Source organism: Akebia trifoliata, chromosome 15, assembly GCF_017979445.1.
Source record: "Akebia trifoliata isolate Shusen 1 chromosome 15, ASM1797944v1, whole genome shotgun sequence".
NCBI classification, from domain to species: Eukaryota; Viridiplantae; Streptophyta; class Magnoliopsida; order Ranunculales; family Lardizabalaceae; genus Akebia; species Akebia trifoliata.
This window is the reverse complement of record NC_141389.1, coordinates 29028896-29098616: the sequence shown is the minus strand read 5'-3', so window position 1 is coordinate 29098616 and position 69721 is coordinate 29028896. Positions and strand designations below refer to the sequence as shown.

Genomic DNA, 69721 nt, shown 5'->3' with positions numbered 1-69721 from the left:
TTTAAACCTATATTTTTTTTATATCTCCAAGCCGAAAAAAAACTACAATTTGTTTGCCAAAAAGTTCTCAATTTGTCTCCCAAAAATTATCATATTTAATCTTTAATAATGGTTGAAGACAATGGCAGTGAGATGGGGAATGCTTTTTAATTGTTTTATTTTCTTAGAGATTAATTTTAGAGTAAATCTCATTTACTAAACGAATAAAAATTAATGGATATTCCATAAGTTAATTGGATTCAAATTCGGATATTAGAAAAAAAAAAAAATTCAGATTCAAATATTTCTATATTTGATGAGATTAATATCTGGTTGACAACATTAACGGGGTTAGTGGTCGATAGAGGTGAGGGTTTAACTGGATGTGGAATCCGTTTGGCTTACTCACTAAGCATTGCCAGGCAGGTTTCAGCATCAAGTTACAAACCTTCTTAAAAATAGGCTTACCAATCTCGAGAAAAAATAATAATAACAATTAAAAGACTTAGGTGATGTTTGTTAAACTGAAAAAAATAAGTGCTGAATAGCATTAAGCGCTGAAACTTATAAGCTCTGAATTTAAGTGCTGAAAAAGTTGTTTGTTTAGATGCTGAATCATGTTTGTTACACATTGCTGAAACTAATAAATTGTCTTTTTACCCTTACAATCATATTATACATTATTTACATGTTTCAAATGCTTATTTATTATCAAACACAATAAAATATATTATTTCTTATAAATTAAAATACAATTTATTTTTAAATAATAAATAATACTCAAATCTTCAATTTATAAATAATAATTTCTATTTATAAAAGCCCACAAATTTCAAATTAAAAATAATAATGTCATACAAGTCATCAAAATTTGAAATCAATTTTAAAAGAACTTAATTGTGGATGAATAATTTTCGATGGAAATGAAGGATGTGTAATTATAAAAGTACCTATGAATTAATAAGGGCAACCCACACTATAGTCATTTTTTGTTTTGTTTTATATGGATTAAAAATTTTGGAATGAGCAAATTTTTAGTGAGGATGGTTTATATGGTCTAGAGATCATCCTCACCAAAAATCAGCCTATTTTGAAACTTCTAACTCGTTAAAAATAGTTTTCAAAAAAAAAAAGGGACAATTTACGGTTCTTGAACTTGTTTTGATAGGGTTAGAAGTTTCAATATGTGCTGATTTTTTGTGAGGATGATCTCCTCATTGTAGAGATCATCCTCACCAAAAATCAACTCATTCCAAAACTTTTAACCCATATAAGACAAAATAATTTAGCTATGGTGTGAGTTTATTAATTTGTGAAGTGTTTATATACTTATCCATGGGATATAAGAGGTAATATCCTTTTAAGAATAAGGGCATACTTGTTTATGCTCAAAAAAACAAAGGGCATATTTGTGCGTGTTGAAAAAAGCGAAGTGCTTACCACTTCAACATTTTTTTTCAACTTCAAAATAGTGCTGAATTTTTTTTCACTTATTTTCAACAATAAGCACGAGTAAACAAACGCGCTATTTTGACAAAAGTGCTGAATTTAATTTTTTTCAGCAATAAGCGCTGAAAAATAACACAAACAAACACCGCCTTAATATCAAGTTCTTAATCATTTTTTTTCCTTGTCTAGTCCTCGGACAAGACCGTGGTTAATGGACTGGGCAAAGTTAGGGGTGCAACTTGGTCATATTAAAATCGAGAATCGAACCAAACTGATACAACTTGGTCATGTTAAAATCTAGAACCGAACCAAACTGATAGCTTTAGGGTGATTTGGTTATGTTTGGAATGAGTTGCGGTTCAGTTCCAGGTTACGAAAATGGAGAACTGATCAATTTGGTTCGGTTCTCAGATCAAGCTTATATAGAACCTAATCAAACAGAGAACCAATCCCTTTGCAATATGTATATAATAATTTTGATGAATTATTTTAGGAGTTAGGACACCTATTAGTCATCTTTTATGGATAGATTTGTGAGTTATTGTATGAAAATTTATGTTTATTTTTACATTAAAAAATATTACTTACAATTTATAGAATATTGACAACCCATAGAATTGAATCGAACCAAACTGACTTTAGTTTGGTTTGGGTTAGTTTGGTTCCAATGGAATTTGGCGCAGTTTGAGGTCAAATTAGAGCCAAACCAACATAAAAAATATACAGGCTCGATCCACTGTCTACAATGATATCAATTATAAAACAAATATATTAAAAACAGTGTACATCTTGTGTGTGGATGCATGACTCATAGTTGGCAATATGCTATTCATATGCTTTTGGTAACAACGCAATTTCTGTCCGATAAATTACCATGTGAGTGATATAATGGAGACATCATTTGTACAATAACTTATGTCTTTTGAGAAAATAAAGAACAATATTTGCATAAAGATGGTCGATAGAATTCAAATTGATCCAAGTTATAAAATTCAAATTGATGGGATTAATTTGTTACTTATCATACCTTGGAGTGAATTCTAACTACATCAATTCGTGGCATCGAAAAAACATGATCTGACATCACAAAGTTATAAATGACAGAATTCTAAGAACTTTGGAAAAAAATCGAAAAAAGGTAAATTTTCATCGTTTTATTTTAGTTTTAAATTTGAGAATTCAATAGCCATCCATTTTTTAAAAACTTCGATCAAGCAAATTTTTTTTTTTCAAAATTTTTATCTTTTGGATTTGAGTTCGAGTTCTTTCACTAAATCTAGAAGATCACAGTGTTGTTGGATTGTCAATTTGATAATCCACGTATGTCTAAAGACTCTTAGTAAGATTTGAAATCTTACTAAGTCGGTCCTGCTAGTAAGGTTTATTTAGTTAAGAAACTTGATAAAGTAAGAGGATTTTGGTCGAGTTTAAGGTTATTTAAAATAAAATTATTAAAATAGAGTCAAAAATGATTTGAACTCAATTTCTCTTCATTTTGAAGAGATGTATTAACTATTACACCCACCTACTATTGGTTGGTAGAATATAATTTCAAAAATATAAATATACAAATTGTAAAATAATATATCATTTAAATCTCGACAGATATAAGAATGGTTCTGTATTCTTTTTAAATCTAATTCGGATCAAGGAATATTAATCCATATCTGAATCATAACTTTAAATAAACTTGATGGAATCAATTTTGTTAAATTCGGATTCGGTGCACTTGAATTTCGGATAAAATCCGTCCCATTTTAAATCCCAAGGATCATCCATATAAATTCTCAAACGTCATACATGATTGGTTATGACATAAAGATGACGTGGCAAAATATAAAAACAGAGAGGAATTAGTGGTGGTGGTAGGTTAGCTTGCGCGGAGAATTTGTGGTGGTTGGAAGTTAGGTGCACGCCACTTGTCCACGTCACCATCGATGAAGTAGGTAATCGAAGTACCTAGAGTCACTTGTTTATACTTTTCTTTATTATATTTAGAGCCTTGGTAACACTGACTTTAGACGTACTGCGTTTTATACTTTGCTGACGTGGCAGTGGACATAAAAGCATAGATGTTTCAACTCGTGTCTCGAGGAAAAGTATCTATTGTTCTGTACTCACTGCCACGTCATCGAAGTGTCCCTGAAAGTCACTTTGGGATTTGCCTTTTTTGAAAACTATACTTAGGTTTTAAGAATAAGATTTAGGGGTTAGGTAGCATGCGGGGGCTGAATGCCAACCACGTCACCCTATGAAGAAAACTTTGTGCCGTTAATTATAACGGTCTTTCTTGACGGCAATTAATCTGGTGGGGTTATATATTTAGAGAGATTTACCGGGCAGATCAATTTTTACAATTTTTATTTCAAAGATTCCCTTACTTCATCAAGTTTGTTACGGAACAAACCTTTACTTTACGAATCTTCTAACATGACTAGCTTAGTAAGATTTCAAATCTTACTAAGGGACATTCGACCCACACGAATTATCAAAATGTAAATCCAACACCACATGCTTCTAAATTTCATGGAAAAAATTAGATTTAAAAAAAAAAAATTCCCTTTTGAATTTGATTCAAAGTGTTGAAATGGATGATTACTGAACTCTCAAATATAAATATAAAATTCAATGGTAAAAGTTAGTTTTATTTTTTTTTTAAGTTCTTAGAATTTTTTCCTTTATAAATAATTATGTTGCATTAAATCATGTTTTTGGACGATAAAATTAATGTGTTTAGGATCCACTCCAATGTATGTTGAGTAACAAATTAACACATTAATTTAAATTTTATGATTTGAATCTCCACTTCAAGATTTTTTGAGTAACAAATTTGATAAAGTTAGGTTCCCTTGGAGTTGTTAGAACTCCAAGCGAGTTTTTGTAATAAAAATGCAAAAGCTACGTCTGTAAGGTAAATCTCTCATATATTTATAAGAGTCATGCTACACTAGCTTCCTATAACACTGTTTATAGAGGTTGATCGATTTTTCACACTTATACATAATTGTATCTCAAGGAAAAGCATCTATGATGCCATCCACTCCACCATATAAGTGTAATACTGTTGGATGCAATGTCATAGGAAGTCAATTTTGCATCTTTGCATCTTTGTATGTATAAGGGTGTTATTGAATTGTGCCCTTAGGTGATATACATGAACTACACCGCCAAAATCTATTTCACCATTTAAAATGTGTTTTTAAAGTATGTTAACATGTGCCCATGCCCCACAGGTCTCACATTAACAAAATCCTTATAATAAAAAAATTTCTAGGGGTATATAGTTTAATTGGCATCCACATTGACTTGACTTGTAGACACATGAAGCTCCCGACGTCTAAATAAGTTCAATATCCTGGGTATGAGGGAGTTGAGGATTGTGACTTAAGAGGATAAAAAATAACGATAAAAGATAGGAAATAAGTTAGGGTAAAAGAATGTTCGAAAAACAAATTATGTTACACAGGAATTGTAAGGTGTCACTCAATGTTGGTACAAATGGTCATTAGGTTGATAGAATTGCGAATAAGTGAGAGAGTGAAGAGAGATCTTAAATGTCAGTATTGGAAGGGATAAGTAGTATAGATAGTTTACAGAGGTCTGCTATATCAAGGTAAGGACCTAGGATTTTGTAAATATGAAGGTAATAAAAAATTCTTGTAAGGGTAAAAAGTGACGAATCTTTTTTTTTTTTTTGCTACTATCATCAATCGCAGTAGCATAAAATCCTAAGAAAATTGATCCCAAGATTTTCACATACCTTGTAATGAGAGGTTGGATTTTCAATTTCTTACATACATATATTATGAAATATTTCGATTTCAATGAATGTGATGCATGTGACTTTACCATTATTTCAAGAGTCCCACAAAGTGACCAAACAATCGAATTTCAATTTCATTGATTTTTCATGGTAGAACCCACCAGGGGTTTAGCTGAGATGCTAATGGTAAGGACGATTGGATTTGCTCCCTAGGTCACACCTTTGAATCTTTATATGCCCTTCACATAAAAGTGATTATATTTAATTATTGTGCACTTGCAAGGTAGTTGGTATGTTTAGTCAGCCAAAGCAAGTAAAATAAAAAAAATAAATCAATTTCCATCAATAATTATAATTACCCAATTTACAATTTTATTGTAAATTTAAAAATTCATATTAAGAATGCAATTTTGATGAAAGTTCAAAATTTGGGTAATTTTTTTCATATTTAATAGCCATGAAATTGATTCAAGAAACACAATCACGACGGTGCATGCACAACCTCCAATGGTTGGGATTTTATGCATATCTCAATAATATAGATCCCGATAATATTTATATCAAGGATAATTTTCAACCGTTGATGTTTCTATTAATACGATCAAGAAGAGTTAGTCTTCTAGAGTAGGCCAAGGTCAAGGGGATATGTGTTGAATGTATATCAAATATTCACCAAAATGTGGAAGGAAACATCACCTCAATATCATTTTTTCCGAGTGACCTAAGAAACCTTTTTGGCCACCCTTTTATTTAAAAAAAGAAATGACCATCTCTCCACTGTCCACAGTGGAGATCTAGAATAGGTTTATATAATCGTCACATATGTGACAATTATCACTCACATGGCTATTTTATAAATATTTTCTCAAACCCTATCATGATAGTGGAGGACATGTTCATCTTAGTACTAAATATATATATATATATATAAGGGTTAAAAGGTTTAAAACGTTTGATAAAAAAAAGAAATAACTAGAAATCTTCAACGGCTCTTATTTTTAAAATGTAAAAGAAAGGATGGACTCATGATTCCTCGGTCATCACACACAATATAAATTGAGGTAATTTTAAGGATCATATATTGAGGTAATTTTAGTGCTCATCATATGGAGTAATATTTGGAACCCAATGCTTATAGAGCCAATGTTTTGTCTTATAAGGGTTAAAAAGTTTTGGCATGGATTAATATTTTGTGAGGATGATCTCTATGGTGAGGAGATCTTCATCACAAGAATTCAGCTAATTTCGAAAATTTTAACCTTCGTAAACCAATTTTGATGGGGTTGAAAGTTTCAGATTGGGTTGGCTTCCTCAGGTTGGTTGTTGAATGGGACATATATGTATGGGGTTCCGTTCGGGGGACATCTACAAGTGATAATTATTTTTTAACAATTACTCGGATGTTATTCATTTCTTTTTTAATGTTTTCGACTGCCAACACTTAGTGAGCCAACGTTTTGTTTTATATGGATAATAAATTTCATATTGGACTGATTTTTGTGAGAATGATCTCTATGGTGAGGAGATCATCCTCACAAAAACTACGCTAACTCCAAAACTTCTTACCCCATCAAAAGTATTTTACAAGTTGAAGAATTCTGAATCATTGATTTTTACTGTTAATTTGTAAACCACTTTTGATGGGGTTAATTCAGATTGGGTTGATTTTTTGTGAAACTTCTTAACTAGTATAGTACAAAGTGTTGGCTCACTAACGGGACCTGTATATTATATACAGGAAAGGGATCGACAACTAACGAAGGGAAACAATAAAGAGAGACAACATATTGCCATCGTTAGATCTTAAGAGATCTAATGATGCAAATCAATTAGGATAGTGATCAACTTATTAACATTTTTAGTAATTACAAACACCCTTCCCAATTAGAACAAATTGAATCCTCTCTTTGTCTCCCATTCAATCTTCTCCTCAACAACCCTAATCCCGAAAAAATATTTGCTCACAGAAATCTAGGATCCATCAATTACATGTACCGACATGTATTGAATGGCATTCCAAATTTACAAAAGTACCCTTGCTAGTTACAAAATTACCCTTATATTACCCACTAAATCCCAATTGATGACGAAAAATTCAAGCAATGACAACAGAGATAAAGAGCTAAGAAAGAGAGAGAGAGAGGTGAGAAGCTTACCAGAGTTCGTCATCGCCTGAGTCGATGTTGATATGCTCAATGGTAGGAGGAGATGGTTAGGGTTTAGGAAGACATGAGTAAATGTCAATGAGTTAGGTAATAGATGGGGGAGGAGTTTACAAATTTTTTAAGTCTAAAATATCATATGAATTTGCACCACTAGATCTAACCCTTCTTTTATATACATACATATACACAATTCGGTAAACATTTGAGATGCCTCCCATGTTTTAAAACTGATGACAAATCCCCTTGACTTTGGCCTACTCTAGAAGTCTAACACGAAATGGCCTAAATGCACTGATCATCAATCTCAACCGAAAAACACTTGATTTTTCTCTCGAACGACTGTCTTTTTTGAGTTCTTCAACTTCTATGGAAAATTATTTTTAATATATTAATATCATCTTAATTAAACTCTTGTAGAAAATATTTCAATTTTGTGAACAAATATCTATCTACTACTCCTCACAAGATATACAAATATCATTCTTGTTCTTAAGGTTGAAGGGGAGAGAATATTAACAGTAAAATCAGAGTAATAAAATTTACCTGCATATGTTGAAGTGGGATGGATGCTTAGGGGCAAAATCAAGATTTTTTAATTATTAGATTTGGTTTTTAAATTTGGAGAGTTTGGAGGGCTCTCATTTTTATAGTCTTTGATCAGACAATTTTTTTTTTTTAAAAATCTATTCTAAACCAACTCTAGAGAATTAAGGTGTCATTTGGGCTAAACAAATTAATAAAGGTATCACTTACAAGTTATGGCATTTTGAAAAGTTCAATAAAAACATAGTCAAAATTTAAAAAAATGGGAAATGAAAGATATGTACACAGGTATAGTTGCTTATATTAAAAGCTAATTTGATAAATTAAAAATTTAGGCAACTTTATAAATAATTGAGGTCCTCCGTAAATTACAAATCATCTTAAATAGGCAATTTCATAAAATGTGGGCACACACCCATATATATATATAGTGACCTCAGTGGGGACACACGGTGTGTCCCCCCCATTGAGGTCACTCTAGTACTACTCAATTTAAAAATACCATTTGTGATTTATGATTGTGAGTCAGAACCTGGTGACTAATGAAAAACGAATCTCAAGAAAAATCAAGTGATCCCGATTGTCTTAATGAAAAATTCAATGGTTCGGATTTATCATCAAGATAAGTATCAATCGGATGTGTATTATTGAGATACACATAAATTTCCTTACCATTTGATTTTGCGTTTTCACGGTGGAAATTAAATCATGTGTTCTTTCATGAGCCACCGTTGTGGACCTATAAAGTGGTGATAATAATCTCTTTCACAACAGTTTTGATTTTAATTTTTATAAGACAGCTTTATAATCATATAAAGTTTCCTTAAAAATATGCCAAATAATTTATTATAGCTAATCACATTGGCCCACATGTGTCCCTTGCCTTTTTCTTTTAAAAATTGATTATGCTTTGTTTGATATTTTACAAAATTGGTAAATTCCATTTGGTAAGTTAATGGGAGAAAGGATTTACATAGATATTTAAGATGATCCCATATTAGATATTCTTATTTGAATATAAAATACTACAAGTGAGATAATTAGATAGGAATTTTGTTGACATTAGGCACCAAATAGGATAGAGTCGTGATATTCTAACTTGAAAATTTTCACTCGGTCTATAGTTGGTCGATGTGGCTAGTGTATAGAATCCTAGATCTTTTTCTTCGAGATACACAAGGAAAAAAATCTATAGTTCTGTGCACTTGCCACATCAATTGAGTGAAAATTTTCAAGTCAAATAATCATTAATCAATAGGATACAAAGTCATTTAGTTTCATAGCTAATACATATTGTCACCTAATCAAATTAATGGTCGTTCGATCATTCTTACTAAGAAGGTAAGAAAAGACACGGGGGTGGAGTAATGATAGTACAAAGAGGAGAGTAACAACACAACAAGATGTTTCAGGAGAGGTAAAATGGTGTCCTCAAGTAGGTACAACGTCCCATGGGTGCCACCAATGTTGTTGCCAACTTCTTGTTAGGCGCATATTTGATTGTGTATTGAGTTGTGGATGTCAGGGATGGCTTCTCTAGTGTCATCTAATGGTAAGTCATGTGCCAACTCCCCTTTTGTGTGTGTGTGTGTTTAAGGGTTTCTCGACAATAGAGTTGTTGGAGCTCTGCATATAGAACTAGGTGGTGGGTCATAATGAGGTGCATGTGATGCAACTTGACATTGTCGCATCCTTTTTCTCACATGTCCATTAGAGCTAAATGATTAGAGTGGAGCATGTTCATTTGAACGCTCGATGAATTATAGTCAAATTTAAAGCGAAAACAAAAATGTACGAAAATGACAACAATTGACATTGATATCTGAAAGATATTCTAATATTAATGGATAATAATTGATCATCTTTATTTTAGGGATTTGTATTATTAATTTTTCTATTTCAAAGGAAGATGATACCTGTAGACACCCGAATTTGGGCGGGCCCTCGACGCAAGATGCCCCCAAAAATCGAAAATTGGAATGGGCCCCGAAGCCCAAACCTACAAAAAATCTAACACATTTCAATTAATAAATGTCCGAGACCACTCACGTAGCCCATGGACCCGCACACCTCACCACCCTCCTACATCCTTAAATTCAACCAAATACTATTCTACCCAAGCCCAATCACTCTTCTTAAAACCCAAGTCCATCCTCATCACTATTCAATCCCCTATCTAAACCCAAAACCCTACCCAATCTACTACTAAAGCCCAAAGCCCAATTCACTACCCAAATCCAATCCAACCTATCATCATCACATCAAACCAATCGCCAAGAGATGACACATGTCATCATCTCCTTCCACCTCCCTCATCTAATCAACTCAACCCATAACCCTACCCTAACCTAACCTATTCCCCATCCTCTCATCATCAACAACCAACAACTCAACCCATACCCTATACACCCTAACATATTCCCCATTCTTTAACAACCCACATCATAACCCATATCTCCCACACATCAAACCATCATTTTTCCTTAAAACACTCCCACAAAATCACCTCAACCCATACCTCCCACTATCACCCCCATACTCTTCTCTCTAATCAACCAACCACCATCACCAATCAACCCATCTCTTCATCTCTCCATTTGCCACATGTCATCATCCCTTCAATCCTCTCAAAATCAAACCAATCACTACCCATCCCCCCAAATCAAACACCTTACCTCTTCAACCATCTCAACACTCCTTCTCCAAACAACTCCCTTATACCATCATTCCTCCCATCAACCATCACTCATCTCACCCCACCAAACACTCTACCCAAATGGATTTGGGTAAGATCCAAACCATTTGGGTTAAAACACAACCCATTTCCCTTATTACAAAACTACCCTTATTTTCATCTCAAATTTCACTCTTTCCCTCTAAAACTCATACCATTATCCACTATTCTCATCATTTACCCCATTATACCCTTAAAATACATCCCCAACCTCTATAAAAACCCCTCCATTCTCCCCTTACAACAACTTATGAAAATTTGACAAAAAAATCCTTAAAAAGATAACTCTCCCTCCTTACTACTCTTAACCTTCAACTCACCTCACTACACTCAACCCTCTCTCATCCCATACTCAAAACTCTACTCTCAATCTTCTAAAAAGTCTACAACTCAACTCAATCTTCTACAACCTCAAGCAAGCCCAAGTCAACTCAAAAGAAGAACATCAAGAAAAGCCTTGAAGATCAAGATTGGGACAAGATGGGTTTGAAAACTGACCATCCCCTCTAACCCCCTCTTCTACTCTCCCTTTCTCTACACATTTGCACACACCACGATGGTTTAAATCACTAAAAGGCCCCTTCTTCATAAGGGTGTCCTTAATGATTTGAACCGACATCGAAAGCCCCTCACACTTGAGGGCACACATCAAATCATTTTTTATTTTATTTCCTTTTATTTAAAAAATGATCGAATCCGAGGTTACCACCTATGGTGGATGGAGTAGGGTGCCTAACACCTTCCCTACTCCATAAATGGACCCCCTTACCTTGAATCAAAGGTTAGGCCACGTGCATTATCCTATGAGAGTCATCAAAAAATGTCAAAATGACATGTTTTTCAAAAATACAACTTCGGGTGACCATTCACACCCATTTCCGAAAATGAATGGTGGCGACTCCAAAACACCCCAAAGTGGAGGGATGTTTCAAAATAATGCTAAATCCCATGTCCACAATACCAAGGTATGGGACCAATGAGATGACACTTTGAAGCCCAAAACGTAGTCGAAAATTTTATGATGAACTCGAAAATAAATTCTTTATGATTCCTTTTTTTGTCTGACATTTTATGATTTGGTTTGATAACTCAACTATGGATCAATCCAAAAGTTGAAAATAATATTTTAATTTTCATAAAAACAATTTATTCTATAGTAAAGTAATATATACAAACATTCAGACGTCTGACTTTGTTAATATAACAACCAAATATTCCAAATAAATTATATATCTTTGGCATGATCCCTTCCAATTTTAAATAAAAATAATTTATATTCCAGTAAAACAGTACTTAAGTTGAAACATTTCACGTTACATGCCCTTTTGGGGCTTACGATCTGATGATTGTGGCCCACATGTAACGGCCATGTACTCTGACACCTAGAGTTTAGGTGTAGCTCCCCCCGAAGTCACCTAGGAGCATCCATGTAATATTATCTAAAGCTCACTATGAAGCCATGTCAACCCCCGTACCAGGGCATATATGTCAGCTTAGTGGCATTTCTATAATAAGGGAGTATAATCGACCTCCACTTTGAATGTTTCCTTCTGGAAACCTAGGAAAGACTTAACGTACTCTTTGTAGGAAGGGTGTTTAGTGCTTCCCAATCCCCGGTTTACACCCACATTGACTGAAGCCTTCAAATCTAATTCTGTGGAAGTCCCGCGTGTCATAAGATCATCTATTACTTTGTAACGTACCTTTATACTTTTGTAACGCGTTACCCCGTATAATCAATATTATATCAACAAAGTTGCCTCCAAGCTTTGCCTCATTTACTAGCTACGTTTGGTGTGTAAAATCATTATTACAGGCTTGCAAGTGGATTTGACCCCCTTGCGCCGCAAGGCATCGCTTCGAAAGAAATACGACCGTGACACTACGGCACATGGTAAGCAAGTTCATATGTTGGATTTTGATTATGATGCGCTAGAGGCTATCGAAGGCTAGAATTCACCAATCTGACCCATTTTTTTATTTGTAGGTCCATGATTGGTCTCTGGGTAATTGAATTCTAAATGACATGGGAGCATTCAATCATTTTCCTCCTCAATAAATGTTGCATAGGAAGGAAGGAAGGAAGGAAGGAATCCTTTATTTTTCTTCCTTGAGGAAAGATATTGTACTTTGGGGAGTTTGGCTGATATCTTACTGCCCACCGAACCATAAAAGTTTCTATCATTAGCTTATCAATCAAAGTCTTTCTGTAAATTCATAATAATAATAATAATAAAAACTTAAAAAAATTAATGATTTTCAAACTCGAAAATTTTCACTCGATCTATACTGGATTGACGTTGTAAGAACATAGAATTGTTGATCTTTTTCCTTGGGTATCCTGAAGAAAAAGATCTATAATTTTGTGCCCTTGTCACGTCAATTTGAATTACATATAGGTTGAGTGTCAGAAAATCATGACTCATAAATGAATGGTTATAAATCACTAATCAGAACTGACCCAACAAGATAGATATGGTGGGCCCAAAAGAGTATGAGTTGTGCTGGGGTGACACAAAGCATTTACTGCTATTCTCACAAGTCTGATATGTGATGTGCACATAACCATAGATAATTTTTACTCGTATTGCAAAGAAATACATCTATGGTTATGTGCACATCCCACGTCAGACTTGTGAGAATCGCAGTAAGTGTTTTGTGTCATTTCAGCATTTTCAAGAGAGTATACCAAGTGTCGTGGACGGATAATGGGAGTGCAGTTGCACCCAACTCCCAGGAGCATAGGATCCATACACATACATTTAAAATTAGGACCACAATTTTATGGGGAAAGATAATTTACCATTCAAGAGTCTCCGTTATCGAGATAAGATCTATCGGTCCCAGATTCTTCCACACCATCATTACCGCTTATGAATCACCATCACCACATACCTGTGGGCCCAGTTGCATTTTTATATTGTAGTTCCCGTAGCAACTTTGATTCTCCAACATTAATAATATGATTATTAAGTTATTTAATTACTTTTATTATAGGGTTTTGCTAACATGTGCCCTTGGGACAAACGTTAAGCTATATTAAATACACCTTCAAAATTTAATTTCTACCAAAAATATCCGCAAAAGATTTTTTTTTTTTTTTACAAAACCCTTTATTATATTATCATCTTCATTCACTACAGCATATTATATATTTTCCTCATTTTCAACGATTGAGAAAATGAGTTGTTCTAAGTCCACCTTTCATGGACAAAGTATAAAATGTAAATAGAACAAGACAAGATACCTAAGGTATCGTCACATTCCATTTTCATAAAATAAAAAAAAACAAAGGAAAATATAAAAAATTGTTATTGGCAGCCTAACTTTTACTTATCACAACTCAATTTCTTAAAGGGGAATGCTAGGGTACAAGACTTCATGAGGAAGTTAGCATTGTTCAATAATTTTTTTCTCAATAATATTCTTTCATGTTTTGACTTTTAATAAGTAAAGATTAAGTTGGATCATGGATTTTAAATTTGGTATCTCGTCTCGTTCGACATTGGGACAATGATTTTTAACCATTTAAAAAATCTGAAAAATTCTGAAAATTTTTAGAAATGATTCTTATTAAAAAAATAAATCTAAAAAAATATAAAATTAAAAAAAATAATCGATTTGGAGGTGAAAGAATAGAAGATTGAGGCATAACTCATTTGTCTCGATTTACTCAAATGAGATTTTGAAAATCTCGTCCGAGACGTCTCGTTGAATTCGCAAGTTAAACACTTTACTGCACTGTATCGTCCGTATCATCTGAGATAATCGAAAATATCATTCAAGACGACTCGCTTATCTCACGATACGCGGTCGTCTCATAACACTTTGTGAGTTTGTCTCGTTGGGCTCCGATACCGAGTTACTTGGGCGATACATCTCGGTCTCAGACGAATTTAAAAACCATGAGTTGGATTGGTCTTTTACACAATAAATATTTATTTACATAATAGCATTTAAGTATTTTGAATTAAATATCTTTTTTTTTAATAAATATTTTAATAATTAATATCAACATAATAAATGTATTTATTAGATAAAAAAACTAACATGTCTTTGTCTTTTTCATTAAAAAATAAAATAAAAAAGAATATTATTGAAAAAAAGACCATTAGACGTTAGCATTTCCTTTTCTTATATTACTTATCATACCCCAATTAAATATTAGAATACACCATTCAAACATGAGTCATGATCGATGGACGCGGTAAATCATACGCAACATGGCAAGGACACAAAATCATAGATCTTTTTTCTCTAGATACACAAGAAAAAAAGATATGCGGTTCTATACCCTTGGCCCATCATCTGCATATAGACCACATAATATTTATCACGTCGTTCATCATTAATCTTCAAATAGTACAAAGACTTGACTCACATACATTTAAGTCGTGATAATCTGACTATCCCATATGGCACACTCAATCGGCTCTCCTGACCTTACAAATTAGGGAATCGTAGATTTGTACGTCTCAAGATAAAAATTACACTTTCCTATAAAAGTATGTATCCCGAGGTATACAGTTTTATGATTCCAGAACGAGTACCATGTGGGGTAGTCCAATTATCACGATTCCGCACATTTTTAATCGAGGTGTAATAAGCTAAAAAAAAAAAATTGGGGTACCAATAGAGCTCTCAACTGGGTTGTTATTCAATTTAAGAAATACACGTGGCATCATTATATTGTTGTTGGACACTTGTCACGTCCAACACAGTAATCAAGTTTCACCGACCCACCATCTTACCTACTCCCTTCCAAAACCCCTCTCCTAACCTTCCATTGACACCGTTAAATCTAACACCGTCAACTACAACACACCCAAACGTTAACAGCCATTCATCTAACCCTCTGTCCTCACCACCACTTATAAAAACCATCACACTTCCATCCAAGTTCTAACACCATCACACTCCTCCTCCCCCTCTTTTCTATTGTGCGCAGTGCGCATTGATCTCTAACTTACGCCCCAAAAAATGGATCTCCTTCTCTTAGAAAAAACTCTCTTAGGCCTCTTCTTCGCTATCGTCCTAGCAATCACAGTCTCTAAAATGCGCGGTAAGCGCTTAAAACTCCCTCCAGGTCCACTCCCTGTTCCGGTATTCGGTAACTGGCTTCAAGTCGGTGACGATCTAAATCATAGAAATCTCACCGATTTAGCCCGTAAATTCGGTGACATACTTCTCCTTCGAATGGGTCAACGAAACCTGGTTGTGGTCTCATCACCCGAACTCGCTAAAGACGTTTTACACACACAAGGAGTCGAATTCGGGTCAAGAACCCGTAACGTTGTGTTCGATATCTTTACAGGTAAAGGTCAAGATATGGTGTTTACGGTCTATGGTGAGCATTGGCGAAAGATGAGACGAATCATGACCGTTCCTTTTTTTACTAATAAAGTAGTACAACAGTACAGACATGGGTGGGAATTTGAGATCTCCAAAGTTGTGGAAGATGTGATGAAGAATCCTGAGGCATCAACGACTGGGATTGTTTTGAGAAAACGTTTGCAACTTATGATGTACAACAATATGTACAGGATCATGTTTGATAGGAGATTTGAAAGTGAGGAGGACCCATTGTTTGTTAAGTTGAAAGCTTTGAATGGAGAGAGAAGTAGATTGGCACAGAGCTTTGAGTATAATTATGGGGATTTTATTCCCATTTTAAGGCCATTTTTGAGAGGCTATTTGAAGATTTGCAAGGAAGTTAAGGATAGGAGGTTGCAGCTCTTTAAGGATTATTTTCTTGATGAGAGAAAGTAAGTAAATTTTTTTTTTTTTCCAAAAATTATCTGATTTGGGTTTTTTTTTTTTTTTTTAATACTTTAAATTGCTTGCTTTACAAACTATATTTGTGGATCCATTTCTTTTTCTAGGTTTGGTTAGTATTACAATCACATATTGTAAACACGAGGAAGGTGTGAGATTATTTTAGAAAACAAAGTAGTAGTGTGTGGTGAAGGAAAATAGTCTCTCTCTCTCTCTCTCCTTTTTTTTTTTTTTTTGGGTAAAAGACCCATTTTTTTATTATTATTAAAGAGAGATTCTATTGGCACACCAACTTTGCTGACCTCACCCAGTTCGTAGGTAAATCACCAAAAAATTAGCACACATCTTTTGATGGTGGCATTAGCAAAAAGTTGGTGTGGCAATAGAAGCTCTCTTATTAAATTGACTTTTTAAAGGGCAAGTCAGAAATAGATAATAAGGGAAGACAACAAATTGGAATCTTTCTTGTAAGGGAAATTCTAGTGTACAACTTCGCTGGTCACTGTGTATTATTTATTATTGGGAGAAAGAGATTCCTAAAACGTCTCTTATTACCATTTATTAGTTATTATTTAAGAGGTCTGGCGTATTTTAATTAATTTATTACACTTTGGAAAATTGGATTCTGTACCAAAAATACCCTCATATTCCAATTTCCAAAAGTGTATTTTTTTGCACTTTAATAAGACCCTTAATTAAATTTATGGACATTTATATCCTTACAGGAAGATCGCAAGCACGAAAGGATCAGATGGCCTAAAATGCGCCATAGATCACATTCTTGATGCGCAGCAGAAGGGAGAGATCAACGAAGACAATGTCCTTTACATCGTCGAGAACATCAACGTTGCTGGTATGTTTCAACATTAAATGGGCAATTTGGTAATTTTAAATATATGAATAATATAAATGTTTAAAGAGTCGTAATAATCTGAACCGTAGATCCTTTTGATTCGGATAGACAAGGACAGCTGTATGGTGTTGTACGGTTCTGTGGGGAAGCCTAAAAAAAAAAGTTAGTCAGATTATGACCCCCACATTAAAAGTTTTTCCCAAGGTTTATTAGGAAATTTTTCTTGGTGAATGTGCCGTCCACGTGATCTAAAGTTTTGTGTAGCTTTTTGAAAGCTGTCAATGGATCAGATCTGGATCGGGTCAATTTTGGATCAATTCGGATCCATCCAATAAGAATTGGATCAGTTCCTTGCGAGATCAATTATATTTAATCGTAATAATCTGACTTATCCACGTGGCATACTCAATCGACACCACTGACGTGACATGCTTGGAAACTGTAGATCTTCTCTCCTCGGGATACAGAACTACAGTTCCTCATTTTTTTAAAAAAAGTACAGTTTTGTATCCCGAAGAGAGTAGTCTGCGATATTCGAGCTTGTCACGTTTGAGGTGTCGGTTGAGTATTGCCACATGCCTCAGTCAGATTATCCGAGTTGGTCTATAGATCATTTGCCTCGGGATACACAGGAAAAAGATTCATTGTTCTGAGTATCCCGAGGCGTTCCATGTTTCATATCATAGATAACATTTGCTAATATATTTATTGAAGTGGTTAGGGATACTTTTCTATTGCTTTTATGGTAACCTTGTTGTCGAAAAAATACTTTCCAATCCCACATCATAGAAAAATAATTTTCTCGTCTATCAATAGTAAATCTACAATATTTATTCCCATTTTCATTTTTCAAAGAAATTCATTTTCTATTGAAAAGGTTTTCTCTATAATCAAATTGACCCTAGAAGAGAGTTTTTTTTTATTCTTAATTTGGTTCATTTTCTTTAAACTAATAGGAATATGTTGCTGTTTTACAGTGGTGGATTCTTTAAAAATAGGTAGAAGTAGGTGTGATTGAGGCACACCTACCCATCTTGACCTCGATCTTTTTTAAGGGGCTAACAAAAATTAACCTATATGCCCTCATTTTCAACCGTGGACCCTTTTTGAATTCAATCTTCTTTGAGAGGCTAACAAAAGTTAACCTATATGCCCTCATTTTCAATCTCTAATCATAAACTTTGATTTTTCTCTCCAAAAGTTGACACCATAAACATCAAGGGTAATACTTTTTTCCTACATCTTCAACTTTTTTGGAAAATAGAAAGAAAATATATGTCGTCAACGTTGTTGAAATATTAGTTTTTTCAAGATATTTGATACATTTAATTAGTATTTATTTGACTTATTGATGTTGATTATCATTGGATTAAATTGATGAACATTGGTGTTTAAAATTTTCATGTTTCGAAACATTGACTAAAACTTTCACATTTTGTTTATGATGATACAGCGATTGAGACCACACTATGGTCGATAGAATGGGGCATTGCCGAGCTTGTAAACCATCCCAAGATCCAACAAAAGCTCCGACAAGAGCTTGACACGGTTCTTGGACCAGGCGTGCCAATCACTGAACCCGACACCCTAAAACTCCCTTACCTCCAAGCCGTGATCAAGGAAACACTACGTCTTCGTATGGCTATCCCACTATTGGTACCACACATGAACCTTCATGACGCCAAGCTCGGTGGTTACGATGTTCCAGCTGAAAGCAAGATTCTGGTGAACGCTTGGTGGCTCGCAAACAACCCAGCTCATTGGAAGAATCCTGAGGAATTCCGTCCCGAGAGATTCTTGGAAGAAGATTCAAAGGTCGAGGCCAATGGTAACGACTTCCGATACCTCCCATTCGGAGTAGGACGTAGGAGTTGCCCTGGAATTATACTTGCATTGCCGATCCTAGGTATCACGTTGGGCCGTTTGGTGCAGAATTTCGAGCTCTTGCCCCCACCAGGACAGAGCAAGCTTGACACAGCCGAGAAGGGTGGGCAATTTAGTTTGCACATACTGAAGCATTCCACCATTGTTGCAAAGCCAAGGGTATTTTGAGGAATTTGCTTGGTGTTTAGTTTAAGACTAAACTTTTATATGTTTTTGTTGATTTTAAATTTGAATCTTTAATGTTTCATTTGGTGGGAGGAAGGGAAAATGGGTGATTTTATGAGATTGGGGATGTGAATTTGAAAGGGTGTTGGGATGTGAACTTGTAATAAAAATCTTTTTTACTTATCTCCATATCTGGTTTTAATATAAAACGGTGATTTCCAAAGGTTTGATACTGTAATTAGGTGTAATTAGATTTGCTGAAATTCTACTCCACACACCCATGTTTCATTGTCAATACCAAACCATTCACAACTAACCATGACATGACACTGAGGCCTGAGTCGACAGCACGATACTTATTGGCTGATGTGGCAAGGGCATACAACAGTTGATCGTTTTCCTTGTGTGTATCCTCGAGAAAAGATCTATGGTTTTGTGCCCTACCCATGTCGGCCACTTACTTATCAAGTGAAAATTTTCGAGTCAGAAAATTACGTCTCTAAAAATATATCCATGAGTCGTATTTTTTGACTCCCTTTCTAAAATACTCTCCTGATGTGGCATGTGCATATAACCATGAATTTTGTTCTTCGGAAAATACAATTGCACATATTTATGAGGATGCGTAGTTGTGTATCCCACGAAAAAAAATATATATATAATTCTATGCACATCCCACGTCAGGAGAGTAAAGGGGAAGTATGTCAGTGGAGGGGTCCATTTATCATTATTCTATATCAATAGGTAAAGAGAAAACGCAAAGTACATCATTTTGACTTATATATCCCCATACTCTCTCAAATTCTATATTAATTTGATTGTTAGAGTGATTTTACATGTCCTGAAATGTCAACTCTTTTAGTATTTCCTTCAGAAAAATAAGTCGGGAAATTTTATTTTTCTTTGATAAGTAAAATAAGTCGGGAAAATTAAAACAAACATCTAGGAAATATGTATTTTTCCTCCCAATCTCTTTTGGTTGTTGTATTGGTGATTGTTATTGTACCACATATAAACTACTTAAAGAGTAGTTTATACTAAATTTCTAATATGAATAGGTTTTGAAATGAGATTGGGATGAAGAAGGTTGCTTGTGACAAGTTAGATGTAGTTGTGTAATTGGAAAATTGACAGCTCAACTTCCCTTATTTAAATAATTTATTATTAGAGTGAGGATCTGGTCTGGTGTCTTCTTCCTAGCCAAGTTCTGGTGGCACCCCATTTTCTGCCATAAAATGGGTGTCACCTAACCTCGTAAAGTGCACCATTGCTTGTTTCAACATTGTTGGGTGTATTTTGTGGGCCCAATTTCTTAAAAGAATAAAGATTTTCTGACGTACGTACTTTGACATATGTAGCATGTACCAGAGTAATAGATTTTTTCTCGGGATATACAATGGCACATATTTATGAGGATATGCAATTGTGTAATCCAAGGAAAAAAGATCTATGATTCTAACCCATGTTATGTCACAGAGCATATGGAGACATATGTCACAGGGGGCATCCGAAAATCACGACTCTTTCCTAAAACTGCTACTCATATTTATTATTTATTATTATAATCAAAATCTTGATAATATGGTTGAAATTCAGTTTATTTTATGGTAGACAATTTACATGCAATCTATCTGTTAAAAGTTTGATTCATTTAGATCAGCGTTAGGATCCTACTACATTGCATCGCCAGAGTCTGCATTGTATATTTTGAAACATGTTAGACCATTCAATGGGATGATCATGTATCTTACATCTGTTTTTGAGCAAATTGGATACCAAACATGTGTGACACCGAACAATTAAACCTAAGTACTGAACATTATTCGCTCCTTTGATTTTGAAAGAGAGAATGTAAATCTTCTTACCTTCGTTTCGTTGTAGTAGTTCCAACTCGCATGTTTGTAATCAATCGTGAAGAGAGAATTCCGATACCCAAAGCACCTTCCACATTTGCTTGGATCTCATAAACCAACATCTTCATGATAACTCTCCTCCCCTTCCATGTTTCTATTAAGATTGCTCAATGTCACATAGATCTCTTGTGTCTTCGAGGAAGATGAATCCCACGAAAAGAAGACATCAACCCTATCTTTCAACTCGATCCAACTGCACCCAGGATTCTTTCTCAATCCCTTCTCCTTCATCAATACCCTTAATTTTGCCGCCTTGTCCCAAAACTCCCCTTCCCGATATAAATTTAACAACTGAACATAATTGCTTGTTCTCGTTGGCTCCAACTTTAATAACTTAGTAGCCGCTAATTCTCCAAGAACTACATTACGATGAGTTCTGCATGAACATAACAAACACAGCCAAACACTTTTGTCTGGTTCAATAGGCATCGTTTGGATGAAATCGTAAGCTTCATTCAGATGTCCAGCACGGCCCAAGAGGTCAACCACGTTCACATAATGCTCCATTCTAGGCTCAATCCCATAGTCTTCCCTCATTGATTGAAATAATCTGAGTCCTTCCTCAATCAATCCTGAATGACTGCAAGCTGAGATCAGGGCAAGAAAAGTTATCTCGTCGAGCAATTCTACTGATCTTCGCATCTCATCAAATAATCTGATTGCTTTTGGGCAATCCCCATGAGACCCATAACCGGCAATCATTGAATTCCACGTCACTATATTTCTTCGAGGCATGTTTTCAAAAATCCTAAAAGCATATCTTATACAGCCACACTTGATATACATGTCAACTAGTGCATTTTCTACTTGAAGATCCAACCGAATCTCAAGTCGTATTTGACACCCATGCACAACTTTCCCTTTAAGTAGTGCCGGGAGTGATGAAATTGCAACGAGGGCATTGGTGATAGAAACAGAATCCGGAGTAAAACCATGTTGTACAATTTGAGGAAAAAGACTTATCGACGTCTCGGGAAGGCTATTCTGACTGTAGCAGGAGATTAACGAATTCCATGCCACCAAATTTTTGTGTCGCATGTCAGTAAACACACTTCTGGACATATCTGGCAATCCAAATTTCGCATACATATCTATCAGAGCACTACCAACGAAAACATCCGATCCCGTACCATTCTTGATGGCAAATCCATGTACCCCAAAACCCATTTCTACATACTCTAAACCTGCACTAGCACCAATTACGCTCGTCATGATTGTGGAGTCGGATTTTATTCCTTCGAATTTCATCACTTTGAACAAACTTAAAGCCGCCTCAAATTTCTTGTGTTGGCTAAGTCCAGACAACATGGACCCCCAAGCAACAGCATCTCTTTCCTCCATTGAATTAAATACCAAATTAGCATCCTCAATGTATCCACATTTTGCATACATTGTCAACAACGCACTCTTTACAGCCATATTACTCTGTATTGGCCTTTTGATCAATTCCCCATGAATTTTGCTACCAAAATCATGTGAATCAGTCATACTACATGCCGATAAGACATTTGAGATTGAGAAAGAATCGGATCGAAACCCACTTAATCTCATCTGATAATAGTTATCCAAAGCTTCATGAATGCGATCGTTACTAACGTAAGCTGAGATCATTGCATTCCACACTTCAGTTTCTTTATTTGATAATCCATGAAAGACTATTTGTGCAGCTTCAAGTAACCTACATCTTGCATACATGGTCAATAGAGATGTACAAACATAAGGGTCCCCTTCAAAACCCATCTTTATCACATCACAATGAACCTCCCTACCGAATTGCAAATCTTCACAATGGGAACACGCAGTCAAAACAGTCGAAAATGTTGCAGACCCAAGTTTGAAATTCGCATTCTTCGAGAGCGAGAATAATTCAAAGCTCTTCTCCCACAACCCATTCTCACAAAAGCCGCCGATCATTGCATTCCAGACCACAATGTTGCTCTTATCTTTCAACTTATCAAACACATGCCACGCCTCCATTGTTTGACCACATTTCATGTACATATCAATCAATGCAGTCTCCACGAACGGGTCCCCATCAAACATATTTCTAACAATGTAACCATGAATCGATTTCCTTTCAACATGATCAGACAAGTTATTACAAGCACCAAGAAGGATACTTAGAGAGTACACATCGGGTCTGACACCGACTAATTTCATTCGACGAAACTGACAGAACCCATCATCGATACAACCATATCGAAAATACCCATCAATTATAGAGTTCCAAAGAGTGACATCTTGTATCAAACTTTCACTCTCAGAGATTTTAACGAACACTTGGTCTGCATTACTGAGGGACCCACACTTTACATACATATTAATCAAAGAAGTTACAATATAAGGATCAGATTGTAGACCCATTGTGATGATGGTGGAGTGGATTTTCTTTCCATGGTTTTGATTTGAAAGGCAAGCACAGGCTTTGAGAAGAGAAGGGAGGGTGAATTTGTCAGGCTTTTGAGGAGAATGGGTAGTTTCAGTTCCAGTGTACAATTGCAGGGCTTCTAAATATTTTCCTTGTTGAACAAAGGCCCTGATCTTGGCATTGATGAGGGATGGCAGATTAATATTACTTAGATTTGAGAATTTACGAGAGATGGGTTGATTGTGATGCATCTCATGCTCACCATAAAACGTTTTACAACACTGGTTGGACACAAAATCCAATCTCACAACCCATGTCTTGCCTTGGCTCGGGTGTCTCCTCTTGAATGTGTCACATGTTCTTACTTCCTACGTCACCTTCACTTACGACTCAAATTTTCGCTTGGATTCGATTAAAAAATGAAAAATGATGAAGTGACTCGGGCTGGAACCTCGTATCACACTTGTAGACATGAAAGTGTATGGGAAACATAAATACTTTTCATCGAGATACAAGGGAAAAAGACATTTATATGAGATTCCAGCTTGAGGTCGCTCCAACAACTTAAAAAATTTGATATGGAATTCTCTACGACAAACTCAAATCTTTTTTAAAAATTCTAGTGCTCTCAAGAGAGCTTATTTCCTTCATTGGGACATTAGACCCCTATGTTATTGGGTCTGAATTTCATCTTTACTATTATAATGAAAGAGAAGTGGAGTAAGAATGGATGATTGACACCAAATTTGAATGATTATAAATATCCCTACTTTAATATTTATATTTAATATAATTAAGATCATTTTAGTAAAAAATCAAGAAAATTACAATCTTGTTTAATTTTTAAAATTAGAAAAATCATCTTTTTTACCACAAAATCTAGAAAGACCCCTTTTGATACATGTGTGTTTGCACATGTCTCCTTCTAATTTAGATTAATAAAAATGTCTCACTTCATTCGACACACGGACTCGAATAAAGAATAATACAAAACTTACTGAAAAAACATGACTCTTTTCTTCTTCATTTTTGGCTTATTGTGAGTATCCCCACCCTTCGGGAAAGTCCTACGTGTTGATTGAGTCAGTTTTCAAGTGCATAATTTGAAGAATCATGCTAGAGGACTTCATTTTTCACTGTGTTTCACACTGCACTAACGAGGATGTTTGGATGTAACCATACATGTTTTTCACTTGGGGGGGGGGGGGACACAGTGAAAACAAAGTCCCGCTAGGAATTTTCATATGGGAATATGGTTAGGAAAATATTTTTTCTAGAAAGTATAATTTTCAAGTGATAAATTTTCACATTTCTCAAGAATTCATTTTCCTATGAAAAGAGATTTTCTGTTTGGGCAAAATGGAAAACGAATTTCTTCCCGGATAGATTTATCTCCAAAGCAATCATGCCAAAAGAAAGTGACACGTGGCAATGGGACGAGGAGTAGGGTAACACTACCCAACTCCTCGTGCAGAAAAAACATGACACGTGAAGAACGCGCAATTGACGTGTTACAGCTATCAATACTGCATTACCATTCGCAACTTATTGCCTTCTTAAATATGACTCAGGATCCAGTACGGTGTCCCGTTTCCATAAAATATGTTATTTGTCTTCGTGGCATGTTTTAGTTGGTGTTTAAAACACCTTGGGCTCTTAATCAAGCCGTTTACGCAGCCCAATGTATTTATTTCCTAATCAAATTGTGATTACAATATTATTTAAAAATAAAAATAAAAAAAATCTCGAAGGCCTCCCTTTTCTTTCTCAAAATCAAACGATCAAAGAAAATTGGGTTCGGATCTGATTTGAAATTGAAACCTATAAGGCTCTGGTATTTGGATTTGGTTCTGGATTTGCCTTGCACAACATCGGAGCATTATTTTAGCTACAAAGAAGAATCACAAAGGTTTTTTTTTTTTTTTTTGGTTTCCATGAAGTTTTAGTAACTTTTTCTGTTTTGAGCAATGGGTATTTGATCATCTCTATAAAAGATTAAAATTTGTTTAAGATCAAGAGCTCTCTCACTGGTATAGGGAGTTTCTGGGTCTCTTTTTTTTTTTTTTTTCTAATTTTTGTTAATTTATCAGAGGAAGGAAGATGGGGCATCATCATGGTCATCACCATCACCATCACCATCACCATGACCATGGAAGTGATAGCCCTTATGATGATCAATTATTGGGATGTTGTTGCTGCCCATGTTTGCTAATTTCTTCTATGATTAGAGGACTTGGGAGATGCTTCTTTGTTGCTTGTTACCCTCTCTTGCAGTGCTTTGGATTGGATGACCGTAGACACCACCAGCATTTTTAATGATTGTTTTCTTTGTATTTCTTTCTCCCAAAGTTCAGATTATATCTTTTAATGTTTTTGGAATTGTAGTGTTAGGCTGGGCTTGGATTTTGAGTGAGAGAGAGAGAGAGTGTTTGATGGTTTGGTTCTATTCAATGTGAATCTATACTGATGAGTTTAAGGATGGCTTGGACCTATATTATCTGTGGTTCCTTGGTTCGAATTAAGGTTCACGTTAACAACCAATCGTACGAATCGGATTAGATGGAAATAATTTGTTTCAATCTCTAGAACGAAAGAGACCAATAGATTGGCTGAAGGCACAACTTCTCATACATAATAACCACCACTCTTGAAACAAGCCATATATATTCCTCACATTTATCAAAACCATCGTAAAAAACTACAACAAAAATTGAGGAATGTTTACATTTACCTCATTAAAATGAGGAACATTTTGGATGCAAGATTCTTTGCCGACCCCAACTCACATTTGTTGTTTCTGTCGTTATTTTACTTCCATAGACCCTCCAAAGCATCCTAATCCATTAAACCTAGCTTCTTCTACCTGATTTATACAGAAAACCAAGTTTCGTGCGAAGTGTTGAGCTTTATTAAAATGAATTTCAGAATGATCTAAATAACAAGTACTTGATACTTAACAGGAGGGAAGAACCCATTCTTCTCTTCAAACAAAAAAAAAACAAATGGAAGTTGGAAACAAAACTTGGATGATAAGATCGACGAAATGCCCATGTGATTGTTTTCAAGTTGTGAAGCATAACCTAATAATTTTTTTTGTTTTTCGAGTGAGAATCGCAGACAGATTTGGTAACACTTCTGAAGTCTGGAAACTAGAAATCAGCCTTCAGAAGTGTCAGTGTCCCCCATTGCTGGTTCAAAACTTCTGAATTTCGGTTCTGAAGTCTGAAATATGAAATGAAACAAATGGAAATAAAGCTTCTGAAGTCTGAATTTTAAAGGTGGACCACATCCATTCAGACTTCAGAAGTGTTACCAAACACACACTTCAGAAGTGGACCCATTACAACTTTGGATGATAAATGGTAAAACGATGAGAAAGAGAAAAATACTAAACCTTGCACAAGCACGCTAATTTCCCAGGCCATTTTCGGAGCTTGGTCCTTTATTCTGGTCACCATCTAACATGTTCCTATACAAATAGAAAATTACCATCGCACCACTGCACAGATAACGCCATTTTTATCAGATAATCAGACTCGATCCAGAATAGGGGACAAAGCACAATCACTAGAATAATTAGAACTCAATCCAAGCAAACAAGGAACTTTTGAAGGAATCTTAGAACTCAAAATAAGAACCATAGGAAAAATAAATACAGATATATAATTAAAAGCATAAAGCTGGAACCTGATGAAGGTCATTAGAGAACTTGTAAACAATGGCCTCTGCAAGAACAAGAAAAGAAGTATCAGAAACTTCAAGAGAAGAAGATTTAGTTCAACAGAAGTTATAGCAGTATATTTAATTTACATTAAGATAACATTTTGAACATATTAAAAAATTATAATTATGTGAAGTAGAGCCTTTTACCTGAGAAAGTAAGCGCATCTCCCTAAGAAAGATTATGGTCGCGATTGCTACAGCATAAAATTTCAGTAAAAATGCATAGTTAAGAAATTAATTCAAACTATAAAACAGAACAAATAATTCACGAAAAACACTTAAGGCGCCACAACATTGGAAGCACTAACCTACTTGCCCCTTCAAAGCCAGAGCAGATGATTCTCCCCTTTTCCATGATCTTAGACTTGATATACTTAAGGCCAAAAGAGTACCACCAAGAACAACACCAAACCTAATGGCGGAAATGCTTCCAGTCAGCATGAAGGAGAGAAACCCCCCAAGAGAAAGAAGTGCACCTACACAGGATGACAAATTCGTGAAAAAGTTTAAAATCAAAATGTCATCATACATCACCAGTTCATGCCACCTATGTGCAGCATACTATGCTAGGGCTGTCAATGGATCGGATCAGACCCAAAATCAGATCCATTCCGATCTGATAACTTTGGGTTTGGCTCGGTGATTTAGATTCCGATAAGGTTCCGATCTGATATCTCATTGGATTAGATTTGGATTGACCGTGTCTTGATCCAAAAAGGCCCCGATCCAAACATATGAAGCTTCTTTAGATTTTGTACATTAAATCAGGTTTAGTCCGAATTTATTGAGATCCAATAAAAACTTGATCCTTTAAGAGCCTGATCCAATCATTATCGGGTTGGTACCAAAACGACCGCAATCCGATCCAAACATGATCCATTGAAAACCGTATGCTATGCACTAACCAAGACTAGCAAAAGGCAAAGGACCCAAAATGTCAATATTTGAAACACATTACACATACCATATGGAATCCCAAGGTAAAAGTCCCGAACTTTAGACACTTCTTTCAGATCATCAGTCGAGGAGGTAAAAGTTTGCACAATTTCCTTCAACCCCTCTGGAGATTTTTCTGCTGTTGTGGAAAGCAATTCTTTACCTTCTTCGCTAATTTCTTTTGCTATTATACTCAAATCATAACTTGCTTTCTCTGCTTGAATTTTCAACTGCTCTGAAGTTTCCTTTAAAATCACCATTACTTTTTTAGAGTACAAATCAAATGCCTCTTCTGACGAACCATGCATTTTAATAGCCTGCTCTTTGAAAGATTCCAACATTTGTTTCCATGCTTCTAGTGATTCCTCAGCTCTTACTCCAAATTCATTCTTTTTCTTCTCCACTTCAATCTCTGAATGCTTCTAAATAAACAAATATAGAAGCATATCTCAAAAAGGTTATGAAAGATTCCACATTCAGTTCAAGAAAGAGAAAATACAAAAAAGAAAAAGAATAAGGAAGAAGAGGTTTAACAGTTAGCATGCATTACTAGAGAAAAATAATCATCTTTTATCAAATAACCCAGTTTCTCTAAATGAAGGATCTGGAACCCCAACTGCCCTTACTTACACTATGTTTGGATTGAGAGAAGTGGAGAGAAGAGAAACTCAGTTTCTCTCCACCATGTTTGGATTGACAGGAGAGAAATTGGGATAGCTTTGGAATTTTAAAATGTCTTAAAAGAGATTTAGAGGCAGAGTTGGAATTATAAAAGGGTTTCTCTCCAAATCTGTCCACTTTTGGAGAGAGAAAAATCTCACATTTTTTTCCTTTCTCTTCTCTCCCCCACTTAACAATCCAAACAAGAGAAATGGAGAAAAACAAATTTATTTTCTCTTCTCCTCTCTCCATTTCTCTCAATTCAAAGACAGCGTTAAAGTTCAAATCGCAGGGCATCAATAACAAAATCTTCAATTTGTTTGATACAATGCTCCCATTGATTCCAAACTATCTTGCATACTTCTAGGGGCGGAGATAGTAAGGAGCTGGTGGGGGAACTGCCCCCACAGAACTTTGAGACACCCCTATATTTTCAACTAATTACATGCCCCATATGTCCCCACTCCCTCACCTCTCTCCTCATTTGCCCCCACACCCTCAACTCCCTCCAATTCCCCCCCCCCCCCTTTCTCTCCTCCTGTTGATGACATTTCCTCTTGACCGGGCCTTCTCATATACTAATTGGAAATGACCTAAATATCCTTTTCTTCAACTTCTAACCAAGAACCTCTGAATTTCTCCCTAAAACCATTCATTTTCAAGTCCTTCAACTATACAACTAACCATAGTTTGCCCCCACTACAAGAAAATCCTGGCTCCGCCCCTGCATGCTTCTTCGCTTTCACCCTTTATACCTATAAAAAAAATGCAATGGAACATGTAAGCCCCGCCTAGAAAGAACTAATCTATGAAACCGATGCCAACTCTGTCTCTGAAATGCTCACATTAGAATTAGCCTCACACAGCCTTTCAAAAAAATCCCACTACACCTATTGATATCAAAAGATTCAAAATTGTCTTCTCCCCTCCTCCCAATGTCCCAAAAAAAAAAAAAAAACTTCCATTTAAAACCATAATACTTTTTTTTTCAACTTTGCAAAAAGGGACTATACTGAATTTGAAACTCACGAAGATACATGAAGAGTGACAAAAAATGAGTCCAAATTTCAGAATTTTAATACGCTAAATCAAATTCCCCAGAACATGTTAGAAAACTAAATCACTAACAACGCTCCTCATCCGCTTTTATGAAGCTTAGAAGTTCATAAAAACCTATGTTCACTAACAAGATATCTAATTTTCAACATTTGATGCTATACTGATATTTGATAAAATCAAAACTTCAGATTTTTTTTTTATTTTTGATAAATAAATCAAAACTTCAGATTTCAACCAAATTAATTGAAACAATCAAGAAATAGACAAAATCTAACGGGAACGATAGATTCTAATAAATTTACAAAATAGTAATTAGTTGAATCCAGCTCACCAAATCTTCGTGCGAAGCAGAGAATGATACAGTCGATCGGTACTTCAATCTTCGACAATCGACTGAGAGAAAACGAGCTTCAAACCCTCTCAAAGAATCGCAATGAGTGACAATGGAAACTCTGTGACTGTGAGGACGACACAGAGATCCGAGTCGAAGAGAGGGAGATGGAGTTGTAAATAGAGCCATTGAATTTGAATTAGAAATCCTCTCTTAAGTCAAAATGATTAGGTTTAAGGTTTATGTGAGAAACAAAGCTCACTAAAACAAAGATAATTCACAGTTCTCAATACCTAATTCACTTCTTCATTTTCATTTGTATTTAAATTTTAAAATGAGATTTTTTTTTTTTTTTATATTTAAAAAAAATATCTATCAAAATATCTTGGGCTCCGGTTAGATTTGTACTGAGTTGACCTGGCACTTTTAAACCGTTGATTTTTAAACTTGTATCTCGAGAAAATAAATCTATGATTACTTGTGCACTGCCAGGCCAACTTAGTGTTGGACCTAGTGTCTGACTCAGGCAGTGTAGCACGGCTCAACATCTAAAGTTAAGATTCAATGCGTATCTCAACAACACATATATATTCAACTCTAAGATAATTTTCATCCATTGGATTTTATATTTATATGGTCAAGATGTTGAGTTATATCATGGAAACTAATTCAATAAATAAAATGTATTTTAAAAATAAGATTTGAGGTTTGTTTAAGGCAGAAAATATAAAGGTATAAAAGTAACTTAAATTTAATAAGTACTCCTCCAAATGGATAAAATAAACTTTTTGATAAATATTCTAAAATGTGATCATTGCACGATGATAAACCATCAATCGTCGATTGTTGTTAAGATGAGATTACGACTTTATATAACATTACAATGAGAAAAGGGTCAAATTGTTGAGCCTAATGAATTATTTAAAAAATAATAATCGAAGTTCAATCATACAAGGTGGAATCTAATGACTTGTGAAAAAACAAATGATTCGCAATCGTCCATTTTGATGAGTCTTTATTTCTCTCACTACGTTTGGATAGAGACAAGGAGAGAGAAAACAAACTCATTAAGAGAAGGGGAAGAGAAGTTTCTCTCCACCATGTTTGAATTGACACGAGAAATTAAGATAATTTTGGAGTTTTAAAATGTCTTAAAAGAGATCAAAGGGCAAAGTTGAAATTATAAAATATTTTAAAAGGATTTCTCTCCAAATCTCTTCACTTTTTGAGAACTCATCTTTTTTTTTTCCCTTCCCTTCCCCAACTTAACAAACCAAACAAGAGAAGCTCATTTATTTTCTCTTTCTCTTCTCTTCTATCTATTTCTCTCAATCCAAACACATCATTAATGTTAAAAATTGGGGTTATCACTACTTTTCAGAAAAGTCCGGGGGATTATCTCAAAATTATCCAAAATAAACTAGTGTGGAGATAGAGTTGAAAGGGACTGTGCCAACATAAAATAAATAAGAGAAAATTACTCAAAGAGGGGTGAATATTTTAATATTTTTAAAAAATAATTTTTTTTTTTTAAATTATCAAAAACGAATTAAGTCGTTGGACTGTCCAACGTTTTAAATGAAGGCTAAACTGCTAAAGTGTTAAAGCAAGCTATTAAAATACAGGGACAGTCCAACGAGTTTCTAAAACGTTGGACTGTCCAGCAACTTAATTCGTTTTTGGTAATTTAAAAAAAAAATAGATTATTTTTGGTAAATATTAAAACATTTAACTCTCTTTTAGTAATTTTCCCAATAAATAAATTCAAAAGGTATAAGCCAGTACTTCAGTAAGCAAAATCATTAACGTTCAACAAGAATTCAGCAGTTAAGAGCCCATTGATGGGCAAGTTTTGAGCCATTAAATATGGATGGACAATCTCTTAATGATTTTCATCAAACCTTACAGACGATATGATTAAGAGGAGCACAAACCATGGGGCCTAATGAAGGGTGACCTACATGCATGCAATGGCCTACTAGATTTCTGACATGCATGTAACGAACATGGGGAACCATTGGCATGAGAAGTATATGGAGCTGTATGCCGTCATCATTTGACGCTTGCCTTGGGGATGGAAGACGTGCATGGCCCAGCAGATGTCATGAATGGTATTCCCTTGAATGTGGCTATGCCCTTGTCATCAGTGCAAAGATGCTACAACCATGGAAAACCCGTCATCACATACATACATACATACATACATCAAAAATAATAATAAATAAATAAATAAATAATTCAAATCTTTGACTGGAGAGACTCAAGTGTGGATGGGACCCACAAGCGTGGACAATCACAAGTCGAGAAGCACAAGTGATTTAAAGGCAAACCACCATGCAATCAATTAAAACTCCGAACCATCCAAGATATTTATTTAGTTTAAAAACTCATTACAGATGCCTGAAATGGATTGGGAAACACTCATTAGTGCATGGTAATGTGGTGCCCATCAAGTGGATGACTCTGGTTGATTATGAGACACCTCAATTTTTTATAGAGAGAAGTGGCAGCCCACCATGTAGTTTCCTCCGTGAGATACATAACAAATGCTAAATGAATCAGGAGATAAATGCTGCCATGCATGGTAATTCCACAAACCAAAGCTAATGACAGCCTTTCCGTGTAGATGAACCAAAAGGGAAAGATAATAAACTTTGAAATACTTACCAGCGTAATCTTCTCCAGCTGTTTCTTTTTTGGGTTTAGAACATCTTCTGGCTTTCCGTCGTGCCTAGATAGAATCATTCAAAATTTCAAGTTAAAAACTTACCTATCTGTCGCACAAAGTATTAATCATCCTACAACTACCATTATTATTTTTATATTTTTACTGATAAAAAGAAATTCTTTGATAGCTAATAGCCAGCAAATGTAATCAATCCCTATTCTTTCTTTGATAGGTATCATGTAATATAATCTATCTCCGGGTAATCTTATGAATTTAATTTAATCCTTAAGTGTAGCTTTCCAATTCTATGTACTTTGCATGATTACCCTGAAAATGAAATGCGCTCCCCAAGTTTAGCCCCTTCAGGAGGAAGTAAAGGCTCCACAGCCGTATGATCCTGATTTGAAGCACAAAGTACCTGAAACACAAATTGATCACACTCAAGTGTTTAGTTTGATAAACAAACAACATGTAAAACGTTTCTACACCCATCTAAGGGATTCTTTTTGGTTGTCACAAGGTGAAAAGAAATACCAGTCCAGCAGACATTACATCCCGTAGCTTTCCAGGCTTTACATTTGTAATTAGAACCACTCTACGATTCTGCATGAAAGATCAGAGTCTTAATGGAGAATTACAAAGCAACTTCCATCAACTAATTAGACTAAAAACCGTAAAACTACTATTAATAAAATGGAGGCCACATTTAAGTCGAGGAAACCAAAACAAGAAATGACTTGAAGTGGCTATGTAGTTGATAGCTTGAGAAATATTCTCACCATTAACTCATCCGGACTGCAATATTTTGCTAGACCACTGACAACCTGACGCATATTGCCATCTCCCAAGTCTATCTCCTCAACCAATAAACTGTGCAATAAAGCAAATCAAATTAGGCAGAGGTCTGATTTGGCAGAGTATGTAAGCTTCACATGCAATTATCACTTAGTTCCAAGTTCTGTCACCATGAATTCCTTGAGATCTACTTACCCTTAATAATTTCAGCTGCTTACTACATAATGATTATGTTAACCAACCAACTAATCCAAAAGACCGACTGTTGGAGAGGGGGGAACTATGAATATAGGAGGGTCACGGGGCTTAACTAGGGTTTGACACATCCGAGAGAGGAGGAAAATATACACTCAACACTCCCCCTCACCCATAAGGGTGGAAAGAATCGATCCCGTGAAACCTAACACTTCGATACCATGTTAACCAACCAACTACTCCAAAAGACCAATATATTTGAGAGGGGGGGACTATGAATATAAGAGGGTCACAGGGCTTAAAACTGGCATATGACACACCTGAGAGTGGAGGAAAATATACGCTCAACAGATTAGAACCATGTGCTTATGTAAAATGCACACTGAGAGAACCACCAAGCTACCTCATTAATGTGGTTCATAGGTTATTATTCTTTCTAGTCAAGAAAATTGGTTGATTTACAAAAGGACATACCTATCGGCAGATGGGTGCTTCCAAGCCTTGCGAATAAGAGCAACCTGTATATTAAGCAGACTAACACTGACTTCTGTATCCTTCTCAAGTGATTCTTTTTCTGGTACCTTTTTCTTCTCTTCGGTTGCTTTACTATTTCCCACAACCTTTTTCTTGAAGTTCTCAACAAACGTGGCATAATGTCAATGTGGGAATTATATGTAAAAAAAATATAAATATAGAAATTCAGAAATATAGAGCTATATAATAATATAGGGTTAGGTCCAGAGCCAGATCGACTACTCCAAGAGCATCCATAAACAGGTTACTGGTACAAATAACATAAAGAAATGTAACCAAGGTTTAATGGAAAAAAGCAAACCCAAAGATTTGGGACCAAAAGCGGTTAGAGGTGACCATTGAATAAGTCAAGTAATCCCTGCGAAACATATTAAATTAAATATTTTGCATATGCTTAAATGGAAAATCAGCATCTCCAAGGGAAGGTTGGCAACAATAAGTTCAGGGCTAACTTGGACATTTCGTATGATTTTGGGATATTGATAATTCCTTAAAAATAATTTTCACACCCATTCTATCATCAGCTTCCAATAAAGTCGATACTCCACTTTGAAAAAAGGACACTTCTAAATATTTCTGATTAAGGCATAGATGCATATAAAATAAATAAATAAGGACCAATATCAATAACATTGAGATTACTAGCATTGATATTATGCATCTAAAGAACACAAGGAGAAAAAATGCAGCACAACTTAACAAACAAATTACCTCAGCAGTACTCTTCTTTGAACTCGAGTCCGCATCTAACTTATCACTCTTCTTTGAATTTGAGTCTGCATCTACCTTATCATTCTTCTTAGAATTTGAATCTGCTTCTAACTTATCTGCTGTCTTTGAGCTCAGAACACCTTTTTTCAAATTTGAATCAGGTGCCACTTTACCTACATTCTTTGAGGTCTACAATACAAAACTGAACAAGTAAGTATCGATAGCTATTCCAGAGAATGTCCGATACAGGGAGACTGATTTCTGTTAAATGGGCTACTTGCTCAATATCCCTTCTTTAGCACACTTGTATTGGCAATCAGGTAAAGTGGGATGCCACTCAAGGAATTCCCAATAGGCCACCCATCTTGTGAGAGTACTTATTAATACTTTCGTGTAAGCAGGGAAGAAAACTTAATTGTCGAGGTCTAATTGGATCCAATGCACCAGTGCTCGTATGACCACACCATGGATATATCTTTATGACAGTAAGAGAAAATTTCCCATTGAAACAGAAGAAACTAGTCTTACCTTGACAAGCGCAAAGGGTTAAGGTGTCCAAAAAGGCAACCTCCAGAAATTCCAATACGATGGCACGGCCATACTTGTGGTACAATAGGTTTCCTAGGCTGTAATCTAGTAATTTGTGGTGCATGAATGAAACTTTGAATCAGATAGCTGTCAAGTTACTAGAGTACATTTTTTTTTGGGGTTAAGTTGTGGAAGTAAAGGTCAAAAAGAAATGTAGTGCTGTTATTTAACTCCAATCTCGTATAAAATTCAAAGAGAAGAAGCTGATGACGACATACACTTTCTGAGTTTTTCAGCCTCCATGCGCACCTTATATTTCTAGGAAGGAGGATAGTGAAACTCAATTATGAGTACATAATACATTCTCAATGATACTTCATTTTGGAAAAAAAAGAAATAAGGGAAAACGGCCTCTATCGTATGTATGGCAAGTGCCAAGAAGTGTCGTATTGAAACATCGGCCATGAAATACTTGAAAATTGGTACCAAGAAAAAATGGCAGTAACAAAGCACAAAAGCTGCCAAGAAAGAGTGGAGATGAAACAAATAGTAGTTGAGGATAACCATACAAGAAATTTTGCAAATCCCTTTAATCAAAAGATTGGCCTTCTATCTACGAAGTAGCCATCATGATGAAGAGATTACTCACTTGAGGCTCAAATGCAGTCTTCTCCACTGGAATCTTTTCAAATACTCCTCCAAGATCTTCCTTGTTCTACACAAACAAAAAACCATGGTAGTTGTTAAAATCAGAGAACAGGAAGTTCGGAGCTCATGTGTTAGCACTACAGAGAAGTATTAAAACCATGCACTCTATTATGTTCACAGTGGGTGAATATTATATCAGATTCAATAAGCGTGGTTGAAAATTTTACTGAATATTGTATAAAGATGTCAGGGTGCATAATCTTTATACGATGACACCACTTAATGAGACCAAGCAAAGTTGATGTTGGCCTACCTGTATGTAATCTATCCACCTAAGCACATTTGGGTATTTCTGCCTGTCTGCAATTGAAAGACCACTCTGGAAATGAAATAGAAGTCGGTAATAGTTAGAACAAAAGGTTTATAACACTATAAACAAACCCGATTGAAGTAAATTTTTTGTTCATCAACAGCTCAAAACGAGGAACCTTGAACATCTTGTAGAATTCTCATAATATATTACAAACAATAGGCTTTGAATGAAATGAAAACAACTGTTATTGTTCCCCACCAGAAATTATTGTTGTTTTTAAAGACCTGATCATACTACTTGTGAATAAAGAAATAAATCAAGAGAAACCCATTTAAAATAATATACCACAAAAGAATACAAGGCTGAAAACACAACAATATCTGCTTCCGAAGGCGTAAATCCATCCCCCAAAAGAATAGACTTCTGGGTCAAATCCTCATTTAGTCCTTTAAGAACTTGACTGCAAGCTTCAGGATCAACGGGAAAACTGTCCACAAATGCTACCCATTTCATCACCTACACCCCAAAATAAGTTTCAATGTCAAAATTCAATAACACCCGTCCGAGAGAACTTGCTCAGACTTGCCCAATCCATTTCACATTTGAATTAAGTTTCCCATGAAACCGATAATAAGATTCGATACCTTCTGTGATTTTAAACCTTTAAAAATTATAACCAATTTGAACTTTCTTTCAAACATCAGAAACTCTAGCTCAAGAAGACCCAAATCAATAAATTAACTTAACTATAATACCTCTTCATTGTTTTTGAGAGGAACACCATTTCCTGAAACTTTCAAAATGTTTGATAACAAACTCTTTAGATCATCTGTTCCAATGCTTTCACTTGAGAAGCTTTTCTGCATCAAAAATTATAAATTTCAGTAACAGATTCAACTATCATTCCCCACAAAAAAAAAAAAAAAAAAAGATTATAAATTCTAATTTCTACACAAATGGAGCATATTCTAGAAAAAAAAAAACTACATTTTCAATCTTTTCTGTTATTTATTAGTCAAAAATTTCAATTTTGCATTTAGAATCTATATAAGTGGAGATTAATAAAAATAAAAAAATTGAAACAGCAATTATAATTGAACTCAAAGAGATCAATCAAAAATCGAAATAAACAAATAAACTGATCTACAAAACGAATTGAAGCTGATTTAGGGTTTGTGAAGCTTACAGGATCTAAGGAGAGATGTTTACAGAGAGAAGAAACGATTGCTTGCTTTCTCTCGTAGAGTATGCTTTTGTTCGACTCCATTTCTTTCTTCTTCGCTTCGTTTCTTCTCAGACTCAGGAGTCTCTCAGTCCACTACATGTACATGTAACATTTGTGCAGAGGTTTCTAGGGTTCTTTGTGGGTTTTTAGACTTGGGCTTGGTATCTGGACCAAAAACTATCTAGAAGTCTATAAATGGGCTGATTATTGTATTGGATCCGTTTCTAGGGCTATAAATGGATCGGATCAGACCCGAAATCCGATCTGTTCCGATCCGATAACTTCAGGTCTAGATCAATGTTTTGGATTTCAAGAAGGATCTGATTCGATATCTTATTGAATTGGATATGGATCAATCATGCCTCGATCCGATTATATGTTAGAAAGCATATAAATTATATTATATATTTGTTGAGATGTACAAAGTTTACTTTGATTTTGTATATAAAACCAGGTTTGGCCCGATCTGAATCCAATTGTCAATGGATCGGGTTTAGATCTTAATATTGAGTTCCAATAAAAATTCGATCCAACTAGGTCGAGTCAAACTCTGGTTCAAACCAATTTTACATTAAATTGGTAAAAATATGTATTTATTGGATCTTAAAAGTTAATTGGTTGTCTTTTTACATAAATTTGATTAATGGATTCTTCATAATCTCATCTTAAATAAATCAAAAATATTTAAACTCTTGAAAACAGCTTATAGTCTCCAAGGTCTGAGATGGGTAACTATTCCTGAAGGTTTCCATAATGAAATTAATCCCTAAGAAACCTATTTTAATGCCTACAAAGTCTCATTTGTACATTTTACTTCGTGCATGGACCTCTGTTCATGTTGAACCAAATGACACCTCAACTCTCTAGGATTCATAATTTAGATTAATTTAAAATAATAATAAAAAAAATTTGCAATTAAAGGCTTTGAAAATGTACAACTCTTGAACTCCCAAATTTAGAGGTTTTTTTTTTCTTTTTTTCATTTAGAATTCCTATAATTTTGTTCCCTACATTCGCGTGGCACATCCGTATTAGTGGCCCTGCAGTCCGTGCAACACAAGGCAAATTCAAACTGGTTGTTAACTCAGCCAAGTTTTCAAAGTCAGAAAAATCAATATTTGGCCGAGTTAAAGAGGATCTCGAATCAGTCATGTTCATGTGACGCCCTTCAAGGATCAGATTCAACTCCAACTGGATTGAGTTTTGTGAAAAAAAAATTGGGATCATTCGTAACAAAACAACATTCATTTTTTCTCAGACTAGAAATCTCAAGGTGAGATTTTAGAACTTTCTTATAACCTCCTAGAATTGAAATGTAAAATTCAGGTTGATTAATTTTGGATCCATAGTTTGTATCAGAATAAGAGAATCATCAAACTCTTTTAATCAAGGAGACTTCAAGGGCCATATATATGCGAAGGTTTGCACCATATTAAAGTAAGGGACCATGGCACACAATTTGATTTTCTTTTTATAACATTTACAGATGATCCAATCAAAAGGACCGTGATTGGGAATTGTTTGATCAAGGCGAAACATAATCAACTTGAGTCCACGATAGTTATTCTAATACTTGTAGTAGTGTTTATTAAAGGGACAAAATTACGGGTTTCGATTTTCTTATAGAGGGGGCAAACTATACTTGCCTGACGAAGTTGAAGAACATGAGTGACTTTTCTAAGAAAATTAAGGGGATTTTTGTTAAAGGTTGAAGAAAAGGGCATTTAGGTTATTTCTCATTAGTCTATGAAAGAAAATCTAAGTCAAGGGATTCTAATAAACCCAAAACTTCAGAGCGGTGGGGGGAGGGGCGACTGCGAAAAGTTTTGTGGGGGTAAAAATTCAAAAAATATCAAATTATTAAAGGGAAAATATAATATTTTTTAAAGAATAATGCTGACGTGGCCTCAAGATTGTACCTCATATCACACATCATGACATGAAAGTGTGTAGGACCATAGATGCTTTCATCAAGATACGAGTCAAAAACCACATATGGTTCCTACACGCTTTCACGTCAGGATGTGCGATATGTGGTACAATCTTCAGGTCACTCCAGCACAACTCCTTAAAAAAATTTGTGGGGGCAAGTGCCCCTATTGGTCCCACTGTAAATCCGTCCCTGACAGCTTCCATGGGCTTCTCACTCTAACTGGCAGGACATCGAACAGGAAGGATTGGACTTGCCACATACATCCTTTGACATAGCTGTATAACAAGAAGAGAAAACAAGCAAATAACATAGGAGCAATTGATGATGAACAATAGAAGCTTGGGTTGGGTAATTAATTTCATAGAGGCTACACTACCAAATTCTACTTAAAAGGAATATATTAGCTCTTCATCCATTGGTAGTCTCCATGTAGAAACATCACACTTTTGCTTTGTATGGTGCCACCCTGATATGATAATAAGAAGGGTCTTGTTAGGGCACACGTTAAAGTGCAATAAATACACCTTGGGAATGAGCATGTGAGGGTGTTTTGGTATTTTAATAAAAAAGTAAGGGCATTTTCAGTACAAAATCCAATTTCCAAAGTGTATTTATTTTTAGCAAACTCTAATAAGAAAGCTAAAAAATTAAGGCCAAAAATCTACATTACATAATGTATACTTCAAATATAGGATTATTTCCATACTCATTTCATGGAATAATATTCTTTGATGCATTAGAATGAAAAGAAAAACAAATTCCAAAGTATTTCACCATCGTAAAACATAACATAAACAGAGAAGATGATGATGAGAGGGATATTCCATCTTGTTCAATGAAGATCATTGAATAAATGGACCACTTCTTTTAACGAAGTTCAACGAGTTTTAGTAAGAAAATCTCACCAACCTGATTGATATATTTATCTAACTGAAAATAATAAATATATCAGATACAAATATATCATCAACATCTCATGTTTGAAATATATCAAATCTAAATCTCAAGAGTTGTCCGTGGAATGAAATGTTCATGTTAGTGATACGTGAACTATAAGTATGATAACAATTGGAGCGGTCCTTATTGCTCGCATCATTTTCGTGATTCTACCATGGAACGATTAAGCTTTCTTCATTCCTTATCATTATAAAAAATTCCATGAAATAATTTTGATGTGTGAGGCTATGAGATGTACCAATTGAAATAACCAAAAGAAGAGCAAACATGAACCAACAATTTGCTACTTCTCTTTAAAAAAATAACAGTTGAAATTCCAATAAGATCAGTAACCTCAGAAACATATCTAATCATTAAATCATTAATCAATAAATGTGTGAGAAAGAGAGGTCAGTGATTATGGAATTAAGAAGAGAAAATTGATTATAAAATTAGAAGCCCTAGAAATGAACTGGACTGGGTATAACCTCAGAAACAAGGTCGGTTTTCAGTCTCCATGACGAAGTTGCACGTTGAGTAAATGGAAGCCGCAGCTACCCTAACAGCTAAATCCTTCTCTTGGTTCTCTGCTTTCTTTAATCTGCATTAAGAAATTAAAAAGCAGTTTAGTTGTGAAATCTGTGAGAGCCAAAGCAACAAAGTCAAGCATAAAGAAGATAAATTTATCAGTAACTCATGAGTATCTACCACTTGATGTAATGATAAGGAGCCACCAAATGTATCCCAACTCAACATACTACAATATGACCTATCAGATCCAATTTTAATACAGGACCATCTACATTGTATGTTTCCGTAATTCAGTATAAGCATGCATTATTAGTTTAAATGAAGATAATAGTTTTGACCAGTGTTAAAGGTGCCCAGCAATTTAGCTTGGGCACCCACGTATTTTTGAAAAATCGAATTTTTGCTTAAGTGGGAGTCGGATTTGGGCACCCACATGCTTTTTCAAAATTTTGGCTAGTGTCAACATAGCCTTAATGGTGTCGACAGGACCCTTTCGACATGGAATTTTTTATTTTTTATTTTAAATTGCTAGTGTCGACATGGCCTTAATGGTGTTGACGGGATCCAAATACTTAGACCAAGATGTCTAACCTGCTTCCCACAACACCGGCAATGAAAAAGATAGGAAGGATTGTGAACCACCATTTGATGGGTCCCATTTGAAATTTTTTTAGTCTAATGCAATCAGATGATCTGAATATGTGATCTATTACACTGCATTCATTTGGATGATTCACGGTAGTAACAAAAGCAAGATACTAGTGCAACATTAGATCAACATCAACCACTAAAAAAGGATAGATTATTAGCTAAATAGAACAATTATACCTGGGGCCATTTTCTGATCCACTTAGTTGTAAACCATGCCAGTTGACAAATTGCAGACCCCACTCGCAATGCGATTGCATTTCTTTTACCTGGTTCGACCAACTTTCCTGAAAGTCCAGGAATAAGAAACACTCTACTTTACACAAAGACTGTGCTAATGAGTTTGAAACAAGAAACACTATACTTTATACGAAAACAAACTATGTCCTAGACCTGGCTTCTAAAGAATAGCCCGGTCTCCTCTACTGAAAATTGGGTAACAAAACAGTATTCACTCACAAGATGTTTTTCCTCTTCAGATAGTGTTTTATCCATCTGACCAAAAAGGGCAGTCCACCTTTCTCGATGCATATCTGGGGTTGCAGTGTCAGGACATCCAGCAGCGGAGGATAGCTTAAAACAAGGACCGTCCTCTCGATTAGATGAGAACTCTCTTGACAGTAATAGAGGCAGTTCCGTTTGAATTACAGCCTGAACTCTCTTCTTACTGCGCTTCAATGCTGCACATTAAAGGGAAAAGTACATAACAAGATGGATATAAGGATTTGTTTCTACTCCTTGCCAAACTCCAGCAATGATTTGAGACAATAAGATCATTACCTGCAAGACGTCCTTTGATGTCCTGATAAAGAAGTTCCAGCCATTGGGATGCTACATTTGCAGCTAAAAAACAAAAGGAACATCGAAATCAGCTTAAAGCATCCTACCTAAATTTTTTTAATCATCCACCACGAGAACATATCATGAATATTTTTTATATGAAATGACAGTAAAATACTAATCAAAATGGTGAGAAGGGCATGACTTAGATTGGAACCGACCTTTAACAGAAAGAGAAGAAACATTTGTTTGGTTTGCTGACTCTTCATTGTACACAGGACTAGTGCTCTCTGAGGCCATACTTATCGATGATGATAATTTCAATGTAAGCATATCATCCTCATGGTTCGAGGTGAAATGTGAAACATCAGAACTTTCACCACAAACCCTTCTCTCGGCAATATCAGTGTCACCACCCCCACCCTTGTGGTCAGAACCGAAAGAAATGGTCGGTCTACTTGAGGACATATGCGTACTTCTTGTGCAGATATTCGGAGGTTTGTCCTCCATTCCTCCTTTTGATTGGTTCACTGATCTGCCCAGGATACCATTTTCAAGCTTTTCCGACCTCACCAGGGCCTCAATTATGGCATGGACCTGTTTTCTATTTCTTACGTGATTTATGATCCCGGGATTCAATCCACTAAGCAACCCACTTGGAGCTGCGATCTTCGTGAACCTGTTAACTTGCTCCCTCTTCGCGATTTCCATTTTTTTATTAAGCATGTCATTTTTACTTTTCCTCGCATGCGGCTTTGGTATCGGGATGCCTCCATGTGAAGATGAGAGGAAACCATTTCGTTTCATCTCTTGCCATAGTCTAAGTGATTCGCTCTCCTCCACGGGACCAGTAGAGCTCCCACATTCTGAAGCCGCTCTAGATTTCAAGTGACCATGAATTTTGTAAGGGTAAAATGGGTCAAGATATGCTGAGTTAGGGATATCTTCTACATTGAGATCCAACCCAGTATCTCTTGAGTTTAGAGAGCTAAGGTTGTGATCTTTGTCCTTATTTGCGGGCAAGGATTGTTTGTTATTATCATTAGCACACAAAGATGGGGCATCTCGAGCTGTTTTACTAATATGGGGTAGACTCAAACAAGGGGTATCCCCTAATATAGCTAGTGCGTTTGGTCGTGTTGCTACGGCTTCGAATGAATCCAAAATTGTGGTTGCGGGCTCTTCTGTAATTTGGGAAATCTCTTCCCTTTTATCAAAATGAAACTGGTCCTTGGCTTCTTTGCTTACAGTAGATTCTGAATTATGGGTTTGAATTCCTGCAGCAAAAGTTTGAATCACAATCAATAATGAAGCCTTGACCCAAAGATTTGCATCAGTTAAAAAAAATTGACAAAAAAGATGAAACCAAATCGATGACAAAGAAGAAGAGCAGATTCATGTGTAACTAAATAGATGCAGTTAACAACAACAATAAAAAAGCCTTAACCTAAAGATCTATGATCGGTTTACAAAAAATTGACAAAAAGATTTAACCAAATAGTTGACGATGAAGAAGAGCTGATTCACTTGTAATTAAATAGATGTAATTAACACTTAAAGACAATATTTTGATCAAATGTAAACTATAATCCTCTAATAATCAAACAAATCAGGATCTAGAACTGTAATTTCAGACTGAAATTACCTTCAGAATGCGGCACAGAAGCAAGATCTCGTGTTTTGATTCGTTTACAAGCGAACTTAGATTCTCCTCCCAATTCAACACTACTCCGCTTCTCTCCTAATAACTACAATCAAAACAAGCAAAATCAACCACATTAACATAATAAGTCACAAAAGATCTTTTAAAAGGAAAAAAATAAAATAAAATACATCTAACCTTGGAATCAAGCTTTAGGTTCACAAGCGATGGATCGGAAACACATCCAGACCCAAAACAATCTTCCATTCTTTATACAATCAAGAATTGTAGATGTTCAATTGTAGATATACATTTAGGGTTTAACAAACGAGAATTAGCTCCGTCTCTTGTTGCAAAAAAAAAACAAAAAACAAAAAACCCAAATTAAATTTGACAAGAATGCTTGAATTTGAGATCATGCACAACGCTTGAATTTGTTCTACAATTTGAATCAGTCTTGCTAGAGTTAAGATTAGGGTTCTTATGGCTGCTGGCGTAGGATCTAAATTTGTTTTCGAATGCGAAGGAGCGCGCACATGAGCTTTTTCTGGTTACACTCTCACACGCAAAAAAATGAGTTTTTGTTCAAATTCAAATGTGTGGTCCACTGTGGCGCCTTGTGCTTTGCGTTAGATCTCGCAAAAGCGAGTTTCATATTTTTTTATTTTTTTATTTTTTTTTCAAATTCCCGGGGTCCTGAGAAAACAACCCGGTATTGTCCCACTTGTTCACCAGACTTTCGGGTCCGCCTTTAGGTCCTGATTCATTTTATAAACCGAACCGATGGTCAAACCGATCAAAGAATGCAGGGTTCACACTCTTCCTCGCATTCTCCCTCCAAATTTTCTCAATGCGCATCCCAATCGGATTACATAGAAAAAAATGAATCTCTTTAATAATCTATTACCGATTGAGTCTGAACAGGATATGTTGAAGTTTTATTATACTTCCACTCCTTGAGATAAAAAGAAGAGACTCCGGTGTAATGCCTATCAAAAATTCTCTAAAGATTAAGTTAATAATTTAGATGATCGAAAAAGAAGAAATGAGTGATTTTTTTGTAAAGAAAATAATGAATAGTGTAGTTGAAGAGACAAACTCTTTTAGAGCGAGAGGAATCAATTTTTTCAACCCCTCTTTTGTCATTGAGAGATTTTTTATAATTCAAACCCTGGGACAGGCGTCACCACACGATTGGTCTAGACGAATTGCCACGTAGGGTATGAGTTAGATGGGGGCTGTTGAGTTTAACTTAGGATTTTGTGCACATGCCTCATAAATACTGATACTTGAGTTTGATTAATAATTTCTCAACATAATCAATGTTGAGTTAGTATGATTTATTATTTTGGGGTGGGTGAATTAAAGAATGTCACCCTCGCTTCTGTTTTGATAAGTAATGGAGGATATTGCATCTAAGAAGAAGATTTGGTGTAGAAAAATGTTCAAATCTTGTTAAATTTTTTGTTTTATTAGGACATGGGTATTGAGTTCGAGTTTCTTACTTACCGATCTAATAGACCCTTTCAAATTGATGAAATTCGTTGTCTTGAAACCCAACTTATGCTTGTGTCTGAATCATCTTAATTTTTAGGTTTCTTCATTATTCCTTTCATTCAACGCCCTCCTTTTTTAACGCCGATCTACTGTTTGCTTGAGTGGCTTAAGGTGAGACTTTACTCTACCTACGGTTATTCAACTTTGTTAGGTGTTTGGTCATGCTTCAATAAATGCTACATCAGCCTATAACAATCTTATGTTATTATTATTTTTTACTCGGTGCTTTGTTTTTTGGGCCCACCTAGTACTCAAGGACATGTGTCCTCATCTTTTGGTGTTAAAAAAATGGCATCCACAGAATATATGAGATATTACGTGTCCATTAGATCAGATTACAAAAAATAAGAAAAGGGAGAAAAAAAAAATCGAAAACGATCTCCTTCAAAGAATATTGGACCTCCTAAGCCTTCAATTTGAGATGGTAAATCTTCAAAATCCAATAGGGTTCTTAGTATTATTTTCCCTTAGTAAATTCCATCCATAGTACATCGGAATTAAATATATACTAAAGTCCTAAGATAATAGAAAAACTACCTATTATCTTAACCCACCCACCACACTCATATTTCCCACCATCAAATAATTGCATTTGACAAATTATCTCATATATGAGATGCACTTTAACTACATTACTCCCACATATAGATACGTATCATAATGAGTTTATGAATAAATCACTTGATTTTTTTTAACAGGGTGTTGGTCCTTCATTCTTTTTAAAAACCTGGATAAACTCCCGAAAATAACTATTTCAGATAGAAGATACAAGTAGTTAGTGAATGAAGTTGAAACCTAAGTGAATAACGCTGAAGTTAGTGCATGATTGCTTCAAAAGTGAAATCTTATCTTTAGACTTTCTACTTATGTTTGAGTGGGTGAAATCCTATTTTTTGCCAAACACTTTGATATAAATAAGTAGGTTTCAAAACCGTAGCAAACAGTGTACGAGAGCATTTTGAGAACATGTGGGGGGCAACGAGTGTGAATAATATAAAGAAAGAGAATTATATCGGTTGGACTCTAACCAAGATGCAATCTCAAATTAGTTAGAATTTAAAAATACGAGTAGGGAAAAAATATTGAAATCCTTTGAAATGAGAGCAATTTGAAGGGGAAAAAAAAAGTGGAAAACAAGGAAAAATTAGTTAAGTCAATAAAATGAAGGCAATTCTAAAGAGTTGGAAGGAAAATGGGCAATTGGCCATATTTCACTATCGATCATCGAACAAGCACTAAAAAATAAGCATGTCTAATAATATAATATGATGTTCGATATCTAAATACAAACTTGGATCATAGGCTTCTTACTAGGGTTTCTAGTATTACTCCATGATAGATTCCATTACACCATATGCAATTGTTGGTCCACAAATATGTCATGGTAACATTTTTTTGGATTTCAACGAAGGACTCCTAAAAGTAAGTAGGTCTCCGAGGTCACGGGCATGGTTTTCTAACCATTTGTGACCATATGGAAAATCAAATATCATAAATGATATTTATGCTCGTTTTCATAATATAGACACCACTTTATTTATTTTCTTTGTCTTGAATGTGATATAAGCATAGGCATGTCTCGGATATACATAAAATGATTTTTTTATTGGAAATTATTTTCTTTAATCTTAAGGTCAAAGTATTAGTAGTACAAATTTAAATCAGCAAGGGAAAACTTAAGATGAAACGGGGAAAAAAAAGAGAAAAAAGGGAAAAAATCGATGAAAATAAAAAATAAAAAATATATTAAAAATTATGAAAAAATATATATCTAATGAAAATTCATAAAATCAAGTTATTAATTATCAAGTCCCATATTTCTACATTTATGAATTATCAAATTCTATTATGCATCAAATTCCACATTTAAAAAAGAGATAAAATGTTAAAAATTTTGTCCAAGTGAAAAAAGGGAAAAAGTTGAAAAAAAACAAGAAAAGTAGGTAATTTTTGTTACACAAGAAAAAGTTCCATTTTTGTTGTTGTTGTTGTTTGTTATTTTATTTATTATAGTTTTAATTGTTAGGGATGAAAGTCGCATTTAGAAGTGACTTTTTCAAAAAATCGTTAATTTTTGTTACTATGATTGACAAGAGAGAACTTTGGACAACTTTAAAATTTTAAAATATCTTAAAAGAGATCTAAGGGCAGAGTTTGAATTATAAAATATTTTAAAAGAGTTTCTTTTCATTTCTCTCCTCATCTCTCAACTTTTAAAGAGAGAGAAAACTCACTTTTTTTTTTGTCAACTCCTCTCCAACTCTTTTCTTTTCAGTCTCCCACTTAACAATCCCAATAGGAGAAATGGAGAGAAACTCATTTATTTTCTCCTCTCTTCTCTTCTCTCCATTTCTCTCAATCCAAACACTGCATAAGTGCTTTTATCGAAGTATAATTAAAATAAGGGAAAATTACTTAATAGACCTTATGTTAGAGATGTGTTTCTAAATGTACCTTGAGTTTTTGGACGGTATCTTAACAATTTAACTAGTCAAAATATTTATTTCTTAAGGCCCGACTCACTCTGATTAAACAATGAACTCAAATCATCGAAATTAATTTTCATTTTGACGATATTAACAATTTGAACCAGTGATCTAAACAATCTATTTTCAAAATGTCAAATTGTCAATCTCGATGAATATAGCAAATGTTGATCTTAATTATTTGATTTGTTGATTAACAGTTGAAAGTTGGTGAGACGGCATTAAGAAAGAAAAAAAAGTTTACTAATTTAACCATCAACCTACCACCAAAAGTTAAGAGGCATTTAAAAAGAAATCCCTTCTTTTGGATTCGTTAAATAAGATCATAAGCACAATACCCAATGTCATTTTAGGAAAAATGATTGAAATAGGACTTGTTAGTAATTTATACAAAGATATAGGATAAAATAGTCATGAAAATATTAGCATTGGCCCACAATGGATACTGTACCAACACAAGCTCCAAATCCAAATAAAATTCCTCGAGATTATCTCCAAACCTTTTAGCACAATCGATGTTAAACCAACAGTCATCATGACTCATAAGCGACCTTTTTGTGAAGGTGAGCGATCCTTTTCAATCGAATAGGTTCTTAAAGTAACAAGGAGATTTTGGTAATTTCATCAAAGATTCCAACTGTGTGTACAGCTGGCACTATAAAGCGCCTTGTGGTGTAGGTAACGCTGCTGTCACCACGCCGGCACGCCGTATTTAATATATTTGGAGATTAAAAAAAAAAACAGAGCTGGTGTGGTGTCGTGCATGCATATTGTGTTGCCATCTAATTCTGGCGTTGCTGTTGCATGCAAACGTTTCCGGTTTCTTATTCTCTTAAACCCTCTACAGTCGCAAAAATTCCCCAACACCGTAAATCTGACACACTCCCGGATCTGAAGTTTACTTCTGGTATAGTTCCGATTAAGCTCCGGGGGAAGATTAAAGATAGATGAAGCTTGAAGAAGCATAGTAAGAGTAAGGCGAAAAGGAGGAAGAAAGGATAGGGTTTTGATGTAGGGTTTTGAAAGGAAACAAGAAACGAAGGTTACAATTTTGTTTCAGAGATTGATTTAAAGGTTAATCTTTCTATTTTTGATTGATTTGTTTGTTTGAATTTTTTTTTTTTTAGTTGTTAATCGGGTTGGATACAAAAGGAGGAAACTTTGGGTTTAATGTTCTTGTTTGGGGGAATTTTTTAGATTGATTTGAGAGAGAGAGAGTTTCGATTCGGTGTATGGCGTCGAATATTTGCATGAATAGTTCATGCAGGGCGACTTCGTCGATCGAGTGGAGGAAAGGGTGGGGTCTACGATCTGGTGGATTTGCAAATCTTTGCGATAAGTGCTGGTAAATTTTGTTTCGTAGTTGTAGCTTTCGTGTTACAGGAATTCGATATATTTAAATGTTCTTTATTTATTTATTTATTTTTTGTACTTTAATTTGATGTGGTACGGACTTTTTTTTGAGGGTTTAAGTTCTTCGCAATGTGGTTTTTGTGTTTTATTATTAGTTTGTTGGAACAGTTGACCAATTATTATTTTTATTTATTATTATTATTTTTTAATTTACATTGCATTATATGGACACCTGTTTTGAATTTGTCTTCTTAATCTAATTTCCCCCCTTTTTTCCCTTCTTTTGTGGCACTTATTTTGTGGGTTTTCATTTGATTTTATTTTAATGTACCTTCAACAACAACAACAAAAACAATAATAATAATGGGGAAAATTTTGGTTTCCATACAAGCCTTGAGAGCATGGTTTTAAATCTTGTCCGAGACCGAGACGACTTGTCCGATAAGTCTTGGTATTGTCCACCAACGAGACGGATAGACAAATCAAACAGATCGGATGATATTTAAAACCATGGTTCATTTATCTCATTGTTGAACAGGATGACTCAAACGTATCGGAAAACTTGTCCGAGATGACTCGGTCACGTTCATGGACGGGAGGGGATGTCAAAACGAGTTTTAAAACCATGCTTGAGAGTTGAGATATGTGTCACAATCCATCGAAATCACGTTCTACTTTTTCTTTGATATTCATGTCGACAGGGTACCCATCAATAACACTCGTCTATATCATGGTCACAATTTCAACAATTATTTTTTAAAAATTCGAAAAAAATAGCTTACCCATGGTGGGCTATGCCTTTGCTTGTTTAGAAATTTAAAAAAGATCTTTTTCCTAAAACCCTCTAGACTCTATCTATCTCCTTCTCACGACCTTTTGCTTTTTATTGTACCTCAATTCTCCAACAGTAACTAATCAAGGATTTTCATTTCAATTTTGTTGGTCTATTTTGCGACCTTGATTTTCCCCAAAAACCTATTGTCTTCGACCTTCATTCCTTTTCTTCTTCTAATATCTTATTAATCATTCTTTTATTTTTTTCATTCCAAAAAACTATCCTTGATTTTTCTTGAAAAAATCAATCTTCTTCAGCCTTTAGAGTAAAATTTTCACTCTTCAACCTCAAGATTTCGTCTTCTACAGCCTTCAAAATGCAAGTACAAGATAGGGTTTGTATAATCTTTGAAATTTTCCCAATTTTTTTTCCTTTTTACAACTTTCTTACATTTATCCGAATCAAATCAAAATGACCCCCTGGCCGAATCATTATAGAATCCGAACTTGGTTGCTATGGTCTAAATACATTTATCAGAGATTCTATGATATCGTCCATGACTTCTACTTAGGAAATAGTTATATCACCTTCTATGTTAGGTATAAAGATTTGTTGATCTCAAGGTGACAAGTGTCCTACATTAGCCGGGGTGGGGGGGTAGTTAAGAGCATTTTTCCACAATTTTACCCTCTCTCGAGAACCCGTGCCTTTGTCTTTAGGGTCTTAAGATTTCCTTGCCCACTTGTAACCCCACTCTTCTTGATGGTAATTTTGTGATGTTTTTTCGAGGCATGGCATTCTGTATGGTTAATCATGATGCCTTTTAGTGACAAATTTGATCTTGTCATCATTTTTTGAGTGAACCAGGAAAAACCTCATCTGCTACTTTACATGTTTGAGCCTTCACTTTCTGCAACAAAAGAAATGAGCGTGGTGTGTTGGTCCATTGGTGCCTGACAGTTCTCTATCTTCGTAGACAACAACATTCTTCTTGTGTTATGACTTTGGCTTCTGTCTATAGAGACTGATCAAGAGTCCTCTACTGTTGGTGTAAACTCTTAGGCATGAAACATAAATCTCCTTTGAAAGTCCTCCAGTAGCCACGTTGTCATTCATACTTTTTTCTTACCAGTACCTCATGGTTCAAACAAGTTATCTTTACATGACTCCAATATATTATATTTTTATTATTTTTTTCCTTTTTGGTATGCTTCTTGATGTGTTCCCATTCATACTGGTTCCAGGTCTACTTATGAGCAATTAGTTTTTTGTGACACTTTCCATTTAAAAGAATCTGGTTGGAGGGAGTGCATCTCTTGTGGAAGGGTAAGCTGCTTGTCTAATAGCACGAGTTCTTCTTTCCCACCGTTGCTACTTAGTTTTGTTATGTGCTAAAGGTCTAACTGAGTTTTTATTATGGCAGCGTCTCCATTGTGGATGTATTGCTTCGAAGTCTTTCCTTGAGTTACTTGATAATGGGGGTGTAGAGTGCATAAGCTGTGTGAAGAATTCAGATCTTTCCTCTGTAAGATCGATTCACATAAACTGTAATATCATAATGTTATAGATTACATGGATACATTTTAACAGTCATAAAACTTTGGGTTGTATGTTTTCAGAAAATTATCACTGGTTATATTCTCTCGTTCATGTTTGCAAAGAGAAGAAAACATTATTGAACATCGGTTTCATATTGTCTTGTTAATAACTTTTCCAATGCTTTGTAATCTTTATTAGTATCCACTTGCATTCTTGTCTGACCTACGCACACGATGAGTGGGTTAGACTTATGATTTTAATGAATATTTTTTTTTAATGTCTGCAGATTGGTTTATCTTTAGGTTATTGATATCATGCCTCACACATGGTTGTATACAGTAACTTGTTAGTAACTATGTTAACCAACCAACTACTCCAAAAGACTGATCTGTTGGAGAGGGGGAGAACTATGAATATAAGAGGGTATCAACTATGTCAGTTGGTTCCTTTCATGCACATGTTGGATGCTTTCATGAGCAACACACTCAAAGTGCTGATGGGCATTTTAAGAATCAAGCTTTGAAATCTCAATTATCTCTTATTACATAGATCCCAAGTGATGAAAATCTGAATAGGTTTGGTATTATTCCCGGTGGATAATTCTAGTGAAGCATTATCAACTTCTATGGATTATGAAATAGATGTTGATAAGGGGAAAATTTTGATGTTAGGCAAAAGTACAAAGGGTAATGGGTGGAACATGTTGCTTCAAAAGAGAGAAAATCATACTTCCCACTGGGGAAGCTGAAAGCATGAGATTTTCATCTTTATATCTAGAAATCCTTGGATTATCTTAGGTTTCCAAATAAGACATTGGTAGAGTAACAGCGGGGGTTAAACATATATATGAGTCACTAGCACAGTTATACTTGACTATCACCTTGGGTGCGCCTTTTGGACCCGAAGTTCTGCATTGCCCATACTTCGTGTGGTTGTAGAAGCAAGGGAGCAGAGCTGCGTAGCATTTCCCTCTCAACAGTCACAAAAACCCACCATTTTCAGAGGTATCTAACGATACATTTCCACAGGTACGTGTTGCAAGGCAACCTGTTGATGGAAGGGGACGGAATCAGTTGCTTCCGCGTTATTGGCCTAGGATTACAGACCAAGAACTGCAGCAAATATCTGGAGCGTATCCATGACCACCTTATTTATTTATTTATTCTGATTTAAGTAACTTTCTGTCACATTTACACCTATTATATTATCCAAACGTTGTGATCCCCTTGACCACGTTATCTTACTAGTTCGAATTCTACAATTGTGCCATTATTTGAAAAGGTTCTGAGTGCCAGTGATGCGGGTCGTATTGGTCGTTTAGTTCTACCAAAAGCATGTGCTGAGGTAAGTTCCTGATTGTATTGTTTCCATTTTTCAGCCCATGAACTCTGTACCTTGAGTTCTTTGTTTACGTTTGGCATGAAACTACATGCAGGCGTACTTTCCTCATATCTCTCAACCAGAAGGTCTTCCACTTAAGATTCAAGATGCAAAGGGGAACGAATGGTTGTTTCAGTTCAGATTTTGGCCTAATAACAACAGCAGAATGTATGTCTTAGAGGGCGTAGCCCCTTGCATACAATCTATGCAGTTACAAGCTGGCGATACTGGTAATGTGAATGCCTTTATTACTTGGATAGTGATATCCAATCTCCATCTAGTCAATAGTGTCATTTGAGGTTTCAAAGATTGGTTTAGTTTGTCCCTCCAAGTTTTAGTTGGAATCTAAATGGAACTCTCTTCAGTTGGAATCATCACTTTTCGCAGACTTTTCTGATTTATTCCTTTCTGGAAGGGATAAATGTATCTTCCAAAATAAATGGTCGTTTACAGGTAGACCTTTGGAGTTCTATTCAAATGCAGTTATTTCTTTTGTCTGCAACCAAAGAAACACATACCTTTTACCACATGATTCTCTTTACTTTTATCCATTCTATCACAACTCTTTCATAGTTTGTAGACTCTACTGGGCACGTTGATGCAGACTTCCAGTCCAGTATAATATGAGTCCGCTTTGATCTTTTGTTGTTTCGCTTGTTGTGTTGTTGGGGGGCTACCTCTGCCTCCATCTCTTTTCTTCATTAATAAAAGGTTATACTTATCAAAAAAAAAAAAAAAATTCTTTTTTGTCTTTGTTTGAATTGTTCTTTGCTGCAGTAACTTTCAGCCGGATAGATCCCGAAAGAAAACTTGTTATCGGCTTTCGAAAGGCATTTAACACTATGACTATGCAGGTACAGAGCTCCTTATGCCTCTGTCGCTATGCCAACATTTGTCCACACACTTGGAATCGTAGCAAAGTTTTCTATTTGCACACACACATTTATATATAGTAATCAGTTAAACAGCTAATGGTGAACTTGCCAAGAAACTTTATTTTGGGTGTTGATGAGGCACCTATAATGAGTGGTTACTCTGGCTTTCTTCAGTCTCCAAGGGGAAGCACAAATATGCATCTAAGTGCTCTGTCCAAACCTTTGAGTACTGCTGATGGTGATGTTAGCTTGCGTCAAACTGAGAAGCAAACTACGAAGACTGGAGACTGGCCAAATGAGAGCTTTCCAATGCAGCCTCTGCTGGTTCCTGAGAAGAAAAGAAGTCGTAACATTGGGTCCAAAAGTAAGAGGTTGGTCATTGATAGTGAAGATGCTCTAGAGCTGAAGCTTACGTGGGAAGAAGCACAGGATTTGCTTTGCCCTCCCCCAACTGTCAAGCCTAGCATTGTCATGATTGAGGGCTATGAATTTGAGGAGTATGACGTAAGTAATATTATTCAAGAATTGTAAAATCCTTTTGTCGTAATTAATTTTTGTTAGACATTATATATTCTGAAAATTTTCATATATGGTATTAAGATTTACTGATTTTCATTGAATTTAGTTGATAATACTTTGTGAAATGAAGTTTACTCATAATATTTCAGCAAAATTACTGTTTATGACTAACAATTTAACGCAAATTGAAGTGTTTTAGAGCATTTTATCCCCCTTTTTCTGCATTTGCTCGCTTTTGGGAGGTTGTCGAGTGAAAATAATCACCCCATTGAGTTCTGTACTTTATGGAGCTGAATGTTGGGTGGTCAAGAAGCATCATGTTTGTAGATTGAGTGCTGCAGAGATGGAAGAGTGGAAGAAATATAAAATTAGAAATAGATGCATTTGAGGCAATGTAGGCGTAACTCCAATAGGTGATAAACTAAGGGAAGTCAATGATTACAGTTCCCTTTAGAAGGAATTTGCAAGTTGAGAGTCCTAAAAGAGCGGGAGGAAAACCCAAAAGAACGTGGATTGAGGTAGTGAAAGTGGATCTGAATACACAGTTTCACTAACAGAAAATATTCGTTGGACAAAAATGAATTGAGGTGTTGGATTCATTCAGCCAAACCCAAACCTTGGGGTAAGATTTCAATGTTGATGTTGATGAGGGTTCATGAGTAAACAAAAAAAAAAAAAAAAAAACTACAAACAAGCTGTAGGGGTTGAGATCTAGATTGAGATCTTTAAGTTGTTCAAAAAAATAATAATTCATTTTTCATGATAAGTTCATGTTTCTTTCATCAATTAATATACCAACCTTCCATGCTTGGGACGTTGTGCTACAGTGACTTTAGCATGGAATCTTGAAACCACCCCACTTGATTAAGTCGACAATTTTCTTTCTCATGTGCAAATTTTCAAGACTTAATCTCCATTGCTGGACACTTCCCCTTTTTGTTCATTTTTTTGCCTTTGGCTTTGTGAAAAAAGCTCATACCCATGGATTTTATGACCCATCAGACCAATGCTATGAGCCTTTGTAAAAGCCCATTACCAATTACATCAGCTCTCCTATTTAATAAACATCCAAACATATGTATTGGTAAATTTCTACACTAGCCATTTTTCTTCAGTTAAAAGTACATGGCTTACATTTTCAATGTATTTACTTTATTTCTATCACACAGGAACCCCCAGTTTTTGGAAAGAAGACTATTTTCACATCACGGACATCTGGGTAAGGGTTTCTGTTATTTTTACTTGTTTTGTTTATCATAATAAACTGAAATCATCTCTTAATCTACTGGCTCCTTTATGTGAACTGGAATTATTTTGGTGTGAACCAGCATTACGGGTATTAGTTCCTCATTTAAGGATATAGTCTTTTGTTGCAAAATTTTGCATATTCAATTTCTTTTTCTGGGTGTTCAGGTGAAAAGTTAGCTTCACAGATCTCTTTTTGACTATCTTAATTTAATGTTGAATGCTTGCATCAGGAAGGGCAGGAAGATGCCATCCTCCCTGTCCAATGGGCAGACATTTGTCACACATGCAAGGGGGTTGTGACCACACCATTTACTGGGTCCCACCAAGGAGGTCCAATAAGTCAAATAATGGACTGTTTGTATGTTCCCATCCTTTAGTTAGTTTCAAAAAGAATTCCATAGATATGATGGGTAAGAGAAATTTGATTGGATTGTATTTTGGCCTTGAAGGACCTCCTTGCATATATGCCTCATATATGGTTGAAAATTTCTTGATTAAAACAGGTTTTTTTTAATAAAAAAATAATAATCAAAGAATGTAACTGGATTTATATATCTTAATTTGAATTTAATTGAACCTGGTCTTGCAGGGAACAAGATCAATGGGCTCAGTGTGATAGTTGCTCCAGATGGCGAAGGTTGCCCGCGGATGTTCTTCTCCCTCCAAAGTGGTCATGTGCGGACAATGATTGGGATCCTAAAAGGTTGGTAACAGAGATTATACCACCTCAGGGCTTTCTTTGAGAGCAAACTAATTATAATAAATCTATATTTTTCTTTGTTTATGACATGCTTGCAGGTGCTCATGTTCTGCACCTGATGAGATAAGCCCAACGGAACTGGACAATCTTCTCAGACTGAGTAGGGGTATGATGCCAGCTCTCTACACACTAGGTTTATAATTTTTTTAGTTTGTTCTTGCCGAATGGAGTACTTTGTTCTTTTTTAGCTTATATAAACACTGGGTACTCTTTGTTCTGTCTGTCTTTCTCTTTTGGGTGATTTATGGTTCGTTTTGGTTGCTTCACTCTTGATTGCCTGGTGTTTGGATGTGCTTTGTTTCTGTGGGTGGCACGACTACAGATTATCAAGAAGTAGGGACTTCAAAGCCTACACCCATCAGTTCACTCCAGTCCACTCAAAAGACTACATTTCATACTTTCTGTCTGTTAACCATGACCATAACAATCCCACTGACAAAGTCGGTTTTGAATGGGAAGGTTTTCGGGGATTATTGGGGTAGTGCCATGGGAAGTACTGTCCACAATCTATTGATATATGGGGGGCACTCTTTTCAGTGTACAGCTTGTTTGCAATACCATTTATTTTTAATATATTCAACTTTTACAAAAACAACTCAGGCAGGTGAGCGGATCAATAATGCTTCGCTCAAGAACATTTAACGCCCCTCACTAGTTTAACTCATTACTGCCCCCCATTAAGACTCATTACTGGTTCAATGAGGAGGGAGGTGCCAGAGGCAGAGGTTGGGGCACACACATAAGAGCAACTCCAACACACTCTCTATCCCAGTCTCCATTCCCTCTCAACTGCCATTTTGAGTCATGAAATCCAAAATAGGGGTCTCCAACGCATAACCCATAGTGGGATTTCCACGACCCATTTGGGTTGCAACAACAGCTTCTCCATTTTTTGGAGGGGAAAAATTTCAGACCGTTGGCTGAAAAAGTATTAAAAGTTCAGACCAATTGAAAGTTGGGTTGAATTAAAAAAATATTAAAATATTTATGGATAGCCATTTTGGGTAGCACAGTTGGGGTGCATACCCCTTGAATATCCAAAATGGCTATCCATAATGGGTAGTGATTTTGGATTATCCCCATTGGAGTTGCTCTAACAAGCATAGCCAATCAGGGGTGGTTTTTTTGTTTCCTGGTTTCTTGTACATATCTAGGTAGAGGGGCCCAACCAGATAGACAGGATTCTCATGCAGTCTTTTCATGCTAAAAGACGTATTCATATCATGTATTTTACCTTTTTGAGTATAAAATTTTCATCAGTGGTTCTTATTGTTGTTCAGATTTCAAGAAACGAAAAATTGCTGCAACCCAAAAAACAGCCCAAGAATGCGAACCTTCTGCCCTAGAGGCTCTAGCTACCGCTGCAGTTCTTGGAGATGACAGGGATGATTCCGGTACGCCATCTGTCTTGACCACGACCAAACATCCCCGGCATCGTTCTGGCTGCACATGCATCGTGTGTATCCAACCCCCTAGCGGGAAGGGCCCCAAGCATAAGCCCACATGTACATGCAACGTGTGTACCACTGTGAAGCGACGCTTTGAAACCCTTATGACTCGGAAGAAGAAACGCCAGTCAGCACATGAAGCAGAAATTCCCCAGAGAAAGTTCCATACATGGGGTAATCCTAAGGATGAAGAAGCAGACGTAGAAAGTGCCTCAAATTGCACTCCTCTTGAACTTTCGGAGAATGAAGTCAAGCAAGCAACCAAGTCAGAATCTAATCGCAAAATCCGAGCTGCTAGCAACAAGGGTCAAATAGACTTGAATTGTCATCCATGTTATGAAGATGACATGCAAGCGGATTCGGCACAAGTTAGCATGACGAGCCTTGTTCAGGAAGCAAGTCTTCCATTGGAGATGTATTTGAAGCATAACGGGCTCACAAGTTTGTCAATATGCGAGCAGCAAGTGTACTTGAGCCCCCATGCTGAGGGACAGCGACCTGTTGCCGAGGAGGAGGAGGAGGAGGAGGAAGGTGGTGACAAAGTGCATTGTGAGTCTGATTAAGAATCCAAAGGTGTAGATTTTATAGTTAAATTTTTTTTTTCTTTTTATAGGAATTTGTCAACTGTTCTTCTGTTGCTTAGGATTTGTTGGTTGGTTGCATGAATGCAGTGTTTACAGTTCCGGGTCAGACCTGACCCAATAAAAAACATAGTACCTCCCGCCTCATTACAGTCTGTTTCTTGTTAGCTAAGAACAAGTTATTAATAGAAAAAAGTTGAATATTAGCTGGAATCAACTTGCGGAGGGCCTTCTCTGTTCTTTCCTTTTTGTTAATCAGTCTCTTAAATTGATCCTAGTTTCGATGGCTTTGGTTAAACCGTTAAGGTGGTTATGTGATAGTGATGGAGGGGAGGCTGTTGGTCAAATTTTTTTTATTTTTTTTGAAAGAGAAACAGAGAAACAGATTCAAGATGTTCGGTGATTTTGTTTTGAAGAGGTCCCCCAATTCGGATACTTCGATATTTATTTATTTTTAAAGGTGAAGGGGGCATTTCTTTTATGACTTACGAAAAAAACACATGATCCCAATCTTTTAAGCATAAAATCCAATGGTTGAGATTTGTAAGTATTTTGATAACTCAAATCTTGGAGATGCTTATCCCAAGGATAAATCTCAATCATTGGATTTTGCATTTAAAGGGATGGGAACATGTATTTTTTTCATAAGTCGTTCTTAGGAGTTAAGGGATCCTGACCTTTTATTTAAAGTGTTAAAAAAAATTTCCTAATTGAATTCTATGGTAACCTAAAAATCAGAGGCTAGTAATTAAAAAAAAAAGAAGATGATGAGTTTTGGGAGAAAATCAAGGAATTGTCGATCAAGTGTTGAAGATGAGAATATTTAAGTCATTTTACATTGGTCTTTCAGAGTAGATTGAGGTCAAGGAGCACCCCATCAGTATGAAAATACCGAGCCTCTTAAATAGAGAGATACTTTCCCTACTTAGTAAAGATTTTAAACCTTACTAAGACTTATTTTACTCGAGTTGTATTAGAGGGACGTCAATTGTAGACACATGAGAACACTTTGATGTGGTAGCCCATGCATGTCCATAGACGTGTTTTACTCATATCTTGGAGTAAAATGCATTTACGGACATGCACGCCACCCCATCAAAGTGTCTCCCATTGAGGTCATTCCAGCATTAATCATTTTACTTAAATGGATTATCACATTAGCATTCTAACACCACAGTCCTTTAGATTTCATTGGAAAACTCAAAATTTAAAAAATAATTTCTTTTGAACTTGATTCAAGATTTTAAAATTGAATCGCCATCAAATTCTTCATAATTTAAATTAAAATTCAACAGTGAGAAATTAATTTTTTTTTTTTTTAAAGTTCATAAAATTTTGTCCTCTACAATCCCAAAGCATCGGATCATGTTTTTGAATGTCAAAATGTGAGCCCAAAGACCCTTAGTAAGGGTAAAATTCTTACTAAGTTAGTAAGGCTAGTTGAACTCTTAAATAGTCACCTAAACGCGTCAACCAACTCAAAAGATAACTAAAAAGTGTCCTAAACCAGCAAATAGCCTTTCCTTCTTTGATAGTTGACAACGTTTGTCATAACTCATGACTTTCAAGGGCCCCAAATCCCAAAAATTCCACGTGGCCTTCATTCAACCACAATTTAGGTGATATATTTATCGAATATTCGAAATTTAGTCTATTTGAGCATTTTTTCATCACGTGGGTTCAAATCCGATGAAAAGTATTTAAATCCTACGGTTATAAATTATGGAGTTAACTTTTGGTATTTAACGATCGGTACAACATTGATCCTAAATTGAGTTAAAAGTATGCCACGTGGCGTCATTCGACGCGTTCTTTTCCTTTTTCAGTTTGCCTCAACATGTCCATTTCATTGTGCGACTCTGCGAGAGAAAAATAACAGAAGAGAGAGAGAGAGAGAGGCAGCCATGGAAATGCAAGATCCTGCAAATCTAAACCCTAAACCTCACACCCAAAATGCCCAAAATACTACAGAGACATCGATGCTTGGAAACTCCGTTACCCCTTTCAGAGGCTCTCAGCATAGAAGGGCACACTCCGAGGTGAGTTTTCGATTTCCTAGCGACCTAGATCTTGTTAGAGATCCGTTTGTTGCCTCCACAACTAGTTTCGAAGAGATCGGGTCCGAGGACGATCTCTTCTGTACTTATATGGACATTGAGAATCTCGGATCTAGAATTAATGATTCTTATACTAGAGAAAACAGGATTTTAGATCCTTGGATCAACAATGGTAGTGGTGTCGATGGAGGGAATGGTGGAGGAGTTGTACCGATAGAGAGCGGAGATGGAGAGAAAAATTTCAGATCTCGGCATCGACACAGCAATTCGATTGATGGTTCTTCGATGTCGAGTAAGCAAAATCTGTTTGAGGATGTGATGGATGCGAAGAAGGCAATGGCACCAGAAAAGCTTGCTGAGTTGTGGGCGATCGATCCAAAGCGAGCCAAGAGGTTTGCTTCATCTTTTATTGGTTTAATTTTATTTCAATTTCCATTTAATTGGTAGCTATGCTTGTAAACCAAAGCAAAAGAAAAAAAATGTAGTTTTGGAGAAGCATGGACGACACCCATTGGGATTTATGTATTTTCGGATACCCAAAACAGTTTTTTAAATATATTTCTATTGAATTTGGTGGCTGTGCTTGTAAACCAAAGAAAAAAAAAAAGAAAAGAGAAACGATGTTGAATTATAGGTCAATGTATGCAGGATTCTAGCAAACCGGCAGTCGGCTTCCCGCTCGAAAGAGCGAAAGGCTCGCTATATGTTGGAACTTGAGCGAAAAGTTCAGACCCTTCAAACTGAAGCAACAACTCTTTCTGCACAACTTACTCTATTTCAGGTTTGTATTTGTGGAATTCTAGTCTAACATTTACGAGTTCTGAGTTCTATTTATATAGCAAATTAACAATGTACCATTTAACTGTTGAAATGGATGTGTGGTAAAACTATCATAAATGAATATATTTGAGAAAATTTAGGAGTTAAAAAAAAGGGTAAGTTCGTTTGAGATGGTTTGGACACGTTCAAAGAAGATCAATAATAACATCAGTGAGAATGACAGCTTTACTGTAGATCAACCGCTTTAGAGGGAAAGAGAAAGACTGAAAGTGACATGATGGAGGCAATGAGAAAATAATGAAGGAACATGCCTTGGTTGAAGATATGGTTCATGATAGAGTTAAATGGCTACAGAGGATTCATATTGCTGACTCCAGTAATTGGGATAAGGTGTAGGCGATGATGATTCTTGGTAGTCTTTGAGTACTAAGAACTTAAAAATGGGTCAATGTTTTTTAAGAGTCTTGTTTAGGGCACACGTTAAGGTGCATTAAATACACCTTAACATGTGCCCTTAGAGTACATGTTAACAAAATCCGGTTTTTAATCATCGATATCAAATGTTTATTTTTAGAGTACATAATATTATACCGTACATGTAAGCGTATGTTCTTGAAACATGCTCTATAATAATATAGGTTACATTTAAGGCTTGGCAAAGTGATGAGTTACCAACTATTTATTGTTTATTACATGCTCTCTAAGGGCATTGGTCATTTATAGAGAGCCTTTTGTAGAATTTGCATTTATCATCATAGTCATTTATAAGGAATCTCCTGTATTTTCTTTTTTTTTACGGATGAGTACTTCTCATTGACTTTGATTATTTCATTATTAATTTCTCTTTAGAAAGTACAGCAAATTGGTCTGCTAGGTGGTGGGATGTCCTAACTCTTGTTTATCCATTTGCCCCCCTTGTGTGCTTTTGATGTTAGTATTTGAAAAATTGCACTTTGAGAAGGCACATGGCCTTACATCTTGTTTTTCTTTCAGAGAGATACAGTGGGTCTGACTTCAGAGAACACAGAGCTTAAGTTCCGGTTACAATCTATGGAACAACAAGCTCACTTATGTGATGGTAGGCTTCATTTCTAACTTATTTTCATCTCATGCATCTTTACTGGAAATGTGTATATGCATGCTAACTGTGACGCCTTCAAACTTCGAGGGGTTGGCTCAATGACACTTTCAGACCGATAAGTGGTTAATGCCTGTAGGTCATGAGTTCAGTACCCAGTATGAGCATTAATTCCTCAGGGGCCACCCGCAAGAGCACACCCTCACTTACCTGGTGATTATTATGTGCGGGGTTGCACGTGCCTTGGGACTGGTCCTTGGACAAGACCATGGTCTATGGACTGGGCAAAACCCAGATAGGGGCCTGGTCCGCTGTCTACCGGGATACCCGGTTATCAAAAAAAAAATTGTGATGCTTTCACTGTTTATATATGAGATGTTTAGCTGACCCCAAATCTTTGGGACAAGGTTTCCATGATGATTAGACGTTTTCTAATACAAGTATGTTTCATGTTAATGTACCTATTGTTGGCTAAGGTTTGGTAAGAGGTAACAAAGTGATTTAACACTTGGGATAAAACAAGTTAGTGGGCCGTGTTTGTGGTGTTGAAGTTAGGGTCTGCAATGAATGAAAGACCTGAGTCCCTCACGGAACAGCATTCTATATACATACTTTTTCTGGAATTCCTACTTATTTTTAACATATATTATGGTAAATCTCTAAATTTGTGCTTTTATGATGCTTGATAATACACCCAGCTTTGAATGAAGCATTAAAGCAGGAGGTTGAGAGGCTCAAGATTGCTACTAGAGAGATGGTTAGCCCCAGTGAGACATTCAACTTGGGAATGAATTATTTTCCATATACCCCATCATCCATCTTTTCACTTCCACCCGGACTATGTGGCCACCAAAACTACCAATTCCCTCAGTTCCATCATTCTCAATCTAACACGGCAAACCAATCTCTGTTATCTGCACAATCTCACACTCTCTCAGACATGCTGCAGCAAGACCAACTTAGCCGATTACAGGGGCTTGACATCAGTAGCAGCAGAGTCTCACATCTTGTGAAGTCTGAAGGCCCCTCACTCTCTGTCAGTGAAAGCAGCAACTCATTGTAACTCTAAACTGGATTCCCAACGGCTGACCTTCCTATTGCCGAGTGTCTTACACCATTTGTTACATTGCTCATAAACTGATGTGCAATTCATTCCATTGTGGGTTTTTTTTTAATTCCTTTGGTATCTTTATTATTTATTCTTAGTTTTTTTTTTCTTTGGTGTTAGTGTGGGAAAAAAAAAAAAAGAAGTTCCCAAGAGGTATACAACCACACCAACTTGTGCTAAGGCCACCCCAATTCATATGTAAATCACCAAACAGTTACGCACATCTTGGTGCGGCGTTAGCAAAAGTTGGTGTGGCAATAGAATCTCTACCAAAAAAAAAAATGCCTCTCTTTGTGTCAACATCCCTTTTGTAATTTTTTGAAGTGATCTTTGTGAGCTTAACCATTGGCCTTTTTCTTTCGTGTTTTTTTTTTCCTTCCCTTTAAAAGTATTGATTTGATTTCTATTGGGTCTGGCTCAATTTATTTATCTTTCTTGCAATTTTGAACTATATAGTTAATAGTGACCACCGCATCGATCAACGATAAAACAATCTCTCTCTCTCTTTTAGAAATTTCAAAATTCTGTGTTCTACGTTCATGTGGTGTCCGATCGTGTTTATGGGTGCCATGTGGCCTATTATCCAAGATAAAAGATGTATCTCAAAATACAAACGAAATAGATTTTAAAAAAAAGTGATATTGATAGTTGATACTCCACTACCATTGTCGTAGAATTATACAAGGTATTGTGCTGGGCCAAGTTGTTTGTGGGGCCTGGCTTTGGCTCCATTACAAACGAATCTGATTCTGTTTGTGCTACAATGTGAGTGCCTATTAATTCTTTTCATATTGCAATCTTTGTTTTCGGATAAAAAACTTAAATGTCAAAAGAGTTGTGATTTTCTGACTCAATTTTCACTCGGTCTGTACTCGGCTAATATGGCAATGGCACAAAACCATAGATATTTTTCTTAGAGATACACGAGGAAAACGATCAACGGTTCTGTGCCCTTGGCATGTCAGCCGATTACAAACCGAGTGATAATTTTCAAGTCGATGTCAAAATAAACCAGCATATTTTTGGCAATAACTAATCCATTTTTATCTCAAAAGAAAATATCTATTGGCACATTTACAAGTGGATCCCATGAGTATGTGCCCTTTCAGTGTACCCACATTGCATGCCAGGCTTTTCCAAGGGTGTGCCCTAATTGCCAAAACGACCCATATGACATGTCTTTGACATTTTTCTTGAAGTCTAATATTACTGTCTACAATCACTATCTGATACAAAAGAAGCCAATGCGAGGTTGAGCCAACCCGAGTGAGTCATCTTTGTCTCAAAGGTGTCTGAGCCGGGTTCCTAATATAAAATCAAATACTTAAATGAGTTGTTTGAAAATCGACTCATCTCCTTCGAGATTTTGAAAAACTTGCCCATTTTTTAATTTCCCGATCCCTATGAATTAATTTTAAAATTTACCCATATATATGACTCAACGGATTGGATGGCGAGAAGATTTGAAAAACATGAATACTTTGAGGTAGCTAGCTTCGATTAAAGGAGTTTTAAATAAGCGCCTCTAGATTCCTACCAGAGCAGCAAACTTGTTTCGAATCTAATTCAAAGGTGGAGCATATCTATACAAAAATCAGCTTGATCGTCCAATTGATGATTATCGATAGTTCTTGTTGGGCTTGATATATACTCATGGGCCTACCAAAGATGCCCTCAATAAATAAGCCCAAATCATAATTTCACATAAATCACTACTTGAGGGCAGATTTACAAAAGGGGCCGGCTAGTTGCACACCAACCTTGATAGATAACTCTTTTTTATTTCTTTTTTATAACCTTCATTGTAATCTAGTAATTGCACTTCATTCATTATTGATAACGTTAAGATTTAGGATAATACACATTCTCGTGACTTTCATCTTCTCTATTTGTGTAAATCATAATCATGCTTGTCATACGATCAAGTGTTTCTTACAAAATTTATAGAACCAATAATAATTTATTTGAGCATGATTGAAGAACAAAAATAAATAAATATATTTATATATAAACAAAGGGGTGCAATATTTTATTTTTGATTTGGAAAATTGATTTTTTGACGTTCCCTTCTCATATACTCTCCCTGACGTGATATGTGCTAGAACTATAGATTTTTTCCACAAGATACATAACTGCACATATTTATGGAGATGTACAGTAGTGTATCCGGAGGAAATCTATGGTTCTAGCCCATGCTACGTCAAAGGGGGTGTCAGAAAATCACAACTCTTTTAATTTATTTTGAGTGTAATCATCCAAGTGGAGTGCAATCATAGTTTTAAAATTCATTTTGATGTCTTATCCATGAATGAGACCAAGTCATCTTAGAAGAGTTTTTTGACACGTTCGAGTCATCTTGTTCAATAATGAGAAAAATGAACAGTAGTTTTAAGTCTTGTCCAATACATTTGATGTATCCATCTTGTTGGTGGACGATACCGAGACTTATCGGACGAGATTTAAAATCATGAGTGCAAGTGGAAATTTTTAAATGATGAAGTGCATTTGGCAGTGGGTGGTGTGCAACTAGTTGGCCTCTTTACAAAACAGAGTGAGAACTGAAGAGAAAGACTGGCAACTCTCTCAAGAGGAACAAAGGAGGCAGAGCAGAGATACAGCGCTCTCGCTCACACACACACGCACAAATGGCGGCGAATCGTTCTTCTTCTTTAGACAACGTTGTGATAAAGGCCCCAAGCGATAAGCGTTTATACAGAGTTGTTCATCTTCAAAACGGTCTCTGTGCTGTTCTTATTCATGATCCAGAGATCTTCCCTAATGGATCTCCTCAACCTTCTAACAAAACCCTAGAAAATGGTGGTGATGAAGAACTTGAAGACGAAGATCTCGAAGACGATGATGAAGAAGAAGATGACGATGAAGACGACGAAGAAGATGAAGACGACGACGAAGATGAAGATGAAGATGAGCTGAACGAGAAGAAGAACAGCGGTATCTCTCAAACTAAGAAGGTGCTCCTCACTCTTCATGAACAATTTCTGATTCTCGTGTAGTTTATAAGGATTTTGGATTAATGGAGGCAGTTTTGATCTTCATTTCGTCCTTCTCGAGCGTTAGTTTCCTATAGTCTACTTTAGGATTAATGATTCCTGATTAATCTACTTTCAGATTAGTTATTCTTGCTTTTAATGTGTATTTAACTATTTATCCATTAATTCTAATGCTACAGTAGACAGTTTGTTAAACGTCTGAACATCTAATTAGGATTAGAGCATAAGAATTCACCATTGTTCGTGTTGAAATTGATTTTTCTTCTTGTAAATTTACATGAAGCATCCCTTTTAATCTTTCATACTTATTATACGTTTGTAAATGTCTTTTTTGGCGTCGTGGAATAACGGCTCTTACCTCATTTTATTATTGAAAAAAGTTTTCCTTTTTACCTCCCCTTATCTAATTATTTATTTAATATATTTTTTTCAGGCGGCGGCAGCAATGTGTGTCGGAATGGGAAGCTTTTCTGACCCTTCTGAAGCACAGGGTCTTGCCCATTTTCTAGGTTTGATAGTGCAATTACTATGCTCTTCTTCCTTTCTAGAGACCCAGAATTTTTGTTTACTTAGTGTATTTACCACATTCAACTACACAAGATAAAACCATAGACATAGTATGAACAGACTAACAATGTAGAAAATTCTTTCATCTTGAATGGAAACCAAATTAGGTGGTAAATCGACATAGTTTTGGCTAAGAAAAGAATGAATTGTGAAATAAATTCTTGAGAAATTGAAATTGACTCGTGTACATCCTTGTTCTTTTGGACTCATACACCTCTGTTGAGAATATAAAGTTGCCTGTCCTTTGCAAATTTGATAATGTTGAATTGTGTGCTTTTGCAAGTGTGGGCATGGTGATTAAATAGGGGAAAAAAAATTATATTACTTGTAAGCTTTGAGTATGTTATCAGTTTTGATATATGAGCAGTTCTGACAAGCCTTTTGTTTTGCAGAGCATATGCTTTTCATGGGAAGTACTGAATTTCCAGATGAAAATGAGGTATGTTAGTCTATTTTTTTTCACTTCAATAATCATGCAATATGTCTGCCTTGGAGTGTATTTATTTTATCTCTGGTAACTCAAAATTGAGATATCTACCTTCTTATCTAAGTGAAAAGTCATCCATAATAGGAATTTAGAGATAACATAATTGAACTCCAACTTTGGAAAAGAAGAAAAACCGAATAGGGGAGGACCCACTCAATACGTATGAGAGGTGAAGTTAGACCAGATGAAGCTGGCTAAGGGGTAGTTGATAACAATATGATTTATTGATTCACCACTGATTTTCAAAAGGAGCAGAAGTTCACAATGGTAATGCCCGAGAGATGAGATGGTCCAACGCCAGAATTTGTTTGAAAGCGACAGTCCAATAAAAAAAGCCACTTTAGATCTTGACCCCTGGATGAAGGTGGTGTTTTTTTTTTTTTTGTGTGGGCGTGGGTGGGTGGGGGGGAGGGGGGGGGGGGTGTCTACACGAGGATGACAAAGATTGATAAAATGATTTTATTGAAAACGACAATTGTGACTCTTGGTTCATACCTGAATGTCCCTGCCAGTGGGAACTGTCAAAATCTCATAAATGCGACTAATTAGGAAAAATGACAATTTAAACCACCCCCCCCCCCCCCCCAAAAAAAAAAAAAAAAAAAAAAAATTATTGAAGTTCCTTTTGAATCCAAAATTCCTAGAGATTACGCCTTCTAACTATACCATGACATTTTGAACTGGATTTTTCTTCTTATTTGACATTGTGCATAGCTTACCAAATTGAATCTTGAGAGTGGAATTGTCACACCACCAATCCTCCGAAAAGCAAACCTTGTTGCCTTTACCAATTCTGAAAGCTATCATTATCCTAAATTCAAGAACAATATTAGGATGCTCCTCTAAATACTGCAACCATGATGAGTCGAGGTAGGTCCACTCTACAAATCCAAGTTCCTAGAACCATACTTGGAACAAATAGACCACCTCCGCAAACTATTGATTTCCATTCCAAATCTCCATAATCATTATCCAAAGAGTGCTACAAGTAACACAAATCACCATACCACCTCCCTTATTAGGGACACTAATAGGTTTTCAATTGACCAAATGAATTCCACGAATCTTGTCCTTGTCATTCCATAGGGAATCATGACCCAACTTGTTCATTGCTGTGCTTACACACTAGGCTACCCTTCTCCGAAAGCTCCGCGGGACCACCTACCACTAGTCTTCGGCCGGAGGGGTTTATTGCACAAAAACGCCGGGACGCAGGCTCCCGAAGAGGGAAGCCCAACGAATGTCAGATGCAAAGCCCCGCACCTCATTAAGATCATATTGGCATACTCTCCCAAAAAAGAAAGAGCAGACCCCATTGAAGACGGGAGTGAGGTACAACAAGGCCATTTCTGTCCACCGCCCTTCTCACGGAGCCGTACGTGGACGTTACCGCTCATACAGCTCCCAGCCAGCAAGCAGTTAGCCTTCCTCTACAAGGAATTTAAGTGTGGATGAATCGACATCAAATAGAGAAAAGAAATACACCAAAATGTTCGTCGTAGTTTTTTTTTTTTGGCTTAGTTAATTTATTACCTTTTGAAAAAAGTTTAGGCCCTATTCGTTTGAGCTTTAGGAGTTAGCTTTTTTTGCTTTTAAGCCAAAAAAGACAGATTTGGGCTTTTTTGGCTCCCGCATATCTCAATTGAAGTCCAAAAGTAGCTCTTAAAAGAAGTCGCCTAAGAGGGATTTTTTCAAATGGCTTTTGCGAGAAGTCAAAAACGTAAA

The 69721-nt window shown here is 35.8% G+C and overlaps 9 protein-coding genes and 1 non-coding gene across 13 annotated transcripts in view; 5 read left to right on the top strand and 5 right to left on the bottom strand.

Moving 5' to 3' along the window:
- Positions 1-15522: 15522 nt before the first annotated feature.
- LOC147385136 (trans-cinnamate 4-monooxygenase) lies at positions 15523-19533 on the top strand. The gene is made up of 3 exons (XM_086425678.1): positions 15523-16398; positions 17134-17261; positions 18715-19533. The coding sequence occupies exons 1-3, from the start codon at positions 15614-15616 to the stop codon at positions 19311-19313; spliced, it is 1512 nt and encodes a 503-aa protein (XP_086281804.1). The 5' UTR covers positions 15523-15613; the 3' UTR covers positions 19314-19533.
- A 1297-nt stretch (positions 19534-20830) lies between these two features.
- Positions 20831-24283, bottom strand: LOC147385135 (Tetratricopeptide repeat (TPR)-like superfamily protein). The gene has a single exon (XM_086426822.1). The coding sequence runs from the start codon at positions 23840-23842 to the stop codon at positions 21272-21274; it is 2571 nt and encodes an 856-aa protein (XP_086282948.1). The 5' UTR covers positions 23843-24283; the 3' UTR covers positions 20831-21271.
- Positions 24284-26238: 1955 nt separating this feature from the next.
- Positions 26239-30592, bottom strand: LOC147385134 (protein FATTY ACID EXPORT 3, chloroplastic-like). 2 transcript variants are annotated; one of them, XM_086425324.1, is made up of 8 exons: positions 30301-30410; positions 29595-29665; positions 28279-28672; positions 27623-27790; positions 27462-27508; positions 27279-27316; positions 26986-27090; positions 26239-26454 (listed from the first exon to the last, which is right to left on the bottom strand). In XM_086425324.1, the coding sequence occupies exons 2-7, from the start codon at positions 29595-29597 to the stop codon at positions 27000-27002; spliced, it is 741 nt and encodes a 246-aa protein (XP_086281450.1). In that variant the 5' UTR covers positions 29598-29665; positions 30301-30410; the 3' UTR covers positions 26239-26454; positions 26986-26999. The 2 variants fall into 2 exon arrangements, with proteins under 2 accessions (XP_086281450.1, XP_086281449.1); XM_086425323.1 differs by lacking the exon at positions 29595-29665 and having other exon boundaries at positions 30301-30592.
- Positions 30593-32085: 1493 nt separating this feature from the next.
- LOC147385132 (Nucleic acid-binding, OB-fold-like protein) lies at positions 32086-38041 on the bottom strand. Its single transcript, XM_086425321.1, has 12 exons — positions 37879-38041; positions 37448-37552; positions 37038-37208; positions 36693-36758; positions 36381-36446; positions 35204-35392; positions 34433-34584; positions 33748-33838; positions 33503-33571; positions 33295-33386; positions 32968-33031; positions 32086-32457 (listed from the first exon to the last, which is right to left on the bottom strand). The coding sequence occupies exons 1-12, from the start codon at positions 37957-37959 to the stop codon at positions 32353-32355; spliced, it is 1251 nt and encodes a 416-aa protein (XP_086281447.1). The 5' UTR covers positions 37960-38041; the 3' UTR covers positions 32086-32352.
- Positions 35941-36048, bottom strand: LOC147385133 (small nucleolar RNA snoR97). Its single transcript, XR_015173151.1, has one exon. It is a non-coding gene; the product is annotated as a small nucleolar RNA snoR97 (small nucleolar RNA).
- Positions 38042-39733: 1692 nt separating the features above from the next.
- LOC147385131 (uncharacterized) lies at positions 39734-44996 on the bottom strand. 2 transcript variants are annotated; one of them, XM_086426880.1, is made up of 8 exons: positions 44586-44996; positions 44391-44493; positions 42967-44022; positions 42746-42808; positions 42425-42645; positions 42146-42252; positions 41275-41387; positions 39734-40316 (listed from the first exon to the last, which is right to left on the bottom strand). In XM_086426880.1, the coding sequence occupies exons 1-7, from the start codon at positions 44652-44654 to the stop codon at positions 41276-41278; spliced, it is 1731 nt and encodes a 576-aa protein (XP_086283006.1). In that variant the 5' UTR covers positions 44655-44996; the 3' UTR covers positions 39734-40316; position 41275. The 2 variants fall into 2 exon arrangements, with proteins under 2 accessions (XP_086283006.1, XP_086283005.1); XM_086426879.1 differs by lacking the exon at positions 39734-40316 and having other exon boundaries at positions 40887-41387.
- Positions 44997-49120: 4124 nt separating this feature from the next.
- Positions 49121-59125, top strand: LOC147385130 (B3 domain-containing protein Os07g0679700-like). Its single transcript, XM_086425459.1, has 13 exons — positions 49121-49504; positions 49628-49775; positions 51803-51884; positions 51982-52083; positions 53126-53229; positions 53345-53441; positions 53533-53707; positions 54255-54331; positions 54527-54856; positions 56041-56090; positions 56709-56822; positions 56918-56985; positions 58160-59125. The coding sequence occupies exons 2-13, from the start codon at positions 49663-49665 to the stop codon at positions 58888-58890; spliced, it is 2043 nt and encodes a 680-aa protein (XP_086281585.1). The 5' UTR covers positions 49121-49504; positions 49628-49662; the 3' UTR covers positions 58891-59125.
- A 1620-nt stretch (positions 59126-60745) lies between these two features.
- LOC147385129 (transcription factor RF2b-like) lies at positions 60746-64337 on the top strand. 2 transcript variants are annotated; one of them, XM_086426468.1, is made up of 5 exons: positions 60746-60947; positions 61112-61357; positions 61614-61746; positions 62739-62823; positions 63522-64337. In XM_086426468.1, exons 1-5 carry the CDS (start codon positions 60862-60864, stop codon positions 63884-63886), a joined length of 915 nt encoding a protein of 304 aa, XP_086282594.1. In that variant the 5' UTR covers positions 60746-60861; the 3' UTR covers positions 63887-64337. The 2 variants fall into 2 exon arrangements, with proteins under 2 accessions (XP_086282594.1, XP_086282593.1); XM_086426467.1 differs by having other exon boundaries at positions 60785-61357.
- Positions 64338-66494: 2157 nt separating this feature from the next.
- The window catches only part of LOC147385127 (Insulinase (Peptidase family M16) family protein), a 15905-nt gene continuing 12678 nt past the window's right edge, over positions 66495-69721 (top strand). Inside the window, exons 1-3 of the mRNA XM_086425276.1 lie at positions 66495-66903; positions 67376-67451; positions 67902-67948. Of these exons, the coding sequence (XP_086281402.1) occupies positions 66577-66903; positions 67376-67451; positions 67902-67948 (450 nt within the window). The 5' untranslated portion in view covers positions 66495-66576. The remainder of the gene's footprint in view (positions 66904-67375; positions 67452-67901; positions 67949-69721) is intronic.
- LOC147385128 (uncharacterized) lies at positions 68854-69498 on the top strand. The gene is given in 4 exon segments (XM_086426167.1): positions 68854-68866; positions 69083-69196; positions 69199-69412; positions 69414-69498. Coding segments are annotated over 4 exon segments (426 nt in total).

Excerpts from the sequence above, each read along its gene's own strand:
- LOC147385131 (XM_086426880.1), bottom strand. The coding sequence starts at position 44,654 with ATGGAAGATTGTTTTGGGTCTGGATGTGTTTCCGATCCATCGCTTGTG. Across the intron at positions 44,494-44,585 it reads ACCTAAAGCTTGATTCCAAG|TTATTAGGAGAGAAGCGGAG; the intron begins GTTAGATGTATT and ends TTTTGATTGTAG. Across the intron at positions 42,809-42,966 it reads TTCTTCTCTTTCTGTTAAAG|CTGCAAATGTAGCATCCCAA; the intron begins GTCGGTTCCAAT and ends TTTGTTTTTTAG.
- LOC147385132 (XM_086425321.1), bottom strand. The coding sequence starts at position 37,959 with ATGGAGTCGAACAAAAGCATACTCTACGAGAGAAAGCAAGCAATCGTT. Across the intron at positions 35,393-36,380 it reads AGACTGCATTTGAGCCTCAA|ACCTCAAAGAATGTAGGTAA; the intron begins GTGAGTAATCTC and ends TTTGTATTGTAG. Across the intron at positions 32,458-32,967 it reads AGCTGGAGAAGATTACGCTG|CATCTTTGCACTGATGACAA; the intron begins GTAAGTATTTCA and ends CCATGGTTGTAG.
- LOC147385134 (XM_086425323.1), bottom strand. The coding sequence starts at position 30,489 with ATGGCTCTATTTACAACTCCATCTCCCTCTCTTCGACTCGGATCTCTG. Across the intron at positions 27,509-27,622 it reads GGCTTTGAAGGGGCAAGTAG|CAATCGCGACCATAATCTTT; the intron begins GTTAGTGCTTCC and ends TTTATGCTGTAG. Across the intron at positions 27,091-27,278 it reads TCTCTAATGACCTTCATCAG|TGGTGCGATGGTAATTTTCT; the intron begins GTTCCAGCTTTA and ends TTATCTGTGCAG.
- LOC147385135 (XM_086426822.1), bottom strand. The coding sequence starts at position 23,842 with ATGCATCACAATCAACCCATCTCTCGTAAATTCTCAAATCTAAGTAAT.
- LOC147385130 (XM_086425459.1), top strand. The coding sequence starts at position 49,663 with ATGGCGTCGAATATTTGCATGAATAGTTCATGCAGGGCGACTTCGTCG. Across the intron at positions 53,708-54,254 it reads GTTACAAGCTGGCGATACTG|TAACTTTCAGCCGGATAGAT; the intron begins GTAATGTGAATG and ends TCTTTGCTGCAG. Across the intron at positions 56,823-56,917 it reads AATGATTGGGATCCTAAAAG|GTGCTCATGTTCTGCACCTG; the intron begins GTTGGTAACAGA and ends ACATGCTTGCAG.
- LOC147385136 (XM_086425678.1), top strand. The coding sequence starts at position 15,614 with ATGGATCTCCTTCTCTTAGAAAAAACTCTCTTAGGCCTCTTCTTCGCT. Across the intron at positions 16,399-17,133 it reads TATTTTCTTGATGAGAGAAA|GAAGATCGCAAGCACGAAAG; the intron begins GTAAGTAAATTT and ends ATATCCTTACAG. Across the intron at positions 17,262-18,714 it reads CGAGAACATCAACGTTGCTG|CGATTGAGACCACACTATGG; the intron begins GTATGTTTCAAC and ends ATGATGATACAG.
- LOC147385129 (XM_086426467.1), top strand. The coding sequence starts at position 60,813 with ATGGAAATGCAAGATCCTGCAAATCTAAACCCTAAACCTCACACCCAA. Across the intron at positions 61,747-62,738 it reads CACAACTTACTCTATTTCAG|AGAGATACAGTGGGTCTGAC; the intron begins GTTTGTATTTGT and ends TTTTTCTTTCAG. Across the intron at positions 62,824-63,521 it reads ACAAGCTCACTTATGTGATG|CTTTGAATGAAGCATTAAAG; the intron begins GTAGGCTTCATT and ends TAATACACCCAG.